The sequence below is a fragment of the Astatotilapia calliptera genome, chromosome 4 (genome assembly GCF_900246225.1).
Source record: "Astatotilapia calliptera chromosome 4, fAstCal1.2, whole genome shotgun sequence".
In the NCBI taxonomy this organism is placed as follows: Eukaryota; Metazoa; Chordata; class Actinopteri; order Cichliformes; family Cichlidae; genus Astatotilapia; species Astatotilapia calliptera.
Genome location: NC_039305.1, coordinates 1,775,958 through 1,844,979, shown reverse-complemented (window position 1 = coordinate 1,844,979; position 69,022 = coordinate 1,775,958). Strand labels below are relative to the sequence as shown.

At 44.7% G+C, this 69,022-nt stretch overlaps 6 protein-coding genes across 16 annotated transcripts in view; 3 read left to right on the top strand and 3 right to left on the bottom strand.

The window, feature by feature from the left end:
- Nucleotides 1-4,404: 4,404 nt before the first annotated feature.
- eif1 (eukaryotic translation initiation factor 1) lies at nt 4,405-6,811 on the bottom strand. The gene is made up of 4 exons (XM_026163941.1): nt 6,610-6,811; nt 5,822-5,985; nt 5,624-5,725; nt 4,405-5,543 (listed from the first exon to the last, which is right to left on the bottom strand). Exons 1-4 carry the CDS (start codon nt 6,638-6,640, stop codon nt 5,499-5,501), a joined length of 342 nt encoding a protein of 113 aa, XP_026019726.1. The 5' UTR covers nt 6,641-6,811; the 3' UTR covers nt 4,405-5,498.
- A 1,715-nt stretch (nt 6,812-8,526) lies between these two features.
- Nucleotides 8,527-12,955, bottom strand: srsf2b (serine and arginine rich splicing factor 2b). Of its 4 annotated transcripts, none has more exons than XR_003272167.1 (4): nt 12,314-12,955; nt 11,692-11,985; nt 11,465-11,528; nt 8,527-10,349 (listed from the first exon to the last, which is right to left on the bottom strand). XR_003272167.1 is itself a non-coding variant. In XM_026163939.1 (3 exons), exons 1-2 carry the CDS (start codon nt 12,670-12,672, stop codon nt 11,694-11,696), a joined length of 651 nt encoding a protein of 216 aa, XP_026019724.1. In that variant the 5' UTR covers nt 12,673-12,952; the 3' UTR covers nt 8,527-10,349; nt 11,692-11,693. The 4 variants fall into 4 exon arrangements, 2 of the variants coding, with proteins under 2 accessions (XP_026019724.1, XP_026019725.1); XR_003272168.1 differs by lacking the exon at nt 11,465-11,528 and having other exon boundaries at nt 8,527-8,719; nt 10,283-10,349; nt 12,314-12,952; XM_026163939.1 differs by lacking the exon at nt 11,465-11,528 and having other exon boundaries at nt 12,314-12,952.
- Nucleotides 12,956-14,371: 1,416 nt separating this feature from the next.
- mfsd11 (major facilitator superfamily domain containing 11) lies at nt 14,372-23,228 on the top strand. Of its 2 annotated transcripts, XM_026163934.1 has the most exons (15): nt 14,372-14,605; nt 14,705-14,897; nt 15,352-15,545; nt 15,627-15,682; nt 16,393-16,500; nt 16,584-16,663; nt 16,752-16,848; nt 17,360-17,418; nt 17,527-17,686; nt 19,387-19,430; nt 19,517-19,582; nt 19,748-19,873; nt 19,957-20,131; nt 20,471-20,606; nt 20,693-23,228. In XM_026163934.1, the coding sequence occupies exons 3-15, from the start codon at nt 15,450-15,452 to the stop codon at nt 20,852-20,854; spliced, it is 1,365 nt and encodes a 454-aa protein (XP_026019719.1). In that variant the 5' UTR covers nt 14,372-14,605; nt 14,705-14,897; nt 15,352-15,449; the 3' UTR covers nt 20,855-23,228. The 2 variants fall into 2 exon arrangements, with proteins under 2 accessions (XP_026019719.1, XP_026019720.1); XM_026163935.1 differs by lacking the exon at nt 14,372-14,605 and having other exon boundaries at nt 14,612-14,897; nt 15,438-15,545.
- Nucleotides 23,229-24,116: 888 nt separating this feature from the next.
- Nucleotides 24,117-41,394, top strand: LOC113020176 (glutamine-rich protein 2). Of its 7 annotated transcripts, none has more exons than XM_026163926.1 (20): nt 24,117-24,902; nt 28,005-28,085; nt 29,110-29,187; nt 29,316-29,378; nt 30,030-30,435; nt 31,026-31,114; nt 31,224-31,531; nt 32,423-32,504; nt 32,922-33,206; nt 33,836-33,958; nt 35,009-35,077; nt 35,320-35,484; nt 38,563-38,681; nt 39,101-39,166; nt 39,268-39,369; nt 39,443-39,607; nt 39,868-40,015; nt 40,156-40,267; nt 40,556-40,666; nt 40,954-41,394. In XM_026163926.1, exons 1-20 carry the CDS (start codon nt 24,576-24,578, stop codon nt 41,082-41,084), a joined length of 3,030 nt encoding a protein of 1,009 aa, XP_026019711.1. In that variant the 5' UTR covers nt 24,117-24,575; the 3' UTR covers nt 41,085-41,394. The 7 variants fall into 7 exon arrangements, with proteins under 7 accessions (XP_026019711.1, XP_026019712.1, XP_026019710.1 ...); XM_026163927.1 differs by having other exon boundaries at nt 30,027-30,435; nt 32,922-33,191; XM_026163925.1 differs by having other exon boundaries at nt 30,027-30,435.
- Nucleotides 41,395-49,624: 8,230 nt separating this feature from the next.
- On the bottom strand, nt 49,625-57,992 carry ubald2 (UBA-like domain containing 2). Its single transcript, XM_026163924.1, has 3 exons — nt 57,713-57,992; nt 52,149-52,205; nt 49,625-50,018 (listed from the first exon to the last, which is right to left on the bottom strand). The coding sequence occupies exons 1-3, from the start codon at nt 57,830-57,832 to the stop codon at nt 49,671-49,673; spliced, it is 525 nt and encodes a 174-aa protein (XP_026019709.1). The 5' UTR covers nt 57,833-57,992; the 3' UTR covers nt 49,625-49,670.
- A 10,902-nt stretch (nt 57,993-68,894) lies between these two features.
- The window catches only part of foxj1a (forkhead box J1a), a 6,121-nt gene continuing 5,993 nt past the window's right edge, over nt 68,895-69,022 (top strand). Inside the window, exon 1 of the mRNA XM_026163638.1 lies at nt 68,895-69,022. This exon is cut by the window's right edge and continues 5 nt beyond it. The gene's annotated coding sequence lies outside the window, so the exon portion shown is untranslated.

Genomic DNA, 69,022 nt, shown 5'->3' with positions numbered 1-69,022 from the left:
GAGTTTGAACTGAACTGTCTTTGTCAGCAGCACACACACCAAGCGCTCGCCGTGTTGCTCGCCTGGTTACGACGATGTTCTCATTAGCTCATGGATGCAAGCTCTTTCTCTGATTCTTCTTCTCATTATTGTGATTTCAGTAACCACTTCATAATATTATTGTTTCTTTATCCTGATGTAAATGTCATGGAGGTTTATAGAGAAAGGCTCCAGCCAGATGGGGGGTTCAAACCCAGGCAGCAGTGCTAACGTATTACATCATTACAGCTGAACATTATTTATTATTTATAGTAAATAAATAAAACTCAGAAGCATACAGTCTCAAAAGCAGCAGGTGACCAAAGGAGAGAAGAGAAAGAAGATTCAAATTACACTTATCACAACATCATCACGACACCTAACATAAAGAAATAAAGAGCAGGTCTGATTTTGTGCTTGTTATAACACTTTATTTGATTATTGTCAAAATGTTACTAAATGTTGGGGAAATTAAAAAGCTGAAAGTGCTTGTCCTGTGGACCTCAGGGAAATGACACACACTGTGTGCAGTGTGAAAGCAGATCTTTTAGCACCCCCTCCTGGCAGATACGTGCATGTGCAGAGTGAGACCTTCAAACATAAACTCGTTTCCTGTGGATAAACTAAGAGCAGTGACTGACCAACAAACAGCTGCTGACAGCTGCAGCCTCGGTGTGTCACGACTGTAAGAGAAGCGTAGTTTTGGATCTCGGTGTCGCCGTGCCGGCTTCTTTTATGAACCGCAGAGATGCAGCTTAAACTCTGACTACATGGTTGGACACATCGGTGATGAGCAGCTGGAGGAGTACAGAGCACCAGTGGATGATTCTCTGGAGCGGTGTGGAGCAGCCACAGACCTTTCGTTAATTTTACACCATCAGAGGAATTGTGACACCTGCCTGTTTTACACACCTGAAAGACTTCAGCCTGTAGTTTTAAATGTTTTAAATTGAGAGTCGAGACAAGTGTCAGAAGTGCTCTGTGACAGAAGGCTCTCGCAAAGATTAAAAAAAACATATCTCTCTATAACAAAATGCAGCCCAAAAGAAAAAGAAAGATTTCTGCTGTGTGGGATCATTTTGATCTTTTCACTGCAAATAAGGTAACTGTTTGTCTGTCGTTGTTTCAGTGTAATCTATCAGAATAGGAACAACAGCAACGTGACCTGCAGTGTAAAATATTTATTTCATGTTATGCAGGTTAAATGTCGCATCTGTTCTGCGGAGCTTTCTTACACAAACAAAAGCACCTCCTCAGTGTTTAGGCGTTACAGAGCCAAACATGAAAATGAGGAGACAAGCACACCGAGAATGAACACAGGTCGGCCTATACAGACACTGAACAGCTTTATTGTCATTTTTCATTAATATGTGTTCTATTATTTTGAAATCAAGCATCTAGGATGACTGTTCTGCACCAGGCAGTCCTGGATTTTATTATAAATGGCTGCCAACCCCTTAGTATTGTGGAGAGTGACGGGTTCTACATTAATGAGAATATGCAGTTGTGCGCATCTGTGTTGGGTGTGAAACACTTTCCACAAAGTCACACTGCAGACAATTTGGCCCAATTCAAAACGGTCATGATGGATGACTGGGCCATCACAAATAAGGTGTCTTCTGACCAACGCAGCACCAAACATGACTGCAGCAACAAGAACTCTCCAAATTCGACTTTCAGTTCACATTGCACACAAACACAATGTATTAGTCAAGAAATCACGTGATCAAATCCCTGAACTTTCATCCATAAGAGACAAATCTAGACAGATCGTATCATTCTTCAGATCCAGCACTGCAGCCAAAGAAAAGCTTGCTCAAGTGCAGCAGCAGGTGGGACGGCCCGTCTTGAAACTTATCAACGAGGTACCAACACGTTGGAACAGCACATATCAGATGCTGTCACGGCTTCATGATGAGAAAGAAGCAGGCTGGGAATCTGTTGCTTCTCTTCCAACAGATTTAACTCCACTTACGGCTGATGAGTGTGACATCGTAACAGAAGCACTTCTTGTGTTGGTCCCTTTCCACCAGGCTACAGTGGAGTTGTCTGAGGAGAGGTTCAGGATCAAAGGTGATGATGATGAAAATGCTATATTGTGCACTTGAGCAGAACTCTTTACATCTACACACACAAGCAGCCACCCATCTCCATGACCAACTGAGGTGTCACAGACACCGCTTCTAATCTGGAGTCATTAAGTGTGTTGACCCTATCAACACTTTTAGACCCCAGATTTAAAACACTCGGATTTCATAGTTCCTCCAAGTGTAGTGAGGAAGTCAATCGCCTGAAAGTGGAGTGTGCTACAGTAATTGCCTGCACAACATCTGAGCCACAGCCTGGACCTTCATCAGAGCAGTCACCTGTTCCAGGCAAGTTCAGTATTATCAGTTTATTCGTACATTTATTTTGATACTAATGTGTGCTAATTTGGGGTAGATGACAAAAACTAAAACAGCCATGCATTTTTTATTATACCTGTGGCAGCGGCTCAATGGAGAAGTTGGCAGACAACCCAACAACCCAACAGCAGACTCCATTACTGAGGTCCAGCGCTACTTGGCGGAGAGAAACATTCCAAGATCAGAGGATCCTTTAAGGTACTGGAGGAATAGGAAGACATCTTATCCGAACCTTTCCCACCTGGCTTTACAGTTTTTGTACCCCAGCTTCATCTGTGCCCTGTGAGCGTGTTTTCCAAAGCTGGGGAAATGGTGTCAAAAAAATGCAATAGGCTGAATGTAAAAACAACTTATTTTTCTGAATAGAAATTTATAATAAACTCTCCAGTCAATTACATTTAAATGGGTAATATTACATTCACAATACTTTCATTTAAATTTTCACTTAATGTCATTCGCAACATATTTTAAAGATGTCTACAACATTTGAAATGTAAAAGATATAAAATGATTCCATGGAAAGTACCTTACAGTGTATACAAGTATGACTAGGTCATTGAATCAGTGTCTGTTGAGAGTAGGGCTGGGTATCGTCACTGATTTCTAGAATCGATTCAATTCCGATTCACAAGGTCCCAAATCGATTCGATCCACGATTCGATTTAATTCGATTCGATTCGATTTAAATCTGGGAAATTTTGACAGTCAGAAGTATAATTCAGATCAGAACATTTACATATTTTTGTACCTATAAAAAGGAAGCTGACACTCGCAAGACTTTATCCAAGGTGTGAGCATCACAGCAGATGCTTTTGTGTCAAAGTAGCTGAGGATAAAACACAGAAAAACATGAAGGTGATTTTCCTGGCCTGGGATTTTATAAAAATATTCTGCAGTACATCAAAAACGAAAGAAAACCATTAATTAATGAACATTACCTCTGACGTTACAGCGGTTTTATTAGACACACGGCTAAGCATTTTGCATTTTGAATAATATTAAAAAGTTTAAATTTGTTCAGTATTGAACAGCAGAAATGAGGTTTTCTTTTCGGAAGAATGTAAAAGGGAAAAAAACAGCGGCCGACAGCCTGTAAACAGCGGTAGACTTGTGCGTAACAAGCAAGCGAATAATGAAGAAAGGGAAACTGTTCGAGAGAGAGAGAGGGGGGGAGAGAGAGAGAGCTGCGCATCGCAATGGAAGCAAAACAGTAAAAGAGTGAATTCATGACGATGTTTATGTGAAGCGTTTGGATCTTCTTTTGCTGCTGGTTCGGTCAATATTGTTTGGAGAGAGATCAAACTAACAGCTTTAGAATCAGCGCATAAAGGGCGTGAACACAAAGCGCGGACCCGAATCAGCGAGCTGTCGGCTTTCAGCCCCGACTGTGAGAAAGGCGACATCTCACTGATTCTGATCCGCGGGTCGCGCTGTGTGTTTAAGTCTATGTGCAGAATCCCTGTACCTGCTCTCATTTACTGTTTGGTGGTTCTTGAAATTTTGTGAGATGTCACCAGAGATTCTGGCATTTCGGACAAAATAAATTTATATTAAAAAATCGATTCAGGATTTTAATGAATCGATTTTACGTTATCCAAGCCAGAATCGATTTTAATCGATGAATCGATTATAAAAACCCACCCCTAGTTGAGAGTCTCAAGTAAGTTGCCTGCAATGACATTTAAGGTCCAGCAGGTGTCAGTATGGAGCAAAACAGCAACACTGTCGACAGTATCGAAGTTCGGGGAATGTGCTGAAACGCTTCACGAGGCCTCATCTACACATCACTAGCAAATATGCTTGTTTTTATTAAATACTTTGACGAGTCTACTTTAAACAGCTGTGCAGTTACAGAAATAAAGCACCAAAGTAGCTTATCCTTATTTTACACATTAAACATGTCCACAGATGTGTTCTCCACCTCAGAGCTCAAATCTGCTGCAAACTGAAGTAGTAAAAGCACCCACACATGACAGGCTTATCAACTGCAGAAATTTTATTGAACCAAATGTGGAACTTGCAAAACACTCCATCACAGTAGCACAGTGCGACCTGGCCATGGCTTTGTGTTCGTTTTAAACCATTATTATTTCAGCATCACTACATCTGAACTTGTTTATAAATTATTGCATTGCAGGAAATTAATAGATTCAAGTGTCCATAAACCACAGGTTCAGTACCAAATTTGCTGTGGGGCTGAACCAGAAAGCTGGTTGAGGACCAGAGCAGGAAACCCTCACTAATGAATCCCAAAAGAAATGAAACCAGCTTGGACTAAATTTCCCACCCTGGTGTAACTTTGCCATCTGATCACAGTGAACAGACTCCACCTTCCTTACAGGCCTCACGTCAGTCAAAGTGTGATACTTGGATTGGCAAAGAGAAGAAAATGCACCCAACAAGAAGCCCAAATCTGCTGGATGGTGGTGAAGATGGTCACTTAAATGCTCTCCACTCAGATGGATGTAAACAATGGCAACTTATGAGGCAGGACGAGAGGAGGTAAAGATCTGGAGCTGGCCAACTACAGAAACCCCTTTCTGCTTTTAACAGACATCCTCAGCACCTCCTCCGACCTGCAAACACTGGGACCCTCCTGCACACCCAGCCCCCACCCCGTTCCCCATGACACCACTCGACTCCAAAATATGGAGACTCATCGTTTTATTGAAACACCTTAAGAGTACAAAACAAAAACGTTACATGAGACTGTGCCGCCGTACTGTGGCACAAGACCTAAAAGAAAAAATTTAAAAGGAAATAAACAAAAGGGACGAGGAGGTGGAAGTGTGTGGGAGGGTCATCACCACTCATCCCTGATGTTGTGTGGAGCTGCAGTGGTGTGTCTTTGTGAGAGTGAGCCTGCCCCCTGGTGTTGTAGGGGGGCGGTGGTGTTACAGAGTCCCATGTTTGTTTCAGAGGTAATTCACGTGTTAGCTAACAGGAGCTGGTGGGATTGCAAAGAGGGGAGGGGGGAGGAAGAGCAACAGCAGCACATAGGAGGGGGTAGAGATGTAGCGGGGGTGGGGAGTTTAATGGCCTTTGAGGAGAGGGGGGGTGGGTCGAGAGCAGCTCCTAGAAGCCGTGGACTTTGAGCTGCTCCTCCTTGGCCAAGTCGATCTACAGAAGACAAAGGGATCCAATTACACTCAGCAACTTTGAGAACAAACATCAGGGGCAACATCTGGACGAAGACCTACCTCAATGAGGAACTGGCAGATATTCTTGCGCTGGTCTCCCTGAAGCTGGATCACTTCACCATACTCTGGGTGCTCAATCACTGTCCCATTGCAGGCAAATTTCTGTGGAGACAAAAACATGTCAATCAGCAAAAACGCTGCAGCAGCAACAACCAGAACCACCTCCAAACTCAGAACAAAGCAGCGCTGTGGCTGTACCTTCTTGAAGGCCTTGACTAGCTTCTTCTTGTCATAGTCGGCAGAGATGCCCTGGACAGTGGTGAGGGTCTTCCTCCCGTTCCGCTGTTGGATTCTTATGTGGATGTAGTCCTCTGTCCCGGCTGGGAGGCGGTCATCACCCTTAGTTGCATCAGCAAAGGGGTCTGGAAAGAGCAGAACACAATGGAATTATGAACACATAAGGCTGGCAGCTCACCCGGCTGATTTACATACAGATTGGCTGTCCTGCTGCCAAATCCTGCCCGTGTTTACCACTGGGGGTTCATATTTCAAATGAAGAGCTGCACAGATGCAGCAGGTCGGGCTAGCAAGCTCTTAACCATTGCCAAATAACAGCAGAGTCATGGCAGGGTGACTTCAGCGGCACCACCGAGCCCGCGGTATATCACACCCGAGACATTTATCCGATATTTTAACGCCACCAGTAAATAAACAAAAGAAGAAGAAAAAAAGGCGGCAAAGGTTTCTAAGAAAACAAATATGTAGCTCGAAGCGGCTTTTGGGCCTAATGGCGGCCGTTTTGACGTTAGCAAGGCCGCTAAACAGCGTTTTTCCACAAAGTTAACACATCCGGGCAGACATTTCCCATTTATTTTCTCCAGTTTCACGCTTTATTTTGATCGAATTAGTTAGGTAAAAAGCAGGTAAATGAAACTACGCCACAGGAAATAAGCCTCGGCCCCAAGCTGAAGCTGGACGTTAGCACCGTGAGCTCTCGCCCTTCCCCCACCCTCTGCGACTGCTCTCTTCGATCAAAAACCACTCACCAAAAGTTTGGAGGTTCTGGATAGCGGACATACGATAAGATTTGCTTTCCTTTCGGATAATAACTTGGTCAGCTAGCGGTCCGTCGGCTGCTTTAGACTCTTTTGTTCGTGTCTTCTGAGGTTCTTGGGGACGACACACGGCTCGGCCTCGGCAGCTTTCACAAAATGGAGATCGCGTAAGGTTGGCAGTGCTGGAAAACAACCCTTTATAGCTCCGCCCCGAAACTGGCGTCAGCACGTCTTTGACTAAGAACGGCACGTCGCAGGCAGCCACGCCCAGAACTCTTTCTCAACTTTACCGGAAGGGTGACGTCATGTCGTTAGATTTCAGTCAAATTGGCAACTGGAAAATTACAAATAAACATATAATTATATTTAAAAACGTATACACACACACACACACACAAATATATAATTCGAAAGTGGACATTGGTTGTACACAGATGTTTTGTTTTGGCAGCAACTTAAACAATTGAGTTAAATTAACTCACTTAACTTTAAAACATGAGGCAGTTGTGTCGAATACACCCAAGGTGCTTATATTAATCCAAGAGAGGCCAGTCTCTTTTTTTCAGTTTAGCTTAATAAATAAAATGATTTTTTACGGTTTTGAGTTCTAAAAACTTTAATATTTCTCTCATATTTGTTGTGACTTCAATTTCATTTAATCAGAAATGTTTTTCCTTTGTTTTGTATCTTATTGTCATAGTTAATAAATAGAATTACATTTCTTAGATTATTTCAAGTTGTAGTGTCTTTATTATTCATTCATTAAAATTCTGATTATAATTTGTTCATTTAAAAATAAAATAAATAAATAAAGGATAACATAAGGATAACACCGTAGCTGCCTCCACCAGTGTGTGAATGTGAGAGTGAATGAATAGTGGCATTGTAAAGCGCTTTGGGTGCCTTGAAAAGCGCTATATAAATCCAATCCATTAATAAAGTGCACTTAACTGATCTAAGAGCTGGGAAATCTACTCGACACAGGGGTGGGAAGTGAACTTAAACAAAACCTACATCAGCTCGGTCTCGTTTGGTTGGTTGTAACATTCGTATATGTTGTTTCTTTCACTCCATCCATTGTTGTCTTTTTCTGTATGACTGGATAAATCAGACTACTGTGTCTCCCTCCTCAGAGTATGGATTCTCAGGTATTCAAGTTTGTGAATGTAATAGTTTGACCCTCCTTCCATACTTTCTCTCGTTTTACTTAAACTGCACTGAAATTCAAATTTTATTTTTTATAAAGCCAAAAAGGAGAAGATATCCAAAAGTCAGTAGTATAGTATCCTATAGTTCTTTGATCTAACACTCACTCAGCTGACACATCAGAGCCAACCTGTGGCTCAGTCACCTGTGAACAGGTGGACTGGAGGAGGTGAGGATTGGCCTACTGTGCCCCTCCTTCATTTTTCCTCTTCTGCATATTCTCCTACAGCCAACAGTTTCTACCAGCATCCTGCTGAACAATCGCACCGGAGGTGGTCATTCACCCGCCCGGACTGATCCCATTTGAACAATTTACGATGATGTAAATGAATCCATCAACAATAGAGCCATGTTAGTGCATTCTTCATGTTGAAAAGAAAAACATTTTAGACATACCTATTCCTTTATTAGTAACCCATCTATTTAAGAGATTTAGTCACAGGCCGTATTTCATGTTCCAGCTGTTACAACTCTGGAATTTCCCAACTGTTGGGATGATGCTGGGACAAAATACCACACTTACAATAGTTACTTAAAATGTCTTGCAGTTTTTATCCAAGTCTTCGTCTTTGCTGTGCAGAAATTCACATCCATAACTTTGACTTGTTTGGATTCCTTTGCAAACTAAAACGACAGTGAGGATGACTCCTGTGTGAAATCTCCACACCACACGTACAGCCGAATGATGAGAGGACAACTTTATACACAAAACATCAAATCTTTATTGAAAGTCACATTTGTGTACAAGAGAAAAACCGTGTCTTTGTACAGAAGCCGAGACTGAAGCAGTCGTTAGCGCCGCGGTCACAGGACCAATCAGGAGAACACGGACACGTCGGCGCAACACGCCACCTTAACAGCTAACCAGCAAAACTCAACTGCTACACAACTGCGCCTAGTGCACAAAGAAACACACGAGCAGGGTTAGCATTAAAAAAAGAACAAAGGAGTCAGTGTGTGTCTGTCCTGAAAAGGTTGGAATAACCTGACAAACACTGAGCTGCACAAATGTCTAGTTTGTGTTTTTTTAAATGCGGAAATTCAATGAAAAAGCTAAATAAACACACTGAAAATAAGAAGCTACAGTTCTACAGGGTAAAAGTGTTTCATGTCACTTTATCAGACAAGAAAAGCAGATGGAGGTGCGACAGAAAACAAATGGATGCTTAAAGTATAATTCTGGCTTGGTTCGGGCGGATTTCCGTCACTTTTTCAGAGATTTGGGGATTTAAGGAGCAGCGCTGGACGGCCTGAGCTTCCCTGCAGCTTCTGAAGAAGCTCCCGATCCGTTCTTTCCTTTGGAACACTTAAAATGACTTGTGTGTGACTCGTATTTTCATTAAAGCCGTCTCATCAATATAAATGTTGATTTTGTTGATAAGTAGGTAAAGTTTATCTATTAAGCGCTTTTCGCAGACAGGCAGTCACAAAGCGATGTACACGAAGGTTAAAATAAAGAAAACATTAAGTAATTAAAAAAAAAAGTAGTTTGTGTGTCGCTCAGGAGCTGCTGCAGCTTCCAGGAAACGCAGTAAAGGACTTCACCGTTTTCCTTCTGCTGATTTAAATCACTGTATTTCTTTAAGGTGAGCTCATCTGAGGTGTCACCTGCTGCGTGTAACAGCAGGCCACACCCCCACGCAGACTAAGTCCACATACAGCTGTGAACACAGCCATCTCTGGAATTGCATCAGGAAGTGAAACTGCCGAACCAAACACGCTGCGCTCGTCGTGGAAATGGGCGCCGTCTTTCCACACTACACCAGGCTCCGTTCACAAAAACTGGAATTTTAACTCACAGACACTTTAACCTGCTTTGTGAGTCTTTGGTGTTTTAACAGTGAATTCAGATGCTGATTTAAAGAGCGATCACTGGACTGTGGTGGTTCTGACTGCAGCTCTGGGTTTGAATCTGGACCTGCAGGGAGCTCAGTGTTTGCTCAGGTATAAACGCTTTCCCGTAGCCCCACCCCCAAGAAGATCTACACATAAATTATCCTTTAAGCATTATTTTGTGGGCCTGTATCACAAAGGGAGATTACAGCTAATTTCAAGCTTAAATTAGGTTTTCTGTTATCATAAAGGACAGTTTGGACACAAAGGACAGACCTTTGTGTCCAAACTCAACGAAAAACATCAGATGTATTATTATAGAAGGTTTATTAATATTAGAAACTGAGGCGATTCACCCATCAGGCCTGAGTTTTGTCAGCAATAATAGTACACAATTCATCAGTTCACACATGTGACTGTGTTGCAGTTATGACACCTTTGTGATACAGGCCAGAGAGGAGATGATAATATGAGAGGAGTGGAACATTCTATCTTATGAGCTTTCATTTTTAAATCCAGCTCTGAACACACCATTTAAACCGTAATCGGGACATGAAAAGGAAACAAAATCACAATAAATCAGCGAAAAAAAGGAAATGAACCAAAGCACGGAAGACAAAATAACCTTTCACAGCTGGACTCTGGTGCTTGCGTGGGAGCCGGTCCGGGAGGTCACACGTCTTTAACCGAAACTGTGAATCAAAGAAACGTCAGGAATAAAAGTTAAAGAAAGTACCAGCTGACACAGAAAGAAGCATTTTATACGAGGCTGATCAGAAACGTGCAAATTTACACGTAAAATCCAGATCACTGGAGCAGAGATCGTGATCGCCTTCTGTTCATCGAACTCTCATTTTACTCTCTGGCTGTGATCACGCAGAAATATTTGGCGACTTATTTTAGGGTTAGCTACTTTATGCCCATCTGAGAAAAACACAGCACACATGTGGAGGAAGCCCTTGCTCTTATTTTGAAAGTTCGGCACCTGCTTGTGGACCAGCTCGCGGTCGTTGTTGCTCAGCTGCATGAGCTCTGAATATTCTGGACTGCTTTGGACCACAGCAGCTGGTTTTACTCCTTCTTGCAGGCAGCTGGAACCAGCTGGCTCTGGTGCTTCACATCTCATTTTACTTCCCTGCAGGACGTCCTGCTCAGGCCGCTATCTCGAGCTCTGCAAACTTCAATGGCACCGCTTCAGACCACAGCTGCTGTTACCCAATTCTTCTTCTGCTCAAACAAAACCTGTAGCAGCTGGAAAATCATCGAGTTCTCTGAGTCTGCAGAGGATGATGAGGACTGCCAGCAACAGGAGAGGATGGACCGGTTAACGAGCGTCCACGGGAGCCGATTATTGCTTTAATATGCATGGCATGAAGTTCAGGTCACAAGTGTGGCGCAGTTCCTTTTGCAAGCACAAGCATGCGTCGCCTGCACAGCTAAGTGTTTGAAGTATCTGCGCAGGAGTAAAACATGAATACTACTGCAGAAGGCGTGGGCGTGCGCACCGTCAAGTACAAACATCTGACTCTCCAGCGAGCCCCTGACTGTGTGGATGAGCACACGAACTTTCAAAATAAGAGCAAGAGTCACCAGATACACCTGGAGAGGCCAGCTCATGTAAAGTCACCCTTCTCTATCTAATGTGCACAAATTCAAATGAGGTGGAGCTAAGAGGAAGTGATGCAACCCTTCGAGCACCACAAACCGCCGCTCCTTTGTGCGCAGTCAGAACAGCAGACACACATACCTCAACACCACCAAACCAACACTGACTGCCTCCACCCTGTTGCTGCAGCTCGCCACACACCTTGTACCTGCTCAATCTGCCTCAGCTCAGCTCAAACACCACCTTAGCAAACAGGATACCGCAGCTTGGGGAGGAGAGAATTCCACATTTTGTTTTTTTAAATACACAACTTCTATTACTGAAAAGTTTAGAAACTTTTGTTAGACTGGGGAAAAAAAATCCCCTGCTGATCATCTGAGGGAAAAATGTGTGTATCTAATAAAATGGCCGCTAACGTTTAAACTCACCTCTACGAGGTTTCATTTCCATTTTCTGCTGCTGACTTTGGCTGGCTTTTAGATCTCGACCTGGACCCTCTCTTGGAGGAAGGGGTGCGGCTTCTGGACCTGGACCTGGATCTGGACCGGGACCTAGACCTGGAAGGAGAGCGCGCCTTGGTCTTCTTGGTCCTGGGAGAGCGGGACTTGGACCTGGAGTAGGACCGGGACCTGGATCTGCTGTAGCGGGACCGGCTTCGAGAAGGCGTGCGGCTCCTGCTGCGGGATCTGCTCCGTCTCCTGCGTCTCGGGCTGGGGGAACAGCTGGATACATTCAGTGGGTTGAGTTACAGTCAAAGAAAAAAACAGCTGGATCTGAACTGAGGAGAACATGAGCTGCAGGGCTGGAGCTACAGTGAGCAGAGCTGGCAGTCAGGAGCCATCTGGTTCTCCTGGTTAGCTCTGAGCCTCCAATCAGCTGGTCTGAAGAAAACTTCCGGTCTTTATTTTAATCAAATAACTCAAATTTCTGGATAATTAAATGCAATCATTGATAAATGGTGGGAGTCTTAATTACAGTGTTGTGGGGAAAGTAAATGATCCACATTCAGTCACGCTCGCTCTGCACACCAGAGATCCGGCCTCTCCTTACCTTCTGCTCCGCCGTCCGCTGTACCTCCGGCTCGGTCCTCCACCTCGCCGTCCTCCGCCGTAATGGGAGTCGGGGGGTCTGCCGTACCGGGCCATCTGGACCCGCAGCTCCCGCCCGTCCAGCAGCGCGCCGTCCATGGCGTCCATCGCGTCTTCGGCGTCCCGTTTGTCGTGGAACCGAACAAACGCGAAGCCCCGGCTTTCCTTGGTGTAGCGGTCTCGCGGGATGTAGACGTCCCCTACCCGGCCGTACTTCTCAAACACCCGGCGGAGGGCTTCGGGAGAGGTCCGGTACGTTAGATTGTCCACTTTGAGGGAAGTCATGCCGTCGACGTCCGGCGGAGGCCTGCCGTAACTCATGCTGCCTGGCGCGAGAGGCCCGGGAAGCTCCCAGAACAGTCCGGAAAGTAACACAGATTGCGCCTGCGCGGCTCAAAACGCTACGCAGAGACAGAACGGAGCGATTTAAGCAGAATCTCGCGGATCTGGCTCAGTTTACTGCCGCCAAAAACACAGAGCACGCCACAAATTTCTCCGAACCGCGCCGAGCCAGCAGCGACTAGAGCTTCTTCTTCCACGCGGAAAACAAACGGAGTGTAATCCGCTCCCGAGCGCCACGGTGCGGTGATTGCAGTCTTTACACTAAACACGAGGAAACAAAACAAGATGTTTTTATTGGGTCATTCTACGATGTTATGTTCTCTCTGATAACTTAACAACCCTTTTAGTGGAAAGCTACAACTGTAGCTGCCTCCACCAGTGTGTGAATGCGAGAGTGAATGAATAGTGTTATTATAAAGCGCTTTGGGTGCCTTGAAAAGCGCTATATAAATCCAATCCATTATTATTTATGTAGTGAATTATGTTGTTGAAAATTTGATTTCAAACTGTTGTCTAAAACACAAAATAATTCCTGAGAACTTCCAGAATGGCATTTTCTCTTATCTCTCTTATCCCAACTTCCAGAAAAGCAAAGTGCATAAAAAAATAACAAAATAAGTTAAAGTTCACCTTTAATTGTGTTGATATCTCTCTTATAACTGTTTATCAACATCTTTTATATAACAGTAATCACAGGCTGTAAGTATCCCACAACATACATGCAGCCCTGTTACTGAAGCCTGTAAAGAAGAAACAAAACAGTGAGACTACAAAGTCCTGCGCTGACACCAGACGTAACCCAGAGACAGTCCTCTTTGATATATATTAGTTACAACATTTATATGTATATTTATTACTTTTGTAATAGTTTGAGCTAATATAATAAATTGTGTATTTGAGTAAAAATTTAAAAAATCAACAACCCTGAAATTAATAAATACAAAAGCCAGTGTAACTACTGAGAAGTTGGGCTAGGTGCATTTTGAAAGTGTCTGACTCTGATAACAATGTCATTAAAACTGTTTCATTAAAAAAAAAAAAAAAAAAAAGCTTAGCTTTGATGGATATAACTTTTTTTTATTTTCACATTCATAAATGTAAATTTCTAAACAGAAAACCTTATTTCCTTATTTCCTCACCTTTATGATGGACGTCCACAACTTTAATTTAATAAGCCCTAATGAAATTATGTTTTAACACTATCAGACTTCTAATTAAAGACACAGTTAGAACTTCACTAAACTAAACATTAGTTCATTCATTCATGCTTGATACAAAAGCTTCTTCAGTTTTTGCTATTTTCCTCTTGTTTTCTGCTCCCACTCACGCACTTGTCTCTTTTGTGTTTAAGCTCTGATAAGTATGACTGTATTGTATTTATTGTATTAAGTTAATGAGTTTGCACTTTGTTCTTTCTTCGAATAAAGATCTATATTAAAAAATTAAAACAACAACAAAAACTCAGAAGCGCGGTTAGCCCACAGCAGAAGCTTACCTGTGTGTAGAAAAAGCAGTAGGTGCTGATGATGCCACACCTTCAACCGCCACAACCTACTGCTGGCTTCATGCCCCAAATCAAGATGGCGGATGTCGTAAACTGGACAATGTGATGTCCACGTTGCAAACATACAGTTTTTTCGTGCGTGCGTGCGTGCGTGCGTGCGTGCGTGTGTGTGTGTGTGTGTGTGTGTGTGAGAAAAATAATATAAGTATAAATATAAGTATTTTACGAACATTTTATTCTACAGCTCCTCAGACGCCTAATCATTCTTCTGGACGAACTCGAGAGCTCCCCTACAGAACAGGAAACCCAGACGGTTTAAATATAATAGATGTAATATTAAAAAGAAATAAAACGGAAACGGAAACCAAGAGAAACGCCTAGCTCGCGGGTTCCACAAGAGCGGGTTGCGTGAGTTTCTTTCTGCGCATGTGCAAGTTTTTAGCCGTTTCCTTGTAGCAGCGCCTGTTAGCCTGTCAGCTGATTTCACTCACATGACTCTCGTTTTAGTTTCAGGTCAGTCCTGTTTATCGGTGCTGTGAAAGGGCTCCGGGAACCAGCTTTCCACGGCGGAAACATGGTGTTAAAGTTGGTTTAGGATCCGAACGGTGATAATAAATGGCTGCGGGGGTTCCCACGAAGAGCTGACCGACTGAGTGAGGAGAAAAGCGGGCAGGTTAGCTCAGCAGCGTCGGCAGATTTGGTGAGCTGATCACGGCTAATTTTCCGGGCACAACTGCTCTGTAAGCGTGACACTTAAAAAACTAAAAATAGTCTCTTGTCATTGGAAATAGTCTGGAGCATTTCCGCATTATGCATTTCTAGCAACGAGCAGCAGACCGAATCTCGTTTAGAAATGTCTAAATTAAACGCTCTTTCCTATAAAAATAAGATAGCACACAAGTGAGAGCACACAGCTGTGTTCATTCACCCCAGACGGTCTTCTTTATAATTCGGCGTACATCACATCAGTCACACTACACTGCTTTGAAGGCAGTGTTGCTTTTTATCTTAATTCTTTATCAAACAAACGCAGAAAATGGGTGTTTGCGGTAAAACAGGCGGGATTTAAATGTCGCTTAGTTTTATTGCTGTTGACTGATTAAAGCTTCATAGAGACATATTCTGACATGTACTTCTTTTGTTTCTATTCTCAGATGAGCTCTTCACACCAACAGTAGATTATTATTATTATTATTATTATTATTATTATTTTTGGTTTTTACTTCCTCTGGGAGTTCAGATAACCTCCAGAATGAGTCCAGAAGGGAAGAAGCTTTTAAACATCATCATCCTCGGTTTCGGCTTTATGTTCATGTTCACAGCCTTTCAGACATGTGGCAATATAGAGGTAAGTTTGTCACTGACCGCACTTCTGTCAAAATTAAGTAAACTTTACATATTATAAGTCATTTTTTCTTTATCTTAACAGCAAACAGTGATCAAGAGCTTCAACAGCACCGAGTTCCACGGGAGCGGATACACGAGGTAAACAAGTGTCGGCTGGTGGCACTTTCTCAAATCGAATCAGTCGCGGCCAGAAAGCGCTGAGGGGTTAATTCAATCTAAGGTTAATCTTATTGAACCGTCAGAGTTTTCAGGAACCTTCCAGAAACCAAGAAGTGAGGAGACCATAATCACCGTCGATTATTTAAAGCTTCCAGCTGATTTTAAACAGTGAAAAGACGTCACATTAAAGTTTAAAACGGAGACGTTTCACTGTTTTTGTTGTTGTTGTTTTAAATCTATACTCATTTCAATTCGGTGCCAGCAGCAGAAAAAAACAGAAAAGCGTTCAGATGTCTGCAGAAGGCTCAAAAAACAACTTTCACCAAAAAAAACAAGCTAATGAAGGAAGTTGTTAACTACCAACCATGTGATTACAACCACATTTCCCATGATGCCGTATGAGTGGATCAAGCAGATCATCCGGAGTTTGTCAGTGTTCTGTGACCAAAGAGTTCAAGAGCATTTAGATGAAGTAGAGGGCTTCGTTAGTACGTAACGTTAACAGAGGCACAGCCTTGAAAACAGCTGATTGGTGGAAAGCACTGCAAGGCCGTCAGCAGGAACCTAAACCGCTCGTTTTTCTTCTGTGCTGGTGGTTTAAAGTTTGGTTTTGTGCACTTCGCGTGGCTTCAAATTTTAAAAATCCATCAATTAAAGCGAGGTGCCTGACTGTGCTCTACCTCTCGCAGCATGGCCATCATCTATGGCGTTTTCTCTGCATCCAACCTCATCGCCCCGTCGGTGGTGGCGGTCATCGGGCCCCAGCTCTCCATGTTCTTCAGCGGGCTTTTGTACAGGTACCTGCACACTCGCATCCACTCTTTTCCACCCCTTCAATAGAAAGCAAACCTCCTAATTCATGCACTGTCGTCTTCCACAGCCTGTACATCGCCATGTTCATCTACCCGTACACCTGGAGCTTCTACACGGCGTCCGTGCTGGTTGGAATAGCAGCAGCAGGTAAAGCAGCAGCATCCCTCTAGCCCTGATATTTGGAAAAGAAGCTTGGTCTGTGCACATATCTGACATTTTGATTTCTGCACTCTAGTGCTGTGGACAGCTCAGGGGAACGTCCTCACCATCAACTCCACGGACAGCACCATTGGAAGAAACAGTGGTATATTCTGGGCGCTGCTGCAGTTCAGGTAAACCTTCAGGAGTACATAGTCAGGATATAAGCGTCGATGACTCCATGTTGTCCCCAGTTCGGTCTAACAGCCAAACCACTGCCGTACTTTCCCATAAACCTCAGAACGTTTCAGATTCTGCTAATTACCACGTCAGCAGGCAGACCATAGACTGTATATAAAAGATGGATGTAGGTTTGGGGTCTGCCTGATGTCCAGCCGGGGGCGACTGTTGTGCCTGTAATAAGAAATCTGATTGGATATAAGCCTTACTGTCACTATGAACAGGTCAGAGGTCACCCAGCTGTACGGGAACCACGGTAACGATGGCGAGCTTTATGGCAGAGCATGTTCAGTGCAGCATGCTGGTAAATATGATACTGTGGTGCTCGTGAACAGCTCTCACCGTGAGTGGCTCACGTGAACAGGAACGGTGGATTCTGAAACTCATGATGCTCTGTGGGAAGTTCAGTCACATGATGATTTCTGTGCACACCTTTTTAAACATCCTCCCTCCCTCTCTCTGCAGCTTGTTCTTTGGAAACCTCTACATCTACTGCGCCTGGCACGGACACGTCCACATCACAGGTCTGAATCCAGCCGTTTTCTTTGAGCTCTCTGCCTCACACTTTTATAGCATTAACTTCCTGTGTGGTCGTCTCATGAAAAGCGTCTGACTCATGCTGTTCCTCTCAGACAAGGACCGGCAGACGGTGTTCATCTCTCTGACGGTGATAAGCCTGGTCGGCTGCTTCCTCTTCTTCCTCCTCAGGAAGCCTGATTCTGAATGCTCTTCCTCTGCTGAGGCGACTGAGCCGCTGCTGCAGGAGGAACCCTGCGACAACACCGCAACCAGGTGAGCACTCAGGTGACATTATGGTTTGTGTCTGTGTACGCAGAGGCGTGTGCAGCCTCGTGGGTCAGGCGCTGATTGGATGGAACAGGACGAGGAGCAACAACAGAGCAAAAAAACCCCCAAAAACGTTCAAAGATCACGAGAGACTGCACACGCCGCTGCAGCGGGACTCTCGTTGTTTCAACCTTCAGCTCTGTTAGAGCGCCTCTTCACTGCCCCCTGCTGACAGAAAACAGCTACAACATGCAGACTGTGGTCTGCAGGCGTAGGGCCATCGCTCAAGAATGGAACGGATGTCATTTGGGTGACTGAGTTCAGGAAAAGATGGAGATGTCTCTGCGTGTTGCTTTTTGTTATTAAAGACCTGGAAATGATGCATTTCAACAAAATTCAGTTTTATTTTAAATAATTCTGCTTTTTAAGACTTTATTGTGACAGAACGGTGGACAGGCGGCAGGGAAAGACGCGCAGTAACACCGTTTCTTTTTCGTTTCTTTTTTTTCTTTTTCACCATGACCTACTTCGACTTCCTGGTACCAGGATTTTTTTTTTTTATAATGCCTGCTCAGCCACTGATTGGTCAGGGAGGGACGTGACTAGAGGAGTCATCAGTGGGGCCATCAAAGCTCCATTTTTAAAAAAGAAAAAAAAATCCAGCAGTGAAGGAAGTGTGTGCACGCGCTGCCCGCCGCCTTCGTGGGCTCTCGTGTTTCATCCTGGGAAAAAGCTGCAGAGCGAGCAGCAGGTGGACCTTTAGCTCGATGTCCTCCATTGTTGCTCGTGTCTCATTGAAATGAGGGCACAGGACTTTCTGCCCGCTTTGCCTTAATGACCCAGTTGGAATGGAAAATGAGTGAAATGCAATAGAGCTGAGTCGAGTAGATGCTAGCGGGAAATGACCCCGGTGTGGATTCAGACCCCACCTCTGCATCAGCCTCACCTGCTCCACCCGGCGAGCGTTCACGTGTTTACGGCTGCTACAGAAACACATCTCCCGATGTTACACTCACTGACAAATATATGGAAGCTTTGAGCGTTTTCACTGCTGTCGTTGTGGTTTAAAACACAAACAGGCTGTGATGTGGAGTGGGCGGGTCCGACTGTGAAACTGCAAGCTCATTGGCTCATCACTGTCCAATCACACAGATTGGCTGCACGTTCAAACACGGCCTGGGATGGCTTCACTTCACTTAGACACGAAGCTCTGATCTCAAACAGTGAAATGATTCGTAATTTAAAGAAAATGAGAAAAATGAGGGTATGGAAACTTTTTCTCAGTCATTAATAATTCAGGTGATCAGTGTGCTGCGTGAGTTACAAGTACATTCAAAATTAAAATTGAGATGCGTTTTAAATAAGAGCTCCGTGTATTATGGGAAGTAGATTGTTAATGTTCAGGAAAATTCTTTTTCTTTCTTTCCCCTTAAAAGCTGGATGGGTGCCGTGGTTCTCTGGTCCACGGGAGGAAGGATAATTATTTCAGAGGGACTGTGGAAATGAGACGGGCGACCTTTAACTGTAAACACCATCCTTTGTGGTCTTTTGTGCATTTCTTGGGACACCGTCTCCGGGATACCAAGGCAGCTCAGGAAGGAGGGCCCAAATATAAATATGAACCTTAGAAGGTCGAGGGGCCGAAACTTTCACGGTGACTGTTTAAATGAGCATGATGGACCTCCCCCTCTCTCTCCTCTCTGCAGCTCGGGATGCTCTCACCTCTGCTCTCAGGCGCTCGACGCGTTTGGTGAGTTTCTGAAAAAATACCCTCGCTTTCTCGCTGTAGCTGAAACGTCCCGAGCGGCGTGTTAACCTCTGCCGTCCTGTCTGCAGTCAAATCGTGTAAGCTGTTCATCACCAGAGAAATGCTGCTGCTGGGCGTCTCCATCGGATACACAGGTGGGTGGAGACGAGCTGGGCGAGGAGAGGACGGTCTCCTCCTTTAAGTCACAATCAGATATGTGTTATGAAAATAACTGAATGCAAAAAAGCTGCTCAGTGCACATTTAAACACGACTGATACTGAAGCCCCTCGAACTGACCCGATGCCTGCGGCTCCGTCAGGTTTGGAGCTGACCTTCTACAGCGGCGTGTACGGCACGTGCATTGGCGCCATGATGAGGTTCGGCCAGGATGCGAAGAGTTTGATCGGGATCTCTGGGATCTGCATCGGCGTGGGCGAGATATTAGGTGAGTCATCTTCATTCGTCTGAAGGGAAAACGCCGCAGGGCGAGAACAAGGAGACGAGCTGAGTGTCGGGTCTCTCCGTCAGGTGGTAGCGTGTTCGGGATACTGAACAAACGCATCGGCTTTGGGAGGAACCCCATCGTTCTGCTCGGGTTTGTCACCCACATCATCGCCTTCTACCTGATTTTCCTCAACATCGCCAGCGACGCTCCGCTGGCCCCGGAAGAAGGAACAGATCTGGAGGCCTTCATCACCCCCAGGTAAAGAAAAATCACGTGAGGCGCTGAGGTGTGAGTCATAACGACAAAATTGACTTTTAAAAAAATAATTTGTTATCAAACTAATAAAAAAGGAGAGATGTTGATGAAAAAATATAAAAAGGTTTTAATATATGATTATTGATAAATGTGTGTGCATTTAAAATAAAATCGAAATGACTGAAATAATGCAAATGAATGGTTGTTACCTTTTCACAATAAAAGCCTTGTTCTCTTTCCCCGGAGCCTCCGTTACGAGCCCTCTGACTGTGTTCAGACTTTGGTTTTCTAAACTTATTTAAACGATGCTGTCGGGTTAACGTTACCATTTGTGTGCCTCAGCGTGGGCGTGGCCTTGTTCTGCAGCTTCCTGCTCGGTCTGGGTGACAGCTGCTTCAACACGCAGCTCCTCAGCATCATCGGCTTCATGTTCCACGACAACAGCGCCCCCGCCTTTGCCGTCTTCAAGTTCATCCAGGTGACACAAACGCTGAACAGGAGAGTGTATTGTTTTACAGCTGAGTTTTATTTTGAATTAACCTGTGTTTGTCATTTCCTGTGCAGTCCATCATGGCCGCTCTGGCCTTCTACTACAGTAACTACCTGCTGTTGCACTGGCAGCTGCTCATCCTGGTCGTGGTGGGGTTTCTGGGCACGATAACCTTCTTTAAGGTGGAGCACATGGCCAGCTCCAGCAGGCGGCAGTCGGACTACGACAGTATCTGAGCCGGGCCGGATGACGAGGGCACAGCTGGAGTTTTTTCGCTCTCCACTGCTGGAAAGGAAAAAAACCTCGCCCAGGGACGACCGGCCCACAGACTGATGCTAGCTGTGGTACATTTAGATTCTGAACCCGGGACCAAACGCTCCTCCTGATCTCAGCATTTACCCAATTAAATCAAACGGCATGTGTGACGGTGGTGTGCACGCCTCATATACCTCGTTTAGTTTCATAACCAGACTCCTCCTTCTTGTGCACTCGGTCTGTAAATAAACTCTATTCAAGGCAAAGAGAGTAATAATCCCACTGCTCGTGTTGGCGTCACGCTGTTAGTCCTCCTTCAGTGGACCAACTTCCATCTTGACAACAAATTCTGTGAAAAGCCCTCGGTCATCTGTTAGAAACATACAGGAGAGCTCCACGGAAACCACACCCACCTGAGGGGGAAAATGGCGTCCAGATCACTGAGCCAATCACTGAGCAGTTTTAAAAGGTTAAACATATTTGTAGGGTTTTTTCTGGATTTGTTGACAAGAAGAAAAAGGTTTAAGTTAAACGTCTATACTCTATCTGCACAAATCCAGCTCTGGTTACAGCCAAATACTGAAGGGTTGTCACTCATGGGTGTCTCATAAATATTTTCTTCCTTCTAAAGTTGGAGTGAAGCGGTCACAGACTGCGATTCACGCCACATGAGGCAGTTTTACTGTTCTCGGCTGTTTGGCTTTAAAATTAAGCCGTTTTTATTTAAAGAGAAACAAAAAGAAGTCACTTCTTCTGGTGTCAGATCCACGTTCACCCCTCGTCTTCTGTTCTTTTACACGACTGGTTTCGCTGTAATGAGATCCGTGTCGTCAAAGTGCATCTCTGCGGTCCAGGAAGCAACTCTGAATCAGGCGTGGCTGACGGCGCTCGGCTCAGACTGCAGAGCAGACGATGTTCTGTTCGTGCCTCTAAGGACAGGAAAAAGTTTTTGTTTTTTTTCTTCCTCATCTTTGCTGCTTTTCTCACCTCTTCGTGTTTAACAAAAAGAAAATAAAGTCAGGGTTTTTGGGGTTTTTTGTTTTTTTTTTCTGCGCTGATAGTGGCGGACAGAGTTGAAGCTACACAGACTTTGACCTGAAGGGGCGTCTCAGTGATTTGGTATCTCTAACATTTGGTGGCTCACACGGGTAGGTGCCTACAGTAAAAAGAGAGGGGAAAAATGCTTGTTCCTACAAATCCCATAATGCAACATCCACTGAACTGTTTTTCCCTTCCTCGTAAAGGCACCCTGTGCAGTTTTTGCCCACTAGGGGGTGCTATTTGACTTAGTTTGAATAACTTTTGGTAAACGTGACGATGGAGGTGCCACCAAAAACATGAGAAACAATCATGGGGAGATATCCAGGGTTTTCCTGCATATAGGGGTGAAAAATCTGTCCTTCCACTAAAAGAAAATCACCAAAACTGATTGTTTTTAAAACAGCTTTTACTCTAGAAATAAAAAAAAAAAATGAAATGGCCAATAATAAGAGGACATGCACTTATTAATGTGGTCTAAGGAAATGCAGACTTTTTACACTGACTGTACGTAGAGTGGTCATGCCTACATGTGCAGCTCACTTCCTTAAACCACATTTTAACTCAACCAAATGAACTTCAAAATTTCCCCATTTAATATTAATGATCGGGATTAAAAATATGATTAAACTAAAAGAACACAAATATAACAAACTGTGCCCTCGTTCATCTTTCTACTCGTCATCTGACTCCCCTCTGCCCGTCTTGAACTGAACTTAATCGTTCCTTTGGTTCAGGTTTAGTCAAATGATAAATTCTTGTTTAAAAATAGTTAAAGTGCCACAAAATGAGTCGAAGCAGTTGTGATGTTCTGTTAGATGGTGCAGTGAGTTGGTATAGCCTTTAACCAGTTAAATCATCATGATATATTCTCACTTATGATGGTGGACTGTAGCTCAACACGTGAAAACACTGCCACCTAGTGTCTGCAGCGTGCACAGGGTAATCACAGAAGGTATCTTTATTGAGGTCAAGCCTGTCTGGGCTGCTGCTCAGTGCAGATTCACAGTTTCACTCTGGTTTAAACTGATGTGACGCCAAACAGACACAGCGTGACATTTGAGCCTTAATGCTTTTTGTAATGTTGCCATGGTGATGAGGAGCAACTTCAGACATGCTGTAGTTTCTTTTTTTTCCTGTTCCAAGTGTCAAACAACGAATGGCCGTACACTATTGTAGTTAATTTATTGCTGGGAGTCGGGTTTGCTCAACTTTGGTTCATGTTGCTACTGCAGTGAACGCAATCAAAGGATAAATAAGGGAAATGTACCAAGATGATGATTTTATACTTGAATGTAATTAAAAATGACACCCAAACTTCTGCCTGCATGTTTTTCTTGTCAATAAAATACTGTTTTCTGCATTCATTGTGTTTACATGGAGAGCTCCACAGCTTTAAAGACGGAAACACGAGATGATCTGAACAGAGCCGTCGGTCACTTCAAACACACCTGGATCCTCACTGACTTTTGAGTTATTTGTGTGTGTGACGCTAAACCAAAGAGAAGTTCCTCTAATGTCCACAGGAGGCTCCAGCAGTAAGTGAGTCCCCGCAGACTCCTGTGTTAAACCTCTGCAGCAGCAATAATCATGCTTACTGCCTGATACACAAACTGTTCTGGGAGAGAGCTGATGTGTTTCCAAGGGTGATGGAAACTGAAACTCAAGAAAAAAATCTAAAAGAATAAGACATCTGTGAGCTATATCAGCTCTGTGATATGAATGATTTTCACAGTGATTTCAGAGCAGACGGTGATGATGTGAGTCTGTGTTTTTCTTCTCTACTTATAGAGACTTTGGCTGCGAGTTATTTGCCTTCAAATATGTCCTTTTATTGTTCATTTTATTATGATACTCATTAAATAGCTCCCCTGACAAATCCTACCCATGCCACATAAAAGAATACGAAAACCTGATGCAAGTGATTAAATCTCATTTTCAACAAACCAAAAACTCAACAATCAGTTTCTCCGTGGAAGCGAAGTAAAGCTGGAAACTGAAGATAAAAGTGAAGTGTAAACTAAAAACGATTAAAAAAAATAAACTCATCCTAAAATAGTCCCGGACGTGCTTTCGTTTCCATTCGAGAGCTCTCAGAAATCCGCTTTTCCTCAACACAGCCTTAGGGCTGCTTGTTGCCTGGCAACAATCAATGCTACGAGCTTTCCAACGTGGGACTGCCGCGCGACGCGACGTCAAGTAAGAGTAAACGGTCAACACCACATCCGGTTACCGTCTTAACAATAAAAGTATAACTGGTAAATATTGCTGGCAAGATTCACAACAGAGCCGAAAGACGTGGCGCTAATCTGCATATTTATATAATAAAACCGGTCATGTTAGCATGATTAAGATTTTTGTTTCCACAATACGGGTTTTAGTTTGCATTCAAACTTTATTTTGAGAGGTCAGCGTTTGTGCATCCGGCAAATATGGCTAGCTTGTTAAGTGGGGGTTGCTGTTTTCTGTTGAACGTGACGAGATTCCAGCACAAACCCGAGATTACCGCCGCTGGTGGGATGTCTGGCTGAAACACCGGAAAACCGACTCTAGGGAAAGACCACTGACACTTGTAATTGTTTTTTATTATAAATACCGGGTCTTGAGTAGCTAAGGTTTGAGCTAACGTTAGCTTCACGGTAACGGTTTAACGGTCCGTCAAACATGTCGGAGGAGGTGAGTCTGTACGACCTGCTGAACCTATCCATCGGGACCCCCCAGAAGTCCTCCGTGAACTTCGGCGCCCTCCACTCGCTGCTCCTCGCCATGCTGAAACAGCTGAATCTCCGGGAGGTGAAGACCCGGTGGAGGGACTCCTCTCCGGGTTATTGGAGCCCTGATCTCACGGCGGCAGAGAAGGAGGTTCAGGTGGAGGTTCAGCCGGACACAGACTTCCAGAATCGGGCAGCGACTCCCTCATGCCCGGGCCCGGTCCCCGACCAGCTGAACCTCCTTTCCCGCATCCAGACATGTGAGGACGGCCTCTCTAAGGTGAAGTACTCAAAGACCACCTTAAAGAAAAACCACCTGTGATCACTGAGAAATACATCAGAATCTGTATGATGATATACAATCAGTGGAAGATTAAATATAAATTCATACACTTCATACATTTAAATGGAGAAACCTTGTGCTCGATGACACTGTGTTCATAAACAAAACAAAATAATAAAACAGAAATATTCCTTCACCTGAAGTTAAATGAGCAGGAAGGCAAAGTCACCCACTCAGTGGCTCTGATTCACTCTTAAACAAACCAGTTATCGTTCGTCATGTGTCATCCCAACCACCTGAACACAGAGTTTTCGAAGTAAAGAAAGGTTTGGTGCCCGTTTCCAATAAATCAAATTACCGAGGTTGACCTCAGTGACCTCACAACCAATGGCCACCCAGTAATAACCATGGTTCCCACAGTGTGCTGGGCACCAGTGTAACATCCATAACCTGCAGTCACTGTCCTGTGTTTGATGAATTGTTAGAAATTACTGTCTGCTTAAAAAACAACAGTTCCTCAGTTTATGCTCCTTTTCTGGCAGTGCTGAGAACGCAACTTTATTAACATCTGCAGCGTGGACGTGTAACAGTGATTAACAGGCAGTATGATGTGGTGACACCACACTACTGTCGTGGTCTGCCTGTTGGTACCATGTATTAAACAATCATCACATTTTTGCGCTCTGGGCCGCTTTAACTGCGCTGACACCTGTAAACGTGCGTGCGCCTGATTTCTTTGGTGGTTTTGTCGCCTTTTTTGCATCTTAAAAAGAAAGAAATCCTTGTTTTTCGAGACACCGAACATCAGTGCCAATGCTGTTGCCTGATGTGGTGGGTGATGCAGTAATGTTCAGAGACGAGCTAAAAGACTACATTTGTTTGTTTTTAGTGAATAGGTATTGTTTTCCTGCACAAAGTGAGAATAAAGAAACAATAAAGCGTCAGTAAAGACGACACACTGTAGATAACTATATGACGCTGCCCCTGACCGTGGCCCAGCGACTTCTTCTCTTCTTCCATGTCTGGCTTGCAGTGGTGAACATTTCAGCATATTACTAAGCCGCTGATGATAGAGCAGAGCACAATGGGAGATGGGCGCCACCCTGACATCTCAAATGACCCCGGAGTGTCCCCGTTCAGGTTTCTGCAGAGCTGCCGCCGGCAGATGAGCACATACATCATCATCAGGCCGCCCAGCAACATTTTGATCTTAAAAACGTCATGCAGCGTGGAGGACGTTAAAGGTCGGAGGTGTTTGTGGTTCACACGTTGCTGCCTCCCCCTTCCCCTCCTCCTCCGCCTTGCACTCTCCTCTCTGCGTGATAGGGGGTAATTAGTCCCCTGCAGAGATGCCTCTGGTTGTCAGGGGATGAATAGCTCTCAGGTGAAGAGCGGGACACCGAGCAGGTGCACGGAGGTGCGGCTGAATCATTCATGTCCTCTGTGGGCTCGGCCCGGGTCAGCTGCTGTTTCTGCTGGCGCGCCCTCTTCATCCGGCTGCATGACCTCAGTGTGTTCTCCATGTGAAAGGCCGGACGGCAGGCATCACCCATTAATCTGACAGACAGCTGTTTACCTGAACATGGCTTTTGGTGCATCGGGGTTGGGGGGGGTTCTAGTTAATGAGTGACTGATCTGAACGAGGCTGGAGTGTAACCAGAACACAGACGGAGCTCGGAGCCCTCACAGAACTGTTCCGCCATGTTGGCGAGTCTTTTTCCTAAATCAGTTTGAGAGACATCAGCAGGTTCTCGTTATTTAGAGAAGCGGTTATGAATATTTTGGATATGCAAGTGATAGGACTTCATCTAATGATGATTTCATAATGTTCTCCATTTACTGATTGAGTTTTTGCTTTCTGAACATTTTGGTTGTGCTGAGTTAAAGGCCGCCACCAGCCATAACATAGACTGTAGATAAATGATGGACAAAGCTAATGTGACCTGCTGGTTTTGGTCTCATTTTTGCCAGAAGAGACCATATTTGTTCCAGAGCGAGCAGCGTGGGAGACTGCACAGGAGCATCACACTGACTTGGATACCTGCTGATCAGTGCTCGGTAACATCCAATTAAAATCCTCAAATTTCACCCAAACTGGAGCTCAGACTTGTTGGACTGCACAGCAGCCTTGTTAGCCAAAAGTCATCCCAGAAAGCAGCGAATCAGAGTCTGTGTTTTATACCAAAGCATGAGCGTCGTAAAGCTGAGCAGGTAGCTTTGGTGCTGAAAGCGAACCAAGCAGCGGGAGAGTTTTCCCAAAGCGTAATGAAGAATCCGGATTAGCTGTATGGGAATGTGATTTGTTTTAAAGTGTTCGAACCGTCCCGATGACCCCGGACACAAGGTGAGGCTGCACTCATTAACCAGCTCTGAGTCACTGAGGCCCGAGCCGTGGGGGGTCGCCATGCATCACTCGGCACATTTGACACAAGTTAAACAGCAGCTCGCACACAGCTCAGGAATTTCCTTTGCTTCGGCGTGAAAGGACAGATCGAACCGTGTCCGTTTGCTCTGCAACACACCTCACGCCACCCCCACAGGAAGTGTAAATGACCCGCAGGTCAAAGAGCCGATCATCAACCCAACGCACTTCACGCTACATCCATCAAATTAAATTAAAAAAATAACAACATCAGAGCACATCAGCTTCCCTATTCTGATGATTTCTCTCATTATTGGACAATTATTGTACTACAGCAGTTATTTCATAATGTACGTCACTGCCACACATGGACATCCACAGAAAATGAGTCCAGCATCTTGTACCACTAACCCAGGCATCAGCAACCGCTGCTGTGACAGCGCCAGTATTCATCCAGATCATCCATAATCTATATCTAATCCATACATCAGCACAAATCGCAGGACCAGATGCGAGATAAGAAAGAAAAACCAGTTTTAAAAATCTCCCAGATCAGTGAAACAGCAGAACAGACACGCCCCCACCCACACATCTGACTTCCTGTGACAACTCCTCTGCCAATCGGTGAGCAGAAAACCACCAGGCGTCACCTTTTACACACCTCCAGGATGAGAAGCAGTTTTTTTGTAGTGAAAATGTGCGGCGTACTGATTCGAAGCTGTGTGCTGTGTCTGCAGTCGACGAGGCTGATCCTGGACCTGAACGAGCAGAACGAGCGTCTGAAGGAGCAGATGGAGGAGCTCTGGCAGCAACACGAGGTCGGGCCGTGCACAGCGAAACACACCGCAAACACCACGACCGATCAAACAGCACAAAGAAATAACACTGAAACGTTTTCAAATGATTACAGTCAATTAGAGCAAAAACAAAAAATCACAAACGCTGGGACAGATTCTGTCACCTGCACCGATTCCAAGCTGCTCTGATGAAGCTCCACGTACGGACGCTGCTGACCACAAACCAGATGGTCCCGCTCCTCTTCAGCCCGCAGGACCATCTGGAGTGAGATCGGGCCAAATTCATTAAACATTTTTAATTATGTTTAATTTTTCAAACTTATTCTATGAAACTCTGATCCAGGTTTTATGGAAGTGCTTCTACTTTCAATAATCAGAAATCAAACAGTCAGTCAGAAAACTCAAAGAGCCTGATATACTTTATTTCTACTTTATACTTATTTAGATATACTTTATTTCTACTTTATACTTATTTAGATATACTTTATTTCTACTTTATACTTATTTAGATATACTTTATTTCTACTTTATACTTATTTAGATATACTTTATTTACTACAGAAGTAATATTAGACACATCTTATAACGGCATCACTCAAATAAACAAAATGAAACATTTTAATGTGGTAAAACATGACACACAATAAAGGAGCCCAGTTTAACAGAAAAAATGAAATACGCAGAATAATAAAGCTCCATAAACAAAAAGTAGAATAGAAACCTGCAACTAGAAATAAAACAATAAATAGAAACTGTCAGAAAAAAAGTTCTGGTCTGACTGGATAGATTTATGAATCTGAACCACAGAAAGTTTCTCTGCTGTCCAAAAGTCTCAGTCAATGTTCAGCTGAAGAAAAGAGCTCATCATCATAGCAAATATTTCATGTATGTTTGACTTTTAGTGGCTCTGCAGGGAAACACGCTGATTCTGAGCCACGCCGTATTTTCAGCGTCTTCTCGCCCTCAGGCCTCGGCGATGGAGCTCAGCTGATGCTGGATGTGGATTCGTGGGATGTTCTGATCTCTCCCTCTGTCCTGTGTTCAGATGGTCGGTGACGCTTTGGGGACGGCCGCTCGGGTGGAGAGCTGCTGCCACCGTGTGGACGCTCTGGAGGAAACTGTGGTGAGGGTTTGTCTGAGGGGAGGATGTGACACTGTTTAAACTGTTGGCTACTGGCTTCTGTGTAATAATGTAATTCTGACAGTTTAATGAGGACATGCCCAAACCTCGTGATTTCACTGTTGTTACAGAAATCTCTGAGGGACGCAGTTCTACCCGGCAACAGAGAGGGCGAGACAGAAAAATTCCAGAAGGTGAGAAAGAAACAGAAACTTGTGTTTCATCAGAAACAGACGAGCTTACAGCCAGATGTTTAGAGTCCTAAAGTTATTTTAGTGTCAAGGAAAGCAGCCATGTTTGTGTGCAGAGCCGAGCTGAGGCCTCAGCAGGTGATTATTTATCAAGAAACAAGAGGCAACAAGCCAAACAGGCGGATGTGACATGAAATTTTGCTTTTAAAGAAGGTTCTTTAATCAAATTTAGATTAAGTTGGGGCAGATGTTCATGGGAATCTGATCTCTTTGGCATCAAAGAGAAAAAAATAAAAATCCCAGCTCTGCTGTTTTTATTCGAACCATCCATATCACACGTCTATTTGATCTTCACCCGTCTGTTTATTATTGAAGAACCTCTGCGGCTCACTCCCAGCTCCATGTTTTTATGCTTGGCCTCTGCTTTGTGTGATTAAGAGGTTCATAATAATCCTTCTTAATCTCACCCGAGCTTTGGTGCAGCTCCAGAGTTTTCCCTGAAACAAGCTCTTTTAGCTCCACTCCCACTAAATCAGCTTGATTCTGATTGGCTGCCCTTCCCTGCTGTGTTCCTGACCAGCGGTATGGATTCGAGTACAGTGTTGATATTTGTCTGCAGTTTCAGAGTGTTTGTCTCGGACTTCCTCACAGGAGCCTGGAGATTCAGGGGTCGATAATCAGCTCGTGGCAGCCAAACAAACCTCCTCGCCTTCCGGCAGTGACCTCACCGAACCTCCTCAAAGCAGCACACCTCCCTCCTCCCACCCCAACAAGGTCACCGTTGGACCAGCAGCTCCAAGTTCTCCAAATAAATCCGAGTGCTCTTCGGTCCAGTCAGGGCCGCCTCCACAGGCTGGTGTTAAAGCAGACTCTGCTGGTAAACCTCCAGCTTCAGATTCCAACTGCTCCACACCATCCACAGAGGCAGTGGAGGCCCTGAGGAGTGTGAGCCATCTGCAGGAGAGGCTCGTCCAGGTGGAAGCTCACGTAGCGGTGTTAGAGAAAGGAAAGGCAGACCAGAGTCAGCTGGCTCAGCTCAGAGAGCTCATCGCCACCAAAGGTGACGCCATACAAGCTGTTAGAAAGTCTCTCATGAACACAGCTCTCATTTAAAGTGTTCAGATCACAGTGTGAGATCTGAAGTCATAGCATGAAGAATATATTAGAGCTGCACCAACCTTTGATTTTATTTTATCTTTCTTAAATGTTTTTACAAATTATTTTGTTTAAAAATGTCTTAGCCTCCCAAAAATCTATCAGCAGAATGTGAAGAAACAGCTGCTATGAGTTTGTGCCCGAAACATCTGTTGTTGTGTGGCCACACTTGTGTGTAATGCCTAATTGTACCACAAGGTGGTGCAGTCTTTCTTTAACCTAGTACGTCAGCGAGAGCACTTCTTGAGGGAGCGGGTATAAAGAACACACACATCCCAAAAATGTAACACCCCTCCTGGTAAAACACTGCCCCCAGTGGTAAAAGTTCAAGTAAACTTTTATAGGTATTTACAGTAATTACTGTAATTTATCCTGTAACTATTATTTGTACATATTACAGCTCAAACTTCATGGAATGAATGAGAATTTCAGCACTTTTAGAGCATCTGATTTCTGCTCCCAGACTGCGATGCTGATGTTATGTTGAACATTTAGGTTCCCATGGAGACGCGTTCAGTAACCTGATGGATCAGCTAAATGAGCAGAGAGGTTTGATAGACCGCCTGATGAGCGACCGAGGAAAGGTGAGTAAGAACCAACCGGAACAACCCTCTCCTCCTCAAACATCAGCACAAACGCTGCCGTGTCACTTCCTGTCTGTCTGCTCTGATGGTTAAATTTGTCCGTCTGAAGCTGGACGCCTTGGAGGACATGCTCATGAGCCTGATGAGCCCACACAAAGAAAGCGCCTCCGAGGTAACTATCGAGAGGGCGGAGTTACAAGTGTCAGAGAGGGCGGAGTCAGAAGCTTCAGAGAGGGCGGAGTCAGAAGCTTCAGAGAGGGCGGAGCCAGAAGTGTCAGAGAGGGTGAAGTCAAAGGCAGATTCAGAGAGGCTGGAGCAAAAGGAAGCTTCGGAGAGGGCGGAGTCAGAGGTTTGCAGAAGAGTGGGTTCAGACAGCGAAGGTTACCGAGAGCTCAGAGAGCAAATATCCCACCTCAGGTAAAGACACACAGGAGGGAGAGCCAGTTTTACATCACCCGACAGAAGTTTTAAAAGGAGCCCTGACCATGAATATACATATACAGCTTCCTGTAGTAACACCAGCTCAGCTATTTTAAGCTCGCTTTAACTGTTTAGAGAAAAAATGGCAAATTTAGGAGAAAAAAGTTTGAAAAATTTCGAAGTCTTGGCTTGAAGCTGAGGGCAGTGAGAGAAGCGTGAACGTGATGTAACTGAGGATGTTACTCAAACTGCCCCTGCAACACGAAGGCAGTCGCAGCTACGGAGGCGAGAGGATCTGTGTATGCGTTTAACTCTGGCCCCGCCCACTTCGCATCACCAGCAGTTATTTCGTCCTTTGCAGCCGGAGTTGTTAAATGTCAGTGTCCTTTAAGACCGAGTTCATCACCCAAGAGCTCCTGAACCAGCACTCCTGCAGCGCCTCGAGGCGACTGTTGTTGGGATTTGGAGCTTTATAAATAAAACAGATTTTTTTTACAGCCTAAACGAGGGCGGTGTTGTGGTGACAACGATGATGGCGCCTGACAGAAACTAGACCTAAAACTGTTATTTTATAATGAATTCACAAGAATTCACCGACTTTGTTATCAGGTCGGTTTCATGTTCACGTGTAAACACGATCAGTCTTTCCTGTCACAGAGGAAACACTAGTGGGATGCAGTTTGTAGCATCATTGCGTGCATTTCTGGCCACTTCTTCTTCTGACATCATTTTTTGAGCTGCCTGGAAGAGAATGATCCAACTTGCAGAGAGAAACTCGTTAAACGCGCTGAATCAGGGCTCCTTTTAGTCTTTCGAAACTTGTCAGGAGTTTTATTCACCCGGGTCACTTTAGTCGTTGTGCTTTCATGATGGCGCCCTCGTGTCCAGGACGCGTGTGCAGTGGCTGGAGGAGGACGTGAAGCAGACTCAGTGTGAGGAGAAAGCGGCAGACCAACAGCTACAACGTCAGGTCAGGCAGGAAGTGCTGAAGCTCAGGAGGCAAACTGGCGCCACCTACAGGGAGGGAACGGAACAGCAGCACACGTGTAAATAGCGAAGTCATAATTTAGGAGTTTTGTTATGCTTGGCACATTTGGAAAAAACAATCAGAAAAAATATCAGAAAAGTTGTTTGTTTTGGTCAAGGAGCCGCGTCTTTAGTTTTCGGTGTCAGGTGTTTACCTGTAGGTGGCGTCTGTTTCCTGAATGTCATGCAGGAGACATCATGTAGATTTCCACACTGTAAAAAAAGTCTCGAATGACATTGTGAGTCTGAAAACATTCCAGACAAAGCACGAGCAGAGGAAACAGAGAAACAGTCAAAGATGCCCTGGTGTTTCAGGCGACATGCATCAGCCTAATCTCAGTTCTTTGCCCTCCGACCTCAGCTGGACGACCTGCGGGGAACGCTGGAGGACACAATCTTGTCCTTCACATCTCAGCTGTCCACGAGTCTATGCGATGAGGCCGTGCAGGCGGAGAGTGGTGGTCCGAGCGTCCGTCAGAGCGAAGAGTGGTCAGCTCTGAATGCCAGAACAACAAACATTGGAGAGAAGCTCAGCTTTCTGTTCGAGCACTACCAGCAGCTGCAGGACGCGGTGAACAGACTGATCCAGCAGCAGGGCGGAGCCAGAGAAGGGCCGCCGCAGGACCGAGAGGCAAGCCAGAGCAGGGTGAAGCTAGGGAACATTTCAGATCTGCACGCTGGGTTTAAGAGAGTGCTGAAAACACCTGACTTTGATTTTTACCTTTTAAGGTCACGTCCAAGCTGCTCCTACCTTGGCTGCTGTTTTTAGATCTCTCCATAACTCACAGTCTAAGTACTGTAGGTGGCTAAAAATCTCACAACTTTCCTCATGATGTTCTTCCTCAGACACCACAGGAAGTTCTAGCTGGCTCTTCCTGGTGGACAGATTCGTGACGCTCAACACTGTGAGCGATGCGGTCCTCACCTGAGATGCCGTAAACTGCAGATTGTTGCAGACGCATCAAAAGTCTGCAGGGTTTGAGGTTTTTGATGAAACCGCAGAGCGTGCAGGGTACGAGGTCTGGATGGACTGCCAGGAAGTGATCTAAAAATAGCAGCAGTGGTGGAAGTGGCCCAGAGGTGCTCCAGGAGATGATGTTAAAGGGGAGGTCAAAGTCCTGGAACCTCGTCTGGAAACTAAACGTCACTGCTCCGATATACACAGAATACACCGGGGTTAAGCTGTCTGCAGGAAGATCTCTGATTCCTTCTGTGTGTGTGTGTGTGTGTGTGTGTGTGTGTGTGTGTGTGTGTGTGTGTGTGTGTGTGTGTCAGAACGTGGAGCTGGTGAACGGCGTGCAGCAGGCGATGCTGCAGCTTCAGGCCGACTGTAAGAAGCTAAACGAGACGATGAGATCGCTGCACGAAGACAGCAAACGCAAGCAGAGACACATCGAGGTAAAACATGCAGCGCGTTCCTCGTCGCACGTCATTCAGTCTCAGCTACCACAGCATCACACAACAGGAAAAAAACGATGGCGTTATTTTTGTGCCACTATTATGAGCGCACTTAAAAAACATTTGCAGGTGCAAGTGTTGCATTTTGAGGAGAAATTTTGAGCAAAGAAAAGCTAAATTTGAGTGAACAAAATTCATTCCTGCGTGCAAAAGATGTATTTCAGTGTTTGCTATTATCCACACACACACACACACACACACACACACACACACAGCAGCCCCTCTCGCTCAGTTTTTGCGCTCGCTCGCAATGTGTCGCTCGTGCTCTCAACATTTCTGCCCGTGCGCGCTCAACTCTTTCTCTACACCGTTATATTTGTGCCACAAAACCAGCCAATCACAGACTTGGATGCACAAAAATCTGATTGGTTGTTTTGGTCTCCAATCAGCTCAAAATGACGAAATGCAATATCCCAGAATCCATGTCGTCCAGAACTCAAGCGAGGCAGTGGCAGAGTTTGAAATATTACTCTGTCTGGGTCACAAAATAAACTTTAAGATATGTCTGGACGACATGGATTCTGGGATATTGCATTTCGTCATTTTGAGCTGATTGGAGACCAAAACAACCAATCAGATTTTTGTGCATCCAAGTCTGTGATTGGCTGGTTTTGTGGCACAAATATAATGGTGTAGAAAACCAGCATCTTAATATGAACTGTGATGACACTTTTTACTTTTAATTGAAGGTGTAAATGCACCAAAAAGAAACCAGTGTGAGACCACGGTGTTACTTACTGCTCCACTCAAACATCTCCACCAGAACAAACCGCAGAGGTAGGAGGTGCTGCGCCGTGTGCGACACGTGACGGCAAGAAAGAGTTCTTGAAACAGTCATTTAAGATTCAAACTGCAGGTTGCTCCCGAAACTGCTTTTATCCAAAGAGTTTTTCATCCGTACATATTTTGTCTTTATTGTCATTCTTCTAAAAATGTAAAAGTTGAATTGAACAGCTGAGGAGACGAGCTGACGGACTCTCGTCTCTGCAGGAGCTCTACAAGACGACGGAGGAGCTGGAGGTGAACAAGGCCGACAAGCAGATGGTCGAGAGTGAAATCGTGAGTTGGCTCATTTTAACCTCCCACCTGTGGGAGGAGTCAGACTCACCTGCTTTAGTTTCAGATGTTTGGGTGTGATCTGTCCCTCCATTTCACTGCAGGGCAACCTGCATGTGGTGAATAAAGCCTTGATTGATTGATTGATTGATTGATTGAGACGTGTGTGAGGCGACTGTTTCAGGACACCTGTCGGCCTCCGCCTTCTCGCCGTTGACCTCCCGATTCTCCCTCTGTGCCCGTAGAGAGCAGACAAATCGGCCCTGGAGGGGAAAGTGAGCCGGCTGCAGCTCGACTCGGTGACAGAGCAGCTGAGCGGGATGTTCCACGAGCTGCTGAACAAGGTGACGAGTCAGGAGCAGGACTGGCACAAACTCATGGGCAAGCTCTCCACCGAGATGGAGTGTAAGGTAGGAGAGCCACGCCTGCAAACTCAAACTGATCTGAGATCAGAGGGAAGGGTAATGGGTTTAAATTTAAAAACATATTTTGTCTTTAAATCGTGACGACGTCTCTGCTACAGCTGTGACAGAAGCTGCAGTATTGGAGATTTTACGCTTCGGTCATAACAGGCTGATCCGGGGCGTCACATGTGTGATGTAGGGTTTTCAAATTAACACCACAGGAGCATCTGTTAAAGATCTCAGACTGTGTCTATATGTCAGCTTGGGTCTCAGACTCCGCCTCTCTGGGAACCATCTCCCCTCACCACACTCCCTGCTGGTGGCTGATGCCCTCAGACGTTGGTGTGTTGGTGGTTCTTGGTGTCTGGGGCTGGGCGCTCATGTATGTACCGACTCACTCCTGGTGGCTGATTGGCGGGGCCTGGCGCCTGTGGCCCGGCTGGGCCCCTTCCAGGGGGTGGGGTGCCCTCAGGCCTCTGGGCCTGAAGCTCAGTCCTCTCTGGCTCAGCTCACTGCTGGCAGAGCCCGCGGGCACGTCACTGCAACACCTCTGGCCTCTGCTCCGTGGCTGCTGGGTGACCTCTTGTTTGGGGCTCTCCTCAGCTCTTCCCAGGAGCGTGGCACGGTTGCCCCCCTGGTGGTCCTCCTTGGGTCCTTGTACTCTGGGGGCCTCTGGATGTCTGGGGCCTGGATCTCCTCCATACCTGGTTCATGCCCTGGGGGACGGGGCTATGGCTCCCCACACTCCCTAGCAGATCGTTGCATGGAAAACCTTTGGAATACAAGCGTGCTGATCCACACAGGTGTTCGCAGACACAAACTACACCTTTCTTGGCTGCTGCCTCAAAGCACATTGTGCGCTGCACTCTAAAAAGTAATTCAGAGGCTTTTAGTAAACATCACTATAAATATAAGTTAGATGAGCCTGATCAAATCTATGAATATCCTTTTAGTAATTATTTGAGTTTGATAAGTTGAAATAAATGTCTAAAACATTAACGTATGTGTTTGTGTTAAATTAAGGTATTTATTTACATTTATCTCAGACAAAAAATTCAGTATGTGGTTCACAGAATACCTTCTTTACATGTGCTTAATATTTTTGTTTAACATTTAATCAAAATATTTGAGAAATATGTATCTCTACTCATCAGTATCTTGTACTAAAATCATTAATTATTCAAATCAATATTATTTATTGTCAGCAACTACAACTGAAAAGTAAAACATGATAATGTAGAGTAATTGAGTACCATGAGCCTTTTCCATTGTTTCGTTCATTGTGTTTTTTAAATACTCTGAGCGTTTGTGTTTGCGCTCCTGGTTTGACATTCATCCTTCAGGTATGTGAGGCTTTGAGCTGAAAGGGGAAAGGCTCTTGTCTTTTTAGTGCTTGTTTATTTTGATTTTTTGCCATGTTTATGAAAATAAAATTTTGTTTGGAAAAATGTCTAACATGTGGTCATCTTTCATACATGTATTATGAAAAACACAACTACATATTAGTTTGTCTGGTTTTTCAGACTTAGACTACCAGTGAAATACAATAACATTCATATTTGAATATTTGAATCTTGTAATCAGAAGGTTGCCAGTTCGAGCCCCGGCACCAACAGTCTCGGTCGCCTACTGGTGGTGGTCAGAGGGCCCGGTGGCGCCAGTGTCCGGCAGCCTCGCCTCTGTCAGTGCGCCCCAGGGCGGCTGTGGCTACAGTGTAGCTTGTGAATGTGTGGATGTAGTGTGAAGCACTTTGGGGTCCATAGGGACAAAGTAAAGCGCTGTACAAATACAGGCCAGTTACCATATTTAATATTAAGTACAATTTTGATCACGTTCAGTTTACAATATGAAGTAAATGGAACAAAACTTTGGATTAACTGACATCTATATTTACAGTTACATGACCAAGCATGTCAGTGTTATTTACTCAATTTTTTCATGTTTGTGTAAAACTACAATTATTCATTTCAACTTAATATGTTTAAGCTTTAGTTATTCAATTGATCAAGTATATTGAACAGGTTTGACCGGTTTCCAATCTACTCAATATTTTTAAGTGTAAAAGTGTTGCCTCAAAAATTTTAAGTAAATGTCAGTGTCGATCTTGCACAATAACATGTAATATTTAGTATCTACTGTTAGCTACTGTTAGCTAGTTTATTGTGATGGTGCTGTATTTATTAAGATAAGATAAAACTTTATTAATCCCTCGGGTGGGTTCCTCTGGGAAATTCGGTTTCCAAAAGCACAGCACCGACAGAAGTTACAGAGTAACAGAATATTATACACACACACACACACACACACACACACACACACACACACATATATATATATAAATACAGAGACATATATAAATAAAATATACGAAGGGGATAAATAGAATAAATAGGAATAAAAATAAAAATACAAGTGAATTGCACATTTCAAGTATTGAGTCTATTGCACCGTTGACTATTAACAAAGGTATTGCACAGTGAGGTGAAGAGGCACTACAGCGTAGTTGTTCCCCCCTCCTTTGTCCTCCTGTCTCCCCTCCCTTATTATGTTGCTCTTTGTTGTTTGTTTTCTCTTCTGGTTTTTTTTCTCCATACAGGTGACCCAGCTGTTTTGTTTCTTTTTCTTTCTTCCCCCTTTCTCACCGTCTCTTCTCTCCTCTGGTTTTCTTTCTCTCCCTCTCTTTCTTTCATTCTTTCTCCCTGTCCTATCCCCCAGTCATGTCTGTCCCGTCTGTAACAACTGAAAATAAAATAAAATAAATACATAATTATAATAAAGGTCAATCAAATGGACCAATATGGCAAGGCCATGATGATCCACTTGGTAAAGTAAATCCTCTTGGCATCTTTCTTGGCCTTCAGACAACGATTCTGACGGCTAAAGATCCAAACGGGACAAAAAAAAAGATCTGAATCTCAGTGACCTCAAAGTCAAGGTGTTGTTGTTTTTATTAAGAAAACCAAAAGAAGGTGGAAATATTTTTATAATTTACTGGAAACTATGAATGCTAGAAGTTTTCTAGAATTGATTTTAAAATAAGAGTCATGGTTCTGATCTGATGGTTCTTATCTGGTCCCTCTGCAGCTGAACCGGATCGAGCTGGACTCTGTGAAGAAGCAGCTGGAGGATCGCTGGAGGAGCATCCACGAGAAGCTGCAGGCTCAGGCGGCGCCGGAGTACGAGGACGCCGCCGGGATCAGGAAGTGAGAACACTGCACTCTTACACGCAGTACAGCTCACGATCACAGGTGCTTCCAGGAGATCCAATCAGGAGAAAGAGGGCTTTTAGGGAGGGGCTAACAGAGATAGGATGAATTGAAGGATTATTTTGACCTGTCAGTCACGCACAGCTGCTCTGACAGACGATATATGTCCCTAACATTATTATTATTGTTAACATTATTGGCTTTGGTCTGAATGTCATTTGTTGCTAAATGTTCCATAATTAGCGTCTGACTGAAACATCTGCAGACAGTGTTTGTTCAGATTTCGTCTGAATCAGACACGTGAGGTAACAAAGAAGGAGGAGCATTTTTTATGAATGTCTTCAGAACATTTTAAATATGTGCAGCAGGTGAAGGGCTGAGAAGCACTGAAGATTTGTTCTTGTGTTTATTTCCAGACAGCTCGTGGAGAGATTCCACTGCCTCTCCTGCGACCGGCCCATCGTGAAGCACACGCCCGGACCGTGAGTGAACGCCTCTCACAGAGTACGTGACCCAAACCTCTGAGCTGCTGTCTGAACTCCTCCCCTCTCCTACATTTGTACCTTTTCTTTGAGGGTTAAAGGCATCTGGTGACGCTGCCCTCGTTTCCTGCATTCCCCTCGCACAAGTCCATCCGGCCGTTCACCGTTTACACCATGGAGCAGTTACGCCAGCACTACCGGAGGTGAGTTACCTGCACACACATGGTGAGGCTCCTCAGTGTCTTCTGTTCTGATGAGCCCCTGTCACCGCCTCAGCCAGCAGCCAGGCACCAACCGCTGCAGGTACGAGGCAGCTAAGGCGTGCAGGAGCAGGGAGCGGCTTCAGAGGAGCCGCGTCACCGCGTGCAGGCAGATAGAGAGCGTAGAGATGCAGGGACGGCCGCAGCACGGCGATGGCACGAACACAGCGCAAGGCCAGCAGTGAGTCAGGGCAGGGGTGGAGCTTAAAGTCTGCGGTTGCTACAGGGTTAACATGGAAAGAGCAAGACTGTAATTTCATGCGTTCACTCGATCACTGAGTTTGAACCTCAGTGCTGCCGTTACCGTTCTGCAGCGTTTCTGAGGTGAAGCTACAGAAAATCAGCACGTACATGATGATGACGTCATTAGAGGTCAGTGAGCAGATCTGTGATTTCTGTGTTGATCACCGTTCCATTTCTCTGTCCTCACGCCTCGGGCAGCGAGCGCATATCTGAGCTGACGGATTACGGTCACCTGGCTGCGGCGCGGAGCTGCGGCGGGAGTCACCACACCAACGCTGCAGGCAGCCAGCGCCGTGGCGGCCCGCAGTACACAAAACTCCACGGTGAGGTGGACGGTGCGATGCAGGTACGTCTGAGGAAAACGGGCCTGAAACTGCAGCGAGGTCTTAAAGGTCTGTTTGAGGTTTCACAGTGTGTGTGTGTGTGTGTGTGTGTGTGTGGGTGTGTGTGTGTGTGTGTGTGTGTGTGTGTGGGTGGGTGGGTCAGTCGGAGGAGGTGGATATCGTTGGACTGGACGGGCGCATTTACAAAGGGCGCCTGAACGTCCCGGCCTGCAGGAACTCAGAAACTAAACTGCCAACGATCCCCACCAGAGACGGTAAACTCTGAATCCATCACACGTCACTAACGCTGCGTCACACTCCGAGGGAAAAATACTCACATCTGAATAACACACAGGCTACACAACACAACCCCCAGCAAACACCTGAAGCTCGACTCCAGCAGACGTTTGCACGGAGTTCAAGTTAAAAATTCCAAAAGAAGCAGCCTGACAGCGCTGCTGTGAACACACAACAATGACACCTGGTTGTCATGGTGACTCCAGGTTTGCAGTGCTTGTTCTTCTTCGCTTTGGTCACATGTTCCACCTGCTCCGTGTCTGCAGGCGTGTATAAGAGTAAGGACAAAGCCAAGCCTGCTGCCTCTCCGGAGGTGGGACCCAGCACTCCTCTTCATCCGCCCTGCAGTCCCAGGAGCGCAGCGTGCAGCCGCTCGGGTGAGTCATTCACGCAGGTAAAGGTGTCATCAGTACCAGTTAAAACAAAAGAAGCTAAGAAGGTGAGGAACACCTCGATCTCTTCCCCCGGAGAGTAGCAGGAGGAGGTGGCCGGGGTGAGGGAGGTCTGGGAGTGTCTGTTGTTTCTGCTCCACCTTTAAAGTTTAAACTGAAGTGAATCCTTCTGTGTCGACAGCAGAGCGCCTGAGTGTCTGTTGCTTATTCATCTGATGTCTAAATGTCCTGCAAACACAAACCTGGCTCCTCCTCCTCTCCTTCCTCTCCAGCATCCAGCTGCTCCGGTCGTGATTGGCCCGTCTCGGCTCTGGGCTGTGCGTCTCAGAGCTCCATCGCTCAGGGTTCAGCTGCGGCTGACAGCACCGCAGAGCCTCCAAGCAACGAGCCCCTCAACCTGTAGGGGGCAGCGTCTGCCTCCATGTTGTGTTTAGTTTGCGAGTGCAGACAGAGGTTCGGGTAACCTCCTCCTGCTTATCGTCCAGACTACACATCCCAGAACCCCCCGTGATGTGGCTCTGTACTTATTTTTTCACTTTGAATATTGTTGTTAACAGATAATAAACTTTAGTGTGAATTTAATCACTTTTTAGAACATCAGATATTAAACATCAAACAGATGTTATTTATCATAAGTGAGCCACGTTTAACGTTTTATCTTAAAGGATCCTTTTGATGTAATTCACAGTAAAACGTCACCGAGTCTGTCTGAACATGGTCTTTGTATGTTTATTTGAAAAACAGAGGATTCCCTCTTAATCAAACCACCTGATCAACTATTGATTACTGAAATAATCAATAGTCTTTAAAAGGCTTCAAGAAGGTCAGGGGAGGTATAGAATTATTTTACCTTTCTTTCACCTCCACACCCATTTACTCACCTTAGCTCGTGTGATTAGATGGGGACAGTCCCATAGGACTTAAAGTCTGGGACTCTCCACCGGTCGCTCTTAGAACTGAAGAAGCTTCTGGAAACTTAAAGACGTCCAGACGCTTTTCTTTCAAAGCTCCTCAGAAAACCTTGTGTGTAGATATATATATATATATATATATATATATATATGTATGTACATATATATATATATATATATATATATATATATATATATATATATATATATATATATATATAAAAAACACCCAGCACGCCCCTGCGGGCGGTTTATCCTTCAAGCTCGGGTCCTCTACCAGAGGCCTGGGAGCTTGAGGGTCCTGCGCAGTATCTTAGCTGTTCCCAGGACTGCGCTCTTCTGGACAGAGATCTCCGATGTTGTTCCCGGGATCTGCTGGAGCCACTCGCCTAGCTTGGGAGTCACCGCACCTAGTGCTCCGATTACCACGGGGACCACCGTTACCTTCACCCTCCACATCCTCTCGAGCTCTTCTCTGAGCCCTTGGTATTTCTCCAGCTTCTCGTGTTCCTTCTTCCTGATATTGCTGTCATTCGGAACCGCTACATCGATCACTACGGCCGTCTTCTTCTGTTTGTCTACCACCACTATGTCCGGTTGGTTAGCCACCACCATTTTGTCCGTCTGTATCTGGAAGTCCCACAGGATCTTAGCTCGGTCATTTTCCACCACCCTTGGGGGCATCTCCCATTTTGACCTCGGGACTTCCAGGTTATACTCCGCACAGATGTTCCTGTACACTATGCCGGCCACTTGGTTATGGCGTTCCATGTATGCCTTGCCTGCTAGCATCTTGCACCCTGCTGTTATGTGCTGGATTGTCTCTGGGGCATCTTTACACAGCCTGCACCTGGGGTCTTGCCTGGTGTGATAGACCCCAGCCTCTATGGATCTTGTGCTCAGAGCTTGTTCTTGTGCTGCCATGATTAGTGCCTCTGTGCTGTCTTTCAGTCCAGCTTTGTCCAGCCACTGGTAGGATTTCTGGATATCAGCCACCTCCTCTATCTGCCGGTGGTACATACCGTGCAGGGGCCTGTCCTTCCATGATGGTTCCTCGTCTCCCTCCTCTTTCTTGGGTTTCTGCTGCCTGAGGTATTCACTGAGCACTCGGTCAGTTGGGGCCATCTTCCCAATGTATTCTTGGATGTTCCTTGTCTCATCCTGGACTGTGGTGCTGACACTCACCAGTCCCCGGCCCCCTTCCTTCCGCTTAGCGTACAGCCTCAGGGTGCTGGACTTGGGGTGAAACCCTCCATGCATGGTCAGGAGCTTTCTTGTCTTTATGTCAGTGGCTTCTATCTCCTCCTTTGGCCAGCCTATTACCCCAGCAGGGTACCTGATCACGGGCAGGGCGTATGTGTTGATGGCCCGGATCTTGTTCTTACCGTTCAGCTGACTCCTCAGGACTTGCCTGACCCTCTGCAGGTACTTGGTGGTTGCAGCCTTTCTAGCGGCCTCTTCATGGTTCCCATTTGCCTGCGGGATCCCCAGGTACTTGTAACTGTCCTCTATGTCTGCAATGTTGCCTTCTGGTAGTTCAATCCCCTCAGTTCTGACTACCTTCCCTCTCTTTGTTACCATCCGACTACACTTCTCCAGTCCGAACGACATTCCAATGTCATTGCTGTATAGCCTGGTAGTGTGGATCAGTGAATCGATGTCTCGTTCACTCTTGGCATACAGCTTGATGTCATCCATGTACAGGAGGTGGCTGACAACTGCTCCGTTCCATAGTCGGTATCCGTAGCCAGTCTTGTTAATGATCTCACTGAGGGGGTTCAGGCCTATGCAGAACAGCAGTGGGGACAGAGCATCTCCTTGGTAGATCCCGCACTTGATGGTAACTTGTGCTATGGGCTTGGAGTTGGCCTCTAGTGTTGTACGCCACATCCCCATTGAGTTCCTGATGAAGGCTCTTAGGGTCCCATTGATCTTGTACAATTCTAGGCATTCCAGTATCCAGCTGTGGGGCATTGAGTCATAGGCCTTCTTGTAATCAATCCAGGCAGTGCACAGGTTGGTCAGTCTGGTCTTGCAGTCTCGGCTGATTGTTCTGTCTACCAGTAGCTGGTGTTTTGCACCTCTGGTATTCTTGCCAATTCCTTTCTGTGTCCCGCTCATGTATTGACCCATGTGCCTGTTCATCTTAGCCGATATGATGCCTGACAGGAGCTTCCATGTAGTACTGAGGCAGGTTATTGGTCGGTAGTTGGAGGGGACCGGTCCCTTCTTGGGGTCCTTGGGGATCAGGACCGTCCGGCCTTCAGTTAGCCATTCCGGGTGTCTCTCGTTAACTAGCAGCTGGTTCATTTGTGCTGCCAGACGCTCGTGGAGTGCAGTCAGCTTCTTCAGCCAGTAGGCGTGAACCATGTCGGGCCCTGGTGCTGTCCAACTCTTCATACTGGAGACCCTTTCTTGGATATCTGCCACTGTGATGGTTACTGGACCCTGTTCAGGGAGGTCGCTGTGGTCTGCCCTCAGATCCACTAGCCACTGAGCATTGCCGTTATGGGTTGCATCCTTCTCCCATATGCTCTTCCAGTATTGCTCCGTCTCCAGCCTTGGTGGTGCTGTTCTCTTATTGTTCCCTTGCCACTGAGAGTACACCTTTGCTGGTTCTGTGGAGAACAGCTGGTTTATTCTCCTGCCTTCTATCTCTCTGGTGTACCTCCTCAAGCGGCTGGCCAAGGCTGTGAGTCTTTGCTTGGCAGTTTCCAAGGCCTCAGGTATGGACAGCTTGCTGTATTTCTTAGGCACCTTATTTGTCGCACCTTTCTGCAACTCTGTTAGTTGGCTAACCTCCCTCCGTGCTACTTTGATCTTGCCCTCTAGCCTCCTTCTCCATGGAGGGTACTGCCCCTTGTGGCTGTTCAACTTGTAGCCAAGCATCTCACTGATCACTGCTGCCGTATTGTAGATCAGCTTGTTAGTGTCGGTAATCGTGGTTGTAGGTATTGCCCGTAGTGCTGCATTAACATCATCTAGCAGACCTTCTGAGGGTACTTCACGTAATCTTGGTAACCGGCTACGGGGGATCCAGGTTTCAAGCTTGGCCATGATCCTATTTTTCAGGTCAGTTCCTCTCGCACTCAACGATCCTTCTCCTATCGCACTTGGGGCTATGTACCCAATCTCGGGTGGGGGTGATGATATCTCCCCCCTGACCTGGCGTCCTGACTCCTCCTTGCCGTAGCATTTGTGTTGTACCTCGTCAATCTCTAGCTGTGAGAGCAGTCCCTTCTTTCGAATGTTGGAACACTGAGCTACTAGTTGTTTCGCCGTCATTGTGGATGTTGGGTATCGAAGAATCCATAGGTCCCTCATCCTATTCATGTAGCCCCTTCCGCCGGGGTTACTTGCGTAGTAGCATTCCAACAACGCCCTGTTTTCGTCCCTTGCCCACCGATGCCTTCTTGTTCCAGTAGCCCACTTTTCGTCAGGGTGCCCTGGTTCCTCAACACCTGACGCGGACCTTGTTGATCCGGGCGACGTCCGAGGATGGTAAATGGTGTGTATTTGTATAGCGCTTTACACTATACACAATCATCCACCCATTCACACATTCAGGACTCAGCTGTTGCATCATGTGGGGAATTACATCATCACTACCAGCAGCAAAAGTACTTCCTGTTAACAGGAACACGAGGCCGCGAGCAGGAAGGACACGCTGATGAGTAAATACAAAAGCAGGAGGGAGAGGTGCAGTTACAACTCCTGAAGCTTCCTGTCTTTCAACACATTAGGTCTGTGCTTCAGTCCGACTCCAGGCAGCCTGGAAAACCTGGGAACTCTAAACTGTTTTCCAGTCCTGGAAAACTCCCCAAGTTTATAGATCAGGACCTGAATAAAAAACACTGTAAATACACAATGTAAACATAAAGTCTTTATGAGGGTCAGATTTTTCTTTCCCCTCAGTGATGTTTTACACACATCGTGTCTGAAACCAAACTTTTACTCCCTTCATGCATTAAAGTCTCTGTGCAGAAGCTTTTAACGCAGACTGACTTTGACTTTTTCGTGCTTTCTTTTTAAACTACCAGTCACATGAGTGACTAACTGGGCTTTAAATCCAGGCGTCGTATCAAAGGCGCTGTCAGGTGAGGCTGTGGCATCAGAAGCTGAGTTCAGGTGTCAGCACGTTCAGTGTGATTCAGGAAGCCGGGTCAGTGTTCGTACACGGACATGCTGGCGTTCAGCTCACTCAAGCCTGGGCTGTGGCCCCTGATGTTCTGTTTCCGTTCAGTCGGGGTGCTGGAAGCCAACTGAGATTTCTTTTACATACGTTTATTTTCATTGGCAGCATTTAATATAAACACGTGTCGCCAGTGTAACGTGAGAGAAACTAACATCGGCCATCATCGGTCTCACACCAACCTGCCCTTTCCCTCCTGCTGCCACCCCGTCACTCGTCTCCACCTGGTCTCCAGGTGTTTAAACTCCACCTTCACCGTTCCACCATCTATTCAGTCCTCTTCTCCACCAAACCCACTGAGAATATGCTGTGAATATTTTGTCTTCAGCACCAGTGTGAGCAGACTGTGGTCACTGTAGGCTGACTGCTTCATGATGATATAATGTGGAAAAATGTATTTTATAACTGATCATTTGAAGGTTATGGCTGATGCCTGGCTAAGAGCCCAGCAGGGTTATTAAATGTGGCCAAGCAGGCCTTTAAAGTTCACATCAGTCAAGCGGAGGACGCTGTGAACTCGTCAGACTGGAGCCGCTCCAACAGTAAAAAGTTCCTGAAATCTCGTCCCGTTCGTGTAATGGCGTATCCTTCCTTATTTACATGTGTCACATAGCTGCGTTCGCTTCACTTTCAGCAGCGGCTCATTAATCCACGTTACTTTGGTTCTTACTGACTCTTCAGTTTGACACCCGGCCCGACCACATCCTTCCTCAAACTCAAATGCAAAGAAGTACAACCGTCTTTCTTTCGCTCTTACAGTAAAACTAAAATAGGTGTGGCGTGACTAAACACTGCCAAGAAAGACAGAAGAGCCCAGAGGAAGTACACATCAGAAGTTGTTTTATTAAACATATAAATACAAATTTAAACAAAGGAAGTGAAAAAAAAGTTCATGAGCGAAATCTCTAAAACAGAGTCGTGGATCAGAGTCTGTGAGGAAGTGACCAGAGCTAAAAACATCTTTTAATGACCCTTCGATCAGTTTGTAAAGTCCTCGGCTGGATTTGAAAGGCCTAAAATATGTTGCAAAAACAAGAGTAGGAGCAGAGTGGACAGGCCGGTTAATCCACGCTGCGGGAATCTCAAACAGAGCCTCCGAACCCCGCGGATCGTCGGCAACAACAAACCAGGCGGGAGGTCACCTTCCAGCCGCTCCTCATTTGCCTCAACTCCTCCAGAACGAGTTCAGACTGGAAAAAATTTGCCCTGAGGTCAGCGAACGCATCATCAGAGATAAGACTTTTAGGAAAAGGTCTCTTTAAAAGCTTGGACCCTGAAAGGCGTCCACTGACCTCCGCGTTTCACTGTGGAAAAGCTGGCGGCGGCTGTGCGATCCACCAACGACTGAGCCCATAAACCAAAGCTTTGGTGGGTTCAGTCGCAAATGTGAAATTTTGTACTTGGAAAAAATCTGATTTTCCAAGTTTTTTAAAGCCAAACTTGCGTTTACTGACATGATGGACTGGAAATCATTAAACTTTAAAAGGGATCGATCAGCCGATCATTAGTTGATCTTCAGTCCAAATGTTTCACGCTTAAACTTTTCCAACGACTCAGCTGTAAGACTGTTACATTTACATCTTTAACTCTAAATACTCGGTTACGCTTCCACCAGTGGAGCCGATCGAGGCTCCAACAATCGAACCAGTGTCGATTAAACTGTTAACGATTGATTAAGAATCTGTTCTTAGTTCATTTTAAGCAAATCTCTTCATAAAGTTCAGTTTCAGGGTTAACGCGTGGGCTCCTCAGAGGGTTGGATTTCTGCAGAGACGAACAGCTACAACCTGACACCATCGCATTAACCCAGACGAGTCAAACACGACGTGTTTGACTGTGGCAACAATTTTCCCACCATTTCAGCGCCGCGACGTTCTGCTGAAAGTGTCCTCGCTTTGTAAAAAGGAATTTGGCGTAAACAGCGTTTGGACAGCGTTACGTCACATTAAAGTCTGACAGCGTGCAGGCGTTGCCGTAAAGCTGAGCGTTTAGCCTGTTAGCTCACAGCGCTCGAGTTCCCTCGCATCATTTAAATCTGAGAGTCTCCGATGTCAGAGACCGACACGCCCCTCCTGCAGCGAATAAACGCTGTTCACGAACGGCTGATTGTCAGAACAAAACCTGAAAACTCCTCACTCCTCTTCCTCGTGACGTAAACGCAACTTTATTTTGCTCGCCGTGACGCATGCAGGACTTGTCAAACAGGAAGTCCTGCGGAGTACATTCAGAGCGAGCGCGGGGCCCCGCCCACTCACACAGGTGGAGGTAGGAGCGTTTGGTTGTCTGAAAGGTTGTGTGGAAATTGCCGAGTCGACCTTTAACCTCTCGCAGACACATGGCGGAGGAGCCGACATTAAAAAAAAAATAGAAGCGCTCTCAGAAGTTCAACTGGAATCTTTTTATTTACAACCCAGAAAAGTGGACGCTCGAGTTCTGCTCTCTAATCCGGCTTCACATCAGCAGCTCATTTTTGACCTTCTTCTTCTTCTTCTTCTGTCATTTATTCGCCGCACTCAGCTCATCATCACAGCTGACCCCACCCACAGACGTTGGCGAACATTACTGAGCTCGTCTACATCGGTGCATCTAGATCAGTGCAATGAAAAAATATCAAATCTGCTGCACAATAAAGATCTCAATCCAAACAAAGATACGAAAAAAAATTTTTAAAAAAGGAGGAGATATTTAGGTTTTGTTTTTTTAATTTGTGCCCCGAAGCACTTGCACGCACTGCTCATGAAAGACTGATGTGGCTTCTGGGCATGAACATTGAAAATGATGCATTCCTGCTAATGCCCAACAGGGGGCGACTCTTTTACTTACTGCTCACTTGACCTCTGACCTCAGCTGTACTTTCCTGATAAGTTTATGGTCAAAGTCACTCAGTAAAAGTCGCCAACTGAATGTTTTAAAACAGGACGTTTCAAATTAATGGGTGATGTCCATCTTTTATATACAGTCTATGATGGTGTTACAGTTTCCATGACAAAACACAAACTTGATGATTTAAGTCCAATTTTTGATTTAAATAGTAAAGAAAAGCCTGAATCATTCTGAAAGAACCTCAGCTGTGCACAAAGGTAACGCTTTGACTGTCAGATGAAGACTGAGGACGTCACGTTCTGTCCAACCTTCTCATATCTGCGGTTTATTTCATCACATCAGCAGATGTGAAAGAATCAGAGCAGGTGTTTAGTTTTATTTATTTGTAAGTGGAATTAAAAATCTGTAGATTCAGGAGGTGGAAACGAGGAATCGTGAAGCAAAGAGAACGACAAAAAAAAAAAAAAAAGAATCATTGGACATAAACAAGATTACATTTATTTTAAATTTTCTGCCTCAGGCACAGTTTCTCACTTCCAGCTGTGTTCACATCTGGCAGGTGTGCAGCAAACTCAACATTTTTCCATCCAGCTCAGAAAAACCTCCTTAAACAACTCGGCACTCAGTGAGAAGCACAAACTGGGATTGTCTCTGACATCACGTTAGTGTCTGCAGCCCGGGCGGAAACTTTGTAGCTGACCTGTTGATGCACATCTGTACTCCAAACACACACACGTCTGATTCGTCCTCCTCTTGGTCTGCTGGTTTATTGTCGACTTCCTGTCTGATTTTTTTCTGACAAATGAAAAGAGAGTCTCTAAAAATCACGTCTCATGGCTCCGATCCTCGGTAAGTGCTCTGTTGGGGTTCTGCTCAGAGCGTGGCTGGGTTCAGTTTCTCAGTGTCCTCGGAGACCCTCCAGTGTCGCCCTCCGGCTCGCAGCAAAGCCAAACTGCTCGTGTTCAGTTCAGAGAAACGAGAAACAAGAAATCCTCCCCCCTCCCGCCCCTAAAACCCCAGACCCTCCCGCCCTGCCCGAGCTCACTCAGCCCGCCGCTCAGCCTCATCTCTGTCCATGAAGTGCCGATACAACAGGGGGCTGCTGGGAGCCGTTGGGCTGGGAGACGGGGGGCCACATAGGAGTCTGTTGCATGTGGTGGTAGTGATTGTGATGCATGTGGTGGCCCGTGGGCGATGACGGGGGCAGCCAGGCCGGCTGGTGGCTGGGTGGCGAGGACGCCCAGAAGGAGCCGAATCCCGCCGTGGAGGAGTGAGTCGGTGGAGAGCACGCCATGGACACCTGGGAGGGCCCACTGCCGGAGCCACACTCGGATGCCCGCAGTTTGGAGAACATGGTGATGGCATCGGGGAAGTTGGGTGGCGTGGCGGGGGTGTTTCTGGGAGTGCACATCTGCAGGAAGAGGAGAGAGAGGGAGGATGGTTTCAAAATAAAAGCCTGGAGGACTTGTTGTAAAACTTCAAATGCTTTAATGTGAAGTCAGAAGAAGAAAAACCTGAACACACACACACACACACACACACACACAGCGAAGGAAAGTCAAGAGGGCCATTGGATGACCCAGACTTTCTAAGGCTGCTGGAGGCGGAGCCACACATGCTGCTCAATGAAAATAAGATTATTAAACAGCTTCGTTTTAATCAGAATCAGAAACTTTATTGTCATTGTCATGAGAACAACGAAATTAAGAATGGTCCCCGATCATTGCATCATCCCTAGCAATATCAAAATATAAATAAAACAATAAAATAATGAGGTCAGCAGCTGCGAGTCTGCAGACAATAAACCAACACGGTGGAACCAAAACCCGAACCACGACGACACGCTGGCTGCACCCATATTTATATATTTTTTTATGTTTATGGTTTACTGGGGGGGCAATAACCGTCTGTTGGCAGGTCGCAGGAACTTCCTGGAGTCTCCACCAGCGCCCGAGATAAAACTGACATTAATTACCCTCCATATGTGGTACAGATGGTTGAACCCGAGTCTCAGGTGCAGACCTTTTAGCCCTTCCCCTTCCTTTTACGGCGTGCGACACGCCCATCTCATGAGGTGATGTTTAGCGACGTCAATTCGGAGCACACCGAAACAAACAGAGTTGCGCCTGCAGCCACAGATCTGTGTCACCAAAACAACAGCGGGATGACCACAGTGACTTTTACGCTGCCTGTTGGAGCTCCGCCTTCTCACATGTTCACGTTGAGCCGGCGAAAGGCCTCCTTCCCGACGTAAACAGCCGGGTGTGTTGTTTCAGCGCTGAGGTGCACGGCGTGCAGAGGCGGTAAACCTGCGGGCATTTTCCTGCTGCTGTTCAGGCCTGATCGGCGTGTTCGTTACAAACGGCCTCGCCTCTGTAGATTTCCCGTGAGCCTCGGAGAACCGGTTCTGTGGTGTGCTGCGTGTTGATGCATCGCACCGATGACGTTGGACCAAGAACAACACCAGCTTGCCGGGCGCCACGTGACCTCACACAGAGCCAAATAATCAAACTTTTACTTACGAGTCAAAAATGATCCTCAGGAACAGGATTGATTGGTTCCTATTAACTCTCTGAGGCGCTGCTGCACGTGCACACACGCTCTCTCATTAATCTCCGAGGCGTCTAAGAAGGAGAAGAAGCCGCTCGGCTGGTTCCCGCGGAGCTTTTTATTTCCTCAAGACTTCAGTGTTATCTTTAATAGTTCATCACTTTACAGACACATGTGGATTCCCATTTCCCCCATACTCCGAAAAACTGTTTGTACTCAAAATATTTTTTACATTTTTCTAAAATATTCCACTAAATTTGTCAATATTTGTTCTTACGGCAAAAAGTCCAAACTCTGCCATTTTCTGAGCCTCAAACAAACTCATTACTTTCACAATAAAGGCTCCACATCGCTGCTCCCTCCTCCTCCTGTGCACCCCGGGAGGAAGTTGGGCAGCTGATGCTCGCTCAGAGCGCTGAGTTGCTTCAGTGCAGATGATGAAGATGATGTCACCCAAAATAACAACAAAGCAGCCTGCTGCCTCAACATGCCCCCCCCTCCCAACGCGTGCACACAAACCAGAGGAGGAGGAATGAAAACAAAACACGCCTGCTGCAGGCGTCCCAGCACGACCGAGGATCAGATCCAGGGAGGCAGAGGCAGGAGATTTAATGAGAAGACAAACGCACACACACACACCTGTCTGCTCACTGTGACGCAGGTCTGCACATTTTCTCTTTATAAGCTGGTAATTATTAAATTACAGGGCTGCAGTTGGAGATTAAACAGTTATTATGGCTGCACACGCCCGTCGTCCTAACAGCGCTCAAACACAAACACAGCGTCTGTGCGAGCAGCTCGCCCTCCACCTTCTGCTGCTCTCTGTGACTAAACCAACCGGCAGATGCAGGAAGAAGGAATGGCGTGGACCATCGAACTGCTTCCTGATGTCTGAACGGCAGCCTGTGGATCGCCACGCTGAACCAGCCAACCACAACCACAGAAGACTTTCATAAAATCGTTGTGTTTAGTAACGTTTTCACGCACTTACCATCTGGTGGTGATGCCCGGGGACGTTGGCCTCCTGGAAGAAGGAGCTCAAGGCCGTCTGCAGACAGAAAGAGAGGCAGAAGGACGAGTTAAGTTTCCACATGGAGAGCAAGCAGGACGCATTCATTTCCCCCAAAACCTCAGACAGGAAGGGCCGCCCCATACCCCCACCTTTCACCATCGTTAACACAAAGGGCTAAACGTATCATCTCCACGCTGGGACCTGAAACTGAGTCATCAGACCGCAGAGACTCTTTTTTCTGCAGAGCTGCTGGGAGTGAAACCTCGAGGGAGGCGAACAAAAACCAGACTTTCTGTTTCTGAAGAAATGATCTGCAGCTTCCTGCAGAGCTGACAACATTTTTAAAGCCACGGAACGAAAACGAGCTTATTTCACAGCCAAACCACCTGAAGCAGCCGAGGTCATCGCGCCTGGAAGCTTTGATAACATACCCAATAATCACTGAAACAGGAAAACTGATCAGTTATAAAAGGACTGACTTATTTATGATCATGGACTCATGTGTCACATCATTTTTCATTTCCTGTCTCGGGGCATTAACCGCCAGAGACAACCTCACAAAACCCAAAAAGACGTTTAGTTTCATGTTTGCAGAAACACGCTGAAAGTGTTCGGATTTAAGCAGCTGTGGCGCAGAAACACTGGCAGTGAAGTAAGAAACAAAGAGTCTCATCAGCGTCTCCTGTTTCGTCCCGTGTGACATTGAGCTGGGTTGGACTGACTCAAACGCTCGTATCTCTGAAGGTCTGCAAGTTTTCAGAAGACAAAACACGAGCGCTCGTCGAACTTTTCCAGCTTTCCCTCACAGCAGCCTGAAATGTAAACAGTGCGTCTCCTGATTGTGCAAACAGGGAAACGAGTTGGCTTCACGTACTTTGTCTCTTTGTCGTCTTTGTTGTGAACTCAAACGCACGCTGTGATTGCAGAAGGAGAAACACCGGGCCGACCCAACGCTACAAAACATTTCCCGAGGACCCAAGGGACCCCCCCCCCAGCAATGTTGCGGGGGGTGGAGTCATCCCACAGGTGGGAACTGACCAGGAGGGGACCACTTTAGACTTTCCATTCCCAACACTTAAAACTGAGACAGCCAGTTTCTGCACTAAGGACTCGAACGCCTCGGAGCTCCACTGTTCCCAGCATCTTCGACGTGCAGGAACATTAAAACCAGCACAATATTTAACCGTGCATAACAGATAAAAATCACTGAATGTGGTGTTTGCTGAGTTCAATGTCTGCAATAACTGTGGGACTGCAGAGCTCCTGTGGTCTGAACAGGGAGCGTGAGCTTGTTTTGCAGCTCAGTTTCTTCTTTTTTGTTCCCAACACTTGAATGAATGCCGTGCCCTTCCCTCCCCCTCCCCCCAGCCGTGGTTGTTTAACAACAGCGGTGGCGCAGGAATGTCTGCCGTACAACGTGACACCCATCTCAAAGAGCGAAAGTGCTCGGCCGCTATTGTGCAAAGAGCCGCTCTTTGTCTCGTCTCGTTTAATTTTCTGGTTTGTTGCAGGAAACTCCGTAACCTGCGAGTGTCTTTAAAAGTCCTTGCAGAGGGAAAACGGTTCACGGCGGCGTGACGGCTTTTACTTTCACTCTAGTGCCTCATGACCAAGGACAAAAAAAAACAGAAGCTCCAACAGAAAAAGAAACTTCCTCTTTCAGCAAAGGGGCAAACCGGGCGGTTCGACAGGAAGTTAATCAGCAGCTATTTTCACTGTCATTGTAGTAATTTTACAAAAACAGCATGAACACATTTCCTGCTTCGGGCTCCTCACGTGTCACTGTGTTCGCTCAGAACGAGTCAACACTGTACAAACACAGTCAGCATCATCAACATGATAATCAACACAAAACACTCATCTGGACCTGCCAACGTCACTCAGCGCTCGGGTCTGTTTTCAAAAGCTTTCTTTCCCCTCAAACAAACTTCTTCCACCAACTTCGTTACTCCAGTTACTCGTCCACAGGTTAAATCTCAGGATTATTTAAGGTCCGTGCGTCTCTTCTAGGGCTGCCACGATTTGTCGACTAGTCACGATTACGTCGACTATCAAAATCGTCGACGACTGATTTAATAGTCGACGCGTCGTTTGAAGCTTTGTAAGATCCCAAAAGACGCAGGAATAAGTAGCAGGATTTAAGAGTGTAATAACGGACTGAAACAGAAGATGGCAGCACTGCATGTACAAGGATGCCAGCTGCCGTTAAACCCTGAAGAAGAAGAAGCAGCTGTGTCCCAGAATTCATAGCTAATAAGCCCAGCTTAGTTTCCAACAATGGCGGCAGCTAGTTAGTTTTAATGTTAATTCTTTCTGGGTCACAAAATAAACGTTTAACATATTTTCAGGCGAGAATGTAGCTGTGTAAACCTCAAATATCGGCTCAGTTTATCAGGACACCACATATTTTCAAAAGCGCTCCGACGTTTTCGGAGACGTCTGTTACCCACTAGCTCGATAGCTAGCCGGGGGCTAGGCTCACTAGCGCCGTGAGAACACCGGACTCCCGGCAAATCGTTTTCAAACCCACCGCCGTCTTTCGCGACTCAGGTTAAATATATATGAGTCACTTAGATAAATTAAAAATGTTGTTGTTTGGCTTTTTTTTTTTTTTTTTTAGTATTTTATTTGTTCCTGAGTAAATCAGTTTGTCTGAGATTAAAGTTATAGTTTTTACACAGCTGAATAAACGTCAAGCAGACAGCTGATTATCAGAAGTGTGAGATGCTCCAGAATATACTCCAGTGTCCTGTTATATTTTAGATAGCAAGGAGTTTATTAAACTTTACCGAAACAATCTGCAAATTTCATTAAAATTTAATAAACTATCATCTTGTCTTTATATTTAGTTAGCACAGACCTTAAACACTTAAAGCTGTAAGCTAATGATAGTTATATAAGAGCAGATGCTGCTGGTGCAATAAGCTGTAGTTTTACGTCCAATGGATGATGATCTGATTAGTCGACTAATCGCAAAAATAATCGGTGACTAGTCAACTATCAAAATAATCGTTTGTGGCAGCCCTAGTCTCTTCACAGCCGGCTGAAGGTCTGTGGTCACGCGGTTCCTTAACATCATTCAATCTTTCCCCATAAATGTAAACTTTGAAACTTCTACTCTTGGGTCTGTATGATGTCAGTGAGAGGCAAGTGACACAGGCAAGATAAATACAGATTATTTTTGACCTGTGAGTCAGCAGGACATCCAGCGTGAACGTAAACACCTGGACGATTGTTCTAAAAGAGGAAATTGTCCACAGAGACTGAACGAGTTTGTGTATCAGGCTGTAAACCTGTTGATTTCTGCTGGAATGCTCTAACATGGGAGTCTATGGGGACTGACTAACTGCTGGAGCCTCCAGTGGACGTTAGAGGAACTGCAGCTCGATTCTCTTCATTCAGCAAACACCAAAACAAAATAACAGCCTGCTGTGGGGACATGTTAGCGTGGGACTGAGGTCTGACTGCAAGTCCGGCATCTCAGACGCGAGGAACGCCCACATCCTTCACACCAAGGTTGCGCCTCTAACCCGTGCTTCTCCCTCAGCGTTGTCTTCCAGGATTCAGCTGTATTATGTTGTCCAGGTAACGTGAAGGTTAGTGACTCACCCCAGAGACACAACAACACTCCTTAATCCCAGTTTCCAGTCACACAAAGTAGCAGTGCACAGCACTTTTTCCAAATAAACAAGTCAGCCAATCAGAGTCATAACCCCAACTCCTGACAGTACTCCAAACATCACCACCGCCTCCTCCCCTCCCGGTGCAGCACCTGGCTGCAACAGACAGAGGCGTGGAAGCTCAGGTGACCGTTAGCTGTTCAGCAGGTCAATGCTGCGGATGGGTGCGTTTGATGAAATGTCAGATGTTCTGGGAGGTGGTCAAGGAGAAATCATCCACACAAACGCAGACAGATGGGAGCAGAAGTTGTAAACAGGACCTGGGTACACCTAAATCTTTTTTTTTATCCTTTATTTATTTCATTGAATAAGAATAACGTTCACAAATTGCTGTGAGGTGACGCAGCACAGAACCGTAGTGAAACAACTTTTCAGGAATGGCTGATGGACTGCCAATCCTGCCTTATCAGGCTCAGCACAGTCTGTGCATTTCTGCTTTTTAAAGGTGGGCCAAAATAAAAATGTCAGGCTTCTTCCAGCGATCCAGTCTGAGATCATTCAATTAACATTTTGGATCCATGAAAAGGAAAATCCCCAAATCTTAATCCGATCCACAATCTGTGATCGGTGGTTAGAGAGAGGCTGAGGAGGATTTCAAACACGAGTGCGAGTGTGTTTTCTTCATAAGCTGGCGAAAATACAGCGCTCTGTGCTGCAGCACATGAAGGAAACAAGCTCAGGCCTGTTTAGCAATGAAAGAGGAAACCAGTGAGGAGCAGAGGGAGCCTGACTGTCACTTCATAGAAATTTCCAAGTTTGTTGTTCAACAAAATCTGATCAATAGTGGCTACTTTTCATTTTCCAGTGAGCACAGAGCCTTCTGTAATGACTTACAGCTGGCCTGTGTATTTACACTGTACGCTTTGTTGAATTATTAGCCTGACCATCACAGGCCCAGTAAACAGTCACGTCCCCGGCATGCGTATCAGATTAATATCATGGGACCCACTTTCTTCATGAGAGGGGAAAAAGAGGAGAACCAGCAGCTCAACCACGCATTTTATGACTCCCACTAAACACAACGAGCAGCTAAAGGCTCGTCTTCTGTTATCCGCTGGCCTGCCTCGCCCTGTTAGAGGAGGACTTCTCGGCTTTGAATCATAGTTAGAGACACGAGCGCCACGTTGGGAAAACTGCGAAGAAACAGCTCAAACTGACCTCCACCAGCCAGCTTCAACTTCTAATAGGTGTTAATGGCACACGGAGGTCCGTGTATAGGAACAGCTGGAAGGATAATGCATCTTAATCGGTCTATATATAACCGAGAAGCACCGGGATCAATGTCAGGGCGCTTAGCGGGGAGCACGCACGGTCTGACCTCTTTATCCGCTCCGTGAAGCGGACACAAACACGCAGAGAGCCGCTCGCTGTGCTTCCAGAAACTCACACAGGAAACGTGATGAAACGATTGTTTTTGAGCTGGGCAGGGAGGGGCTGATCCATCAGATCACCCCGCGAGCTCTGACGGTAAACAAGCCTGACCTGTAGTTTATGATCTGTGAGTAATGCGAGCGGATGAAAAACAGCGCATCTTATCTTATCAGCATCTCCACGCCAAAATAAACACCGCTCTACTCTAGCCTTACACAGCCCTGGTCCAACCCGAGCGCACTACCGCTCTGCCCGGCTAACAGCAGCTAGCTTAACGGCGAGGCGACGGAGAATGTAAACAAAAAGCATCGAACACCACGTCCTCAGCGCGGCTAGGCGGCTAACGCTAGCCCCGGGAGCGCATGGCAGCGAGGCAGCACGGGAAATCCTCAAAACAATCACCACAGCGAGTTCACGGGCACCTCTTTGTACACCAAATCACGCGTGGGGGTTAATAAAAGGACTCAACGTGTAAATAAACCTCCCACTCACCTCGAACTGCCAGTGGGCCGCCTGGAGGAGCTGCTTCGCCTGATCCGCGGCGCAGCCAGCCGTCAAAACAAACTGGTTTATCATCACTTGGTGCCTCAGTTCTTCCATATTGACCGACATGGCTGCTCCCGCGGCTCCTTTACAGACAAAAACTGCCACCTTTTTTTCTAAAAAATAAAAAAAAATGATAATAACTAAACCCGGACCTGAAGGAAGCCCCGCGAACCTTCCGTCCTTCCTGCTCGTCTGTCCGTGAGTCTCCGCAGCAGCAACAACAATGTTTTCATGTCATCGCAACAACAAAGAGCAACGCGTCACTGATTGGACGACTCCACGGCGAGAGAGTACTACAGAGGCGCTGATTGGCTATCGATGAAACGAGTTTAAATTTCTTCGGTGCGCTGGTTTTAAGTGTTAGGACTGTGTCGGTGGGTGGAGTCTTAAATAGGGGTGAGTGAAAACCGTCCACGCCGCCCTCAGTGTTTGTCGAGTAGGGTTACACAAGCGCTTTCATTTGTGTTCGTTACGCTGACGTAATGTTCGATCGGCCAGTTGCCGTAAACTCATAGAGCCGATTGGCTGCTTCCTCACGAGCTTCACACGTGTAAACACTGTAAATATTTTGTTTTATTTTTTGAAACATATCCCGTTCATAGAGTCAACCCGAGAAAGACATAATAAATTAAATACATTTTTAAAATTTAATTTTATAATTTATTTAACTGACTGCCTATATTTTTCTCATATACACCACAAAAACCTGATATATCAAAAATACATTTTAAATTAAATAGGCTACTATAAGGAGTGTGTTACATAATACACGAAGGTTTACTTTGCGTTTGCTTTTGTATTTATCAAAACTGTAATATATACTGTAGTAATATGAAACAACACATTTCGAACACAACCGATTTATTCAGTAATTTGTTTCCACAGTAATGCAGAATATTCATGAGAATTACAGGGTATTTTAAAGATATGTGTTAATTTACAAACGTTTTGATGTAAGAGATTTTTCTGTTATTAGTACATAAAGTCCAGGATTTAAATAATTTAATTGCTTTTATTAATAAATTTTTCATATAAAGAATATTAAATCCATGTTGGAATCCAACTAACTTGAATTTGCCTATTAACAATAATAAGACTCATCCATCCATCTTCATCCGCTTTATCCGGGGCCGGGTCGGGGGGGCATGAGTAATAATACTGATATGTACGTGTCTGTTATTCATGTATGTCTAGTTTTTCACTACTTTTTCTTTTTCTGACCACATACACATGTCTTAAATGTGTATGCTCCATATAATATGTCATATCCTACAAACGTGACTTACATTGATGTTTTTCTGAAATAAGGAGCTAATAATGAAATTGATTTTGCCTTCACAAACATCTTAGTTGTTGTTGTTATTGGACAATAAACCAAAATTAACATCTCAGGAGCACATCAAAAATAAATCATGCTGCTTTATAAATGATGAAGCATAATCTATTTAAACACTAACGTGACAGCGAGAATGTAAAGAAGGACATGAAACTGATCTTTGTATTGATATCCTGACCCCTTTTCACCACATGAGCTTGCCGAGACGTTTCTAGAAACTTTTAAATGGTGTGGCCCCAGGGTGGCAGACTGTAGTTCCTCCAACATCCACTGTCAAAAAGCTGACCGGACTTCTGTAGCTTTCGTGAGGACATTTGATTTCCCATCCGAGAAGCTTCTTCATTTCTAAAACCAAATGGTGGCATCTCCATCTGTGAACAGTTCAAAGATGGATTTGTAAGTTACAACGCCAACTGTCTGCCACCTACAAAACAGTTTTGAGACCCTTCCCAGGTGCCTCAACCTCCACTCACGTTTTGCATCAGTTGATCTCAATGATGATGGTGTGAGGGAAAGTCTCACAATGGATTCACCCGAAACCTCTGTTGATAATGACCCACGCCCTTTTTTCACACCTTCGCTCATGCTAATAGTGGGTCAACGACCCTCTTAAGGGATAACTCCCATAGACTTTAAACGCCTCCACCATTTGGTTTTAGCACTGAAGATACATTTTGCTTGAGACCCCAAAAGATTCCGTTTTGATTCATGATCAATCGTCCAGGTAAGTAAATCCCCAAAGTTTGATTCTGTTCATCTGGATGTAGAGTTTTCAAACGTTTCGTCACTCATCCAAGTGACTTCTTCCGTCTCGCTACGTCCAGATGAACAGAACCAACAGTGATTCACTTACCTGGATGACTGAGCAGGTAAAATGTCTTCACAGAATTTTAAAAAGTCTTTCCAAGCTCCTTAGATTTCCGTGACCTGGATAACTGAGAACCTACACAGATATATGTGGATGCATCTTACTAACCACTAACTTAGCACTCCAACATCTAACCTAAACATGGTCACTTCTGGCTTCAAAAACCAAGATGGCTGCAGCTAAAACTCTAACACAGAGACTTCAAACATAGAGTCATGTTCCAGAGAATAATTCTGCCAGAGATCAGTAATATCTTCCCCACTCGCTGTCTGAGGAGGGTGCACAGTATCCTGCGGGACCAACATCACCCTGCGCGCCACCTTTTCCATCTGCTGCCCTCAGGGAGAAGGTACAGGTCTATACAGGCCAGAACATCCAGACTGGCCAACAGCCTGTATCCACAGGCTGTGAGGCTCCTGAACTCTCTGCCCCCCTCTCACGGACAATAACCATATCCAACTTCTTAATAGCAATGAACTGGTCTGCATTGGTGCATCATATCTTTATTCTCTCCCCCCCCCCCCCCTCTTTCTTAAATAGACAACCATCATATCTCACAGTACAATAATATTGAACGGGTTGCATTGTTGCATTTTGTCATGTTTCTCAGGTCTTTGTCTGAATGTCCTATGAACATTACCTGTCTTGTTCTCATGTTGTTGCTAAGGATTGTCTCATTGCACTGAAGTCACACTGGGTTAAATATTTACACTTGGGTTTTAAGGGTTTTTTTTTTTTTTTTTTGGTTTTTTTTACGGGTTGTACGGAAGCCCCAAACGCAATTTCATTGTTCTTTGACAATGACAATAAATAAATACTTGACTACTTGACTTGACAGGGGGTACATCCATCTTTGATATACAGTTTGTGGTTTCCACTGGTAACATGCTGCATTTTTCTGCAAACACTTTTAAAATTTAAAAAGCCTTTTGCATGATGGGCTACAGATAAAAGGAACAAGTGTTTGTGCTTGGATGAGCGTCGTGGCTTCGACACGAAACACTATCAGCCTGTCCCCTCAGAGCTGAGCTCCAGAGGACCCACAGTGACGGTTCTCCTGATGAACACTGATAATCTTCTTATCGGGGCAGAGCAGCTCTCGGCTGCAGGCTGTCCGGCTCTCTTTCTGCCATCAGGTGAGTAATTCAGCCCTGCTGCAGGTGAAGGAGCATGTGGCACAGGAGGGCATCTATTATGTATTATTGGAGGAAAGAGGAAGACTATAGGGACACAAAGCTCCTGACAGGCTTCAGCAGGTCTAGTGGTTCTGTTTGCTCATGAGAACATCACAGCAGATGGACCTGCTCTCCTTTTGCTTTATTACCTGTCAGGTATCTCAGTTCAGGAGCTGGATGTGCAGATTAAACATGGCCAAAGTTTCAGTTAATGAGGTCAGTGTGTGTGCTGTAATCCTCAGGATTCAGACTGCTCTGAACGCTCAGTCGGTCACAGTGTTTTCTAATCTTGGCTCTCTGTGATGTCAGAGAGGGAGGATACATATGATTTAGTCCAAAGACTGTATATAAATGATGGATGTAGCCACTGTGATGGCCCCCACTGGAGGCTTCGCTGGTCTGATAGTCTTTGTGTCCTTGAGATACTTAAAGACGACAGGTCGTGTTAGTTGGTGGTGTGATGTTTGCAGCTGCTGCCCGAATTCCTCAACTTTTATTTCTGTCCAGTCTTAAACTTGACAAAGAGCACTCAGCTCTGATGATCATGTGAGTCCTCATTGTGTCAATTACACACAGACAGGGGGGCATATACACAGGAAACAAGGCTGGTCCCCAAACTGACCCCTGGCGCACATCGAGCCAGGGCGTCCACGAAAAATGATTTTAGTGCAAAGACGCCGACGTCCCTTTCTTTATTTTTATTCTCTTATTCTGTAATATTTTTATTTCTGATGCTTGTTTCGTGTTTGTTGTGCTCAGCCTGTCTTTTATCTGTGGAGCACTTTGAACTGTGTGAACATGCTGTTTGTGTCCTGATTCGCTGGCTGAGGCGACACCATGTTCAAAACAAAGTGTGTCGGTTCTTATCTCTGAATAATTCCTTCAAATGCAAATATTCCTCAGATCTTTGGAATTCTCTTCAGAAGTGGCGTCAGGGCAGTGAAATTAAATCGAATGTTGTGAAAAGTGATGTTTTATCAGCGAGTGGAGACTTTTTAACCTGCATTTATCTCTGGTGCAATATTTGTCATCTGTTAACATATTTATTGAATTCTCAGTGACTCACAGCCACTAACTGACCTGACCTTTAACTTGTACTCATCAAAGGAGGGGGGAACAACTAAGCTGTAGTGCCTCTTCACTTCACTGTGCAATACTTTTGTTAATAGTCAACGGTGCAATAGACTCAATACTTGAAATGTGCAATTCACTTGTATTTTTATTTTTATTCCTATTTATTCTATTTATCCCCTTCGTATATTTTATTTATATATGTCTCTGTATTTATATATGTATGTGTGTGTGTGTGTGTGTGTGTGTGTGTGTGTGTGTGTGTGTGTGTGTGTGTGTATAATATTCTGTTACTCTGTAACTTCTGTCGGTGCTGTGCTTTTGGAAACCGAATTTCCCAGAGGAACCCACCCGAGGGATTAATAAAGTTTTATCTTATCTTATCTTATCTTATCTTGTCTCATATTCTCGGTGGGGGATGTTTGCTCATAGGTGAGGGTTTGTCTCTGAGCGGATGTTAAAAATGAACCTGAGCAGTAAAACAAAAGCACATTTGGATTTCATCCAGCAGGACGAGATGCACTTTTATCCGCCTGCTGGAGACGTGCAGGGCCCCCGATGCACCGTCGTCTCTGATGAAACGGGAACATCAAGCTTTCTGTACCATTGCTTTTTTTCTTTTTCTTGCTTCCTGGAGCTGCTCGTGCTTCATGGTTCCCGTCTGAGCTGCTGCTGAATGTTAGAAAAGTTCAGCTGGGGGTCATCTCACCACCACAGCAAGAGCGGGGGGGTCTGTGAGAGTCAATGGTTAACAGCCGTCTGCACAGCTCAGTATTTACAAAAACACAATGATTATTGACGGAAGTGCTCAAGTACTGCAGAAATACTCAGTTACACCCTGAACAGCAAACTCACCTTTTAAACGAGGTGATTCATCCTTTAGTTTTACTGCACAGTTCCCACCTTCACTGCGCACTGTGTGATCACAGCTCAAAGCAGTTACTGCAACCATCCACAGAAAAATGAGGCTTCAGTCATTTTTCAGTCAAAACTACAGAAATAACCCCAAAAATCTGCAGTTCTACACTTTAAACTTTAAACGAGAAGCTTTGAAGGAAAGTCGGTTACTTTATAAAAGTAATACATGAATCGGTTTCTTTAATTATCACAGGAGTCGTTGCACAGACGTCTGACAGATCCTGTCACGTGTTCCTGTGATGACAACAGAGAACAGGAAGTGCAAAAAACCCCCAAAAAAACCACTGCGAGAGAGAAAAAAACCCATCACTACTGCACAAAAGCATAACAAGCACAAAGGAGAATACATTAGGAAATACAACAATAGTAATAACAACACAAATAAAAGTATAGTGAGACCTTCTCTATAGAGAAATCACAGTATAAGGGAATAAATAAAGGCAATAACACAGTAATAGAAAAACAAACAAACAAATGCTAAAAAAAAATCTATAACTAAATAAATAAGATGAATAGAATTAAAACTGCAAAAATTATGTACAAGGCCAGATACAATATGTTACCAGGAAATATACAGAGGATGTTCTATGACAGAGAAGGAGACTATGAATTGAGGGGGAAATTGAATCTAAGGATTCTTAAAGCACGGTCAAAGGTTAAAACCTTTTGTGTCACTATTTATGGGGTAAAACTGTGGAATAGTTTTACTATAGATCTACAGCAATGCTCAGGAATTAGTAAGTTCATGAAAATACTTCGAAAACTGATTTTGGAAGAATATGATACCGATAAAGATGATCACCCATTGTATGTATAAAAATATCAAATTATATCCAAATTATATCAATCACGGTAGCCATGTTTCTCCTCGTGTATCGTGTGGAGTATGTGATGATGGGAATTAGGTGAATTATGTGGGATCAATAAGATGTTGAGCAGGGGTAGGAATTAATAAGTATGTTCATACTTCTTCCTACTCCTTTTCAGACCAAACATTGTTACATTATGTCAGACGATTTTGTTTTATTTCATTTTTTTTTTTGTTTATCTGAACACATACGTGTGTGTGTGTATATCTACATATATATTCGTATCTGTAAATGAAAATATATGTAGTGTGTATATATTGGGTTTTTTTTGTTTTATATGTCTGAAACAAATAAAGATACAATACAATAGATTAATAGTGTGTAAAAGTGGAGGTGAAGATGTGTTCATGGAGTTTCCTCTGTTTCCGAGCGGGAATCACTGAATCCTGCTCAGCTTTGGAAGAAATCAGTGGAGAAAAAAAATATGGATGCGACATTAATGTAGCAGGAATAACTTTTTAATGACGGCACAAATATAAAAGCGTCTCAATCGGTTCAGTTTTTTCCTCTTTCACGTCTCACGTGTATATGGCGCCCTCATCTGTCCAATCATAGACATTACACCAGAGTGCATTTAAACAAAACGATACAAAAACGAACAGACAAACATATATACCAGATTTCAGAAATTAAACTGAGTGAAATGACGATGGAGTTTTTATTATTAATAAACCTTTAAATAGATTTTCATTTGTGTTCAAAGGGCTCAGTTTTATTCGACATTTTATCTTTTAGATCTTCTTCCTGCTGCCCGACTGTTCCAGTCCAAAGTGACCATTACATTTTATTTTTACTAAACCAGCAGCTCAAAGTGATTAAAAATGCATTCAAAGATCACAAACTTTGAAGCAGAGTTGTAATAAAATATTTGAATCTGGAACAAATTTCAGTTAATATACTGAGTATGTGTTAATAATTCTGCTGTCTGTCATTTTCTTTTGGAACACATGAAAATAAAAATCAGAATAGCGCTTGGTGTCTCTGTTTGTGTTTTTGCATGTATTTGTGCACATTTTGCCTCGTGTTGTATTTATCTGGTTTTACATCATTGTGTGTTTTCTGTCTCCTCTTTGTTTCACAGCATTTGTCACTGTGGACGATGTTTCGAGTCTCTGCAGCTGTTTTCTCAGTTTTTGACCTTCTTGTTTCCATTTCAGTGTCCCTACAGTCATGATTTAGTCTTTATTGTGTTTTTTCTGCTTCAGATGAAAACATGTTTATGTGTTTATGGCAGTAATCCATCTGCATGTCCAAGGGCCCATCAGCCAGTCTGTGAAGTTTAATGACAGATTTCTGTAGTCGCTCTGAGTCCAGATCGCTTCTCCCTGCTCCTCTGTTCTTTAAAGTTAGTCTGCTTCACTGGTCCCTCTTTGACCTCTGACCTCTGTATGAGAACAGGTGAAGAAGGCTAACAAAGCAGAGAGTTGGGACAGAGACAGGACTACAGGCATAAAATCAAAGTAAAATGTGAGCATCGCTCATTTTTGACTTTCACGCCAAATAACAAATGTATTCTAATAAAACTCATCCATTTAAGTATGTTAAGGTTTAAAGTTAATCATTTACTCCCTGATGTTAGCATTATTCACCCATCAATCGAAATATCTGTGTCCTGAATGAAAACATCATTTATCTCTAGAGGAGGTCCACAATTCAGCTTTTATTCTGAAGCTCCCACTTCCTCCCTTCACACCTGAAGAGGTTTGTGAGCAGGTGAAGCTCTGTTTCTCTGACTCAGCCTGCAGCTGTCAGCAGCCTGTGCAGATCAGTTGAGAGCAGCTTTGAGGAGATGAGGAAGCCTTTTTATAGCTTTACAGTTTTGTGAGGGGCCTCAGGAAACCACTCAGCCACACTAACAGAACATTCAGGGGCACCGAGCTCTTTGTTTCGCCTTTCTCTCCTTTTCTGCCTTATGGACAAAAGTACATTCCTTCACACACGCCTCCGCCTGCATCAGTCCAGACGCTCGGTCCAGCTTTTGGTTTGTCTCGTATGTTACATTTATTGTGCAGACAAACAAGCAAGCCCAGTCAGGCACAAGAAGTAACCGTATTAAAGTACTCGAATACTCTCAGAATCAGACAAAAACCTCGTTTTGCAGTAAAACGTCTCCTGTGGCTGATGCCTGATTCTCAGTCCAGGCCTCTGAGGTCAGACCCAGGGGTGAGGAGTCGTTATGTGAGGGAGAGACTCCAGTATTCTTGTAACATGTGACCATGAAGACAGAGGCGAAGCAAGCAAAGAAAAACAAACCAAGAAGTTCAGAGCGCAACAAAAACAAAAGGACAAGGAAATCCAAAGAGACGAGCCGGTGAGGACAAAAACAGAAACACAAAGCACTCACCCTAAATATGAAGACTGACCCTGTTCTCATTTTATAACCCCTCCTTTGGTTCCTCCACCAGAGACCTGGGGAGGCTTCTCCTCCTCTGTGACCTGGAGGAGGACAGAGGAGGGAGGAGTCTGCAGGAGGAGCTATCAGTGAGGACGCACAGGTGTATCCTGTGGAAGTGTTTTAGGTGGAGGGAGATGGGCACTTTGAACAGCGGGTCCTTTTTCTCCACAAACTGTTTCTGTTATTAAAGACGATCAAATGTTCCCCCGTCAAAACCAAACAAACACTTTTTATTATTTTCTCCTTTTGGTCGCGTCTCAAATGAACTCTCAACAGTTTTCAGAAGATTTGTGGGGAGTTATTATAGAGTTAACATAGAGTTATCATAGAGTTATTATAGAGTTATCATAGAGTTATCATAGAGTTATTATAGAGTTAACATAGAGTTATCATAGAGTTATTATAGAGTTATCATAGAATTATCATAGAGTTAACATAGAGTTATTATAGAGTTATCATAGAGTTATCATAGAGTTATTATAGAGTTAACATAGAGTTATCATAGAGTTATTATAGAGTTAACATAGAGTTATCATAGAGTTATTATAGAGTTATCATAGAATTATCATAGAGTTAACATAGAGTTATTATAGAGTTATCATAGAGTTATCATAGAGTTATTATAGAGTTAACATAGAGTTATCATAGAGTTATTATAGAGTTATCATAGAGTTATCATAGTTATTATAGAGTTATTATAGAGTTAACATAGAGTTATCATAGAGTTATTATAGAGTTAACATAGAGTTATCATAGAGTTATTATAGAGTTATCATAGAGTTATCATAGAGTTATTATAGAGTTAACATAGAGTTATCATAGAGTTATTATAGAGTTATCATAGAGTTATCATAGAGTTATTATAGAGTTATCATAGAGTTATCATAGAGTTATTATAGAGTTATTATAGAGTTAACATAGAGTTATCATAGAGTTATTATAGAGTTATCATAGAGTTATCATAGAGTTATTATAGAGTTATTATAGAGTTAACATAGAGTTATCATAGAGTTATTATAGAGTTATTATAGAGTTAACATAGAGTTATCATAGAGTTATCATAGAGTTATTATAGAGTTAACATAGAGTTATCATAGAGTTATTATAGAGTTAACATAGAGTTATTATAGAGTTAACATAGAGTTATCATAGAGTTAACATAGAGTTAACAGAGTTATCATAGAGTTATCATGGAGTTATTATAGAGTTAACATAGAGTTAACATAGAGTTAACAGAGTTATCATAGAGTTATCATGGAGTTATTATAGAGGTAACATGGCATTATTATGGACTTAATAAGTTCCGTGTTATGGAAGAGTCCCCCTGATGACCCGAGGGCTGCTCAGACTGTTTAGATCCTTTTTAATATTTTTACTCTTTTTCAATATTTTAGTTCACCTCCTATTAATTCATTGTGATATTTTTATTGTATTATTTGTTTAAATGTTAAAACTCTGCTTTAATTATATAATGTCTTTATTCTTTCACCTTAGTTCCCTTTATGTTTCACTGTTAGTTATTATTTTGTATCTCAGTGTTCCAAAGACAGTCCTGCTGTGATACTACATGAGTATAGTGTATGTGTGTGTGAATGTGTGTGTGCGCACTATGAGTTACAGCTTTATTGTATAAAAAGTGTATATAAATAAAGTTTTGCTTGATTGATTAACACACAAAATTTACTTTCAGGTTTTAGATTTTTTTTTTGTTATTGTTGTTTCTTTATTTTGACAAATTTAGAGATTTATTGGGGAATTATTTTATGAAAGTTCCAGATCATGACGAGAAAAAAGATTTTTCTTGATTTAAATCTGTTGTTTGAGAGTAAAAAGTTTCATCGGCTGGTGAAACGTTTACAGAGGAAACATTTTTATTTTCAATAATCGGGTCTTTTGTATAGTTTTAAAAGACTTTATTTTCATGTTTTAAATGTAAAATCTTCATCTCAAAGAAATTAAAATCAGTCAAATAGTTTATCCCTTATGAAGCTCCACATGCTCGGACTGTTCAGAGCAGCAGGACAACAGAAAAGCTGGTTTTACTTTTTGAAAGCTTTTTGGAAGACTTAATAATATGGAGTCTTAATCTGTCCTGAATGCAGAGGAGTAATAAGTGCAGTATTAAATATGATAGAAATGATGGATGTGTGGGTGGATGGTGCATCGTGGCCTTGGAGCAGCAGGACCTGAGCTTCCATCCTGATTTAATATGTTTTTGCATTCATTCGCTTTTTAAAGAAAGAAAAAGTCATGCGGAGTTTGCTTTTAATAAAACTGCAATAATCCTGCAGTAAAAGTCCCAGCAGGTCCCCCGGAGCGGCCCCGGGCCTCAGATTGAGAACCCGCGGCCACAGTTGACTTGAGCGTGATTAAAAATGAAGCGCCATAGAAACGGGGAGGCCAATGAAGACGCGCGGAGCTGTTTACAGGGGGTGTAGCGTTTCTATGGTTGCCGGTCAAACCTCCTGCAGCAGGTATTAAACTGGAGCCCGCAGCGCGCTGACAGCCGCCACAAACCTCCGCCGAGCAGGAGAAGCAGGACTCCTCCCCAGGTCTCCGTGTGGAGCAGCAGGTGCGCAGACTCACACTCGGCCTCCATCAGTCTGGATTCAACGGGCGCAGCT

Coding starts and splice junctions, on each gene's coding strand:
- eif1 (XM_026163941.1), bottom strand. CDS start 6,640: ATGTCCGCTATCCAGAACCTCCAAACTTTTG. Junction 5,726..5,821: donor TAGTCAAGGCCTTCAAGAAG/GTACAGCCACAG, acceptor TTGTCTCCACAG/AAATTTGCCTGCAATGGGAC. Junction 5,544..5,623: donor TCTGCCAGTTCCTCATTGAG/GTAGGTCTTCGT, acceptor TGTCTTCTGTAG/ATCGACTTGGCCAAGGAGGA.
- srsf2b (XM_026163939.1), bottom strand. CDS start 12,672: ATGAGTTACGGCAGGCCTCCGCCGGACGTCGACGGCATGACTTCCCTC. Junction 11,986..12,313: donor AGCGGACGGCGGAGCAGAAG/GTAAGGAGAGGC, acceptor GAATGTATCCAG/CTGTTCCCCCAGCCCGAGAC.
- mfsd11 (XM_026163934.1), top strand. CDS start 15,450: ATGAGTCCAGAAGGGAAGAAGCTTTTAAACATCATCATCCTCGGTTTC. Junction 15,683..16,392: donor CACGGGAGCGGATACACGAG/GTAAACAAGTGT, acceptor TACCTCTCGCAG/CATGGCCATCATCTATGGCG. Junction 19,583..19,747: donor CGTCTCCATCGGATACACAG/GTGGGTGGAGAC, acceptor CGGCTCCGTCAG/GTTTGGAGCTGACCTTCTAC.
- LOC113020176 (XM_026163925.1), top strand. CDS start 24,576: ATGTCGGAGGAGGTGAGTCTGTACGACCTGCTGAACCTATCCATCGGG. Junction 24,903..28,004: donor GTGAGGACGGCCTCTCTAAG/GTGAAGTACTCA, acceptor CTGTGTCTGCAG/TCGACGAGGCTGATCCTGGA. Junction 39,370..39,442: donor TTACGCCAGCACTACCGGAG/GTGAGTTACCTG, acceptor TCACCGCCTCAG/CCAGCAGCCAGGCACCAACC.
- ubald2 (XM_026163924.1), bottom strand. CDS start 57,832: ATGTCGGTCAATATGGAAGAACTGAGGCACCAAGTGATGATAAACCAG. Junction 52,206..57,712: donor CGGCCCACTGGCAGTTCGAG/GTGAGTGGGAGG, acceptor TTCTGTCTGCAG/ACGGCCTTGAGCTCCTTCTT. Junction 50,019..52,148: donor CCGGGCATCACCACCAGATG/GTAAGTGCGTGA, acceptor CTCTTCCTGCAG/ATGTGCACTCCCAGAAACAC.